The 60,948-nt window shown below is 35.7% G+C and overlaps 1 protein-coding gene across 2 annotated transcripts; it reads right to left on the bottom strand.

Annotated features, from left to right (window-relative positions):
* Nucleotides 1-5,296: 5,296 nt before the first annotated feature.
* Nucleotides 5,297-39,048, bottom strand: Spt6 (transcription elongation factor Spt6). 2 transcript variants are annotated; one of them, XM_085944592.1, is made up of 31 exons: nucleotides 38,876-39,048; nucleotides 37,029-37,110; nucleotides 35,787-35,986; nucleotides 35,400-35,519; nucleotides 28,437-28,600; nucleotides 27,315-27,445; nucleotides 26,034-26,155; nucleotides 25,675-25,815; nucleotides 24,949-25,134; nucleotides 22,690-22,832; nucleotides 22,327-22,461; nucleotides 21,068-21,237; nucleotides 20,472-20,781; nucleotides 19,893-20,058; nucleotides 18,280-18,456; nucleotides 17,670-17,885; nucleotides 16,546-16,758; nucleotides 16,165-16,302; nucleotides 15,139-15,434; nucleotides 14,075-14,276; nucleotides 13,220-13,367; nucleotides 12,777-12,925; nucleotides 12,253-12,500; nucleotides 11,434-11,638; nucleotides 11,205-11,301; nucleotides 10,069-10,280; nucleotides 9,219-9,456; nucleotides 8,837-8,952; nucleotides 8,007-8,248; nucleotides 6,728-6,853; nucleotides 5,297-6,269 (listed from the first exon to the last, which is right to left on the bottom strand). In XM_085944592.1, exons 1-31 carry the CDS (start codon nucleotides 38,912-38,914, stop codon nucleotides 6,044-6,046), a joined length of 5,358 nt encoding a protein of 1,785 aa, XP_085800718.1. In that variant the 5' UTR covers nucleotides 38,915-39,048; the 3' UTR covers nucleotides 5,297-6,043. The 2 variants fall into 2 exon arrangements, with proteins under 2 accessions (XP_085800718.1, XP_085800717.1); XM_085944591.1 differs by having other exon boundaries at nucleotides 37,029-37,113.
* Nucleotides 39,049-60,948: the final 21,900 nt, after the last annotated feature.

Consider the following 60,948-nt stretch of genomic DNA (forward strand, 5'->3'; position numbering starts at 1 on the left):
CGAGAACGATAGAGTGGGATGAGGGTTTAGGGGTAGATCGAGAGGGACAGCGATAAGGCTGAAACGGGGACATAACCAGTCTGGCAGGCAGTAAGCCCCCAGCCTTCAATCCGTGGTGGACTTCGTGTCCCGTTTATTAATTTTAATTTGTTGTTTTTTAAAACAATTTCTGTGTCGACAGGAATTGACCGGTCAGTCAAAAGTGATCGAGTACGTACCGACTTCTCGTATCAGTTTTAAGTGACGTGGCTCGCGATTTGTTCATTTTTCGTTGTCTACACAAGGCGCCCATAGCTGTCTGAAGAATTTAAAAATCGAAGAAATTAACTCAGATAACCCTTCTATAAATAATAGTGTAGCCGTGCGATCACTGCGAGAAAAAAAATATAAATGATCCTACTCGTGAAAATTTAATTAATATTCTGCAAACTTTAGACTGACCTTTGATCTCGAATGTACCGGTAACTTTATAAACTGTGTAAAACTTAATAATTGTGTCCTGTGTGTTGTGTATGTACCTTTTTTTTGTGAATAATAAAAGCAGTTGACCTTTGCGTCGATTAATTGGTGCGTTCATCATTTTTATCATCCCAGCATCCTATATTTACCAAGACCTAACCTTACACTGAACGTGCTCTACCCAAACACAAAACCCAGCTTCTATTGACCGTCCTAAACAATTTACATCACTGAGCTAGTCGAAGGATGGAAGCTGGTCATGTGACTCCCACGTATCGACCGACGGCACGCTACCAGGGCGTCATTGACGCCCGGTCGACCGGAGAGTTGAGCGCGGAGTTCGGATCGGGCTGTGCGGCCCCGACTCCCCTCCCTACCCGGACTTCCGGGGTGTCACATCTATCGTCAAAATTCAGAAGTACATAGCTTTATATTATAAATTAGTAAGGTTTATAACCATAACTACTGCCGCATGGATTCAACTATGTTATGAAATATTCGATGGGAATTTAAGATGTGGTTTGTATGCGTTTTTAGTCACGTGACGCCACTGACGCCAGTCTCTGTCTGTCTTTTTATTCCGAAATCATAGGCTGTTTAGTTAGCGCTTACATCCGCACATTTATTCAAAATAATTAATAAAGCGTCAATTACATTGAGCTTTTTTATGAGCTGATTATTGGCAAATTTAAAAGCGGGCGGTTCAGCTACTGCGATTTCATGATTACACACAAAATTTTCCATTCGCTGATAAGCCACAAGCCAGCGAGCGATTTTGACGGAACGTAGTTCGTTTTTTTGCCGGGAGGTCGCTACGCTCCATAATAATGTTTCCATTAAACGTCAAAAAGGTAAATTTCAAAATGAGTAGTTCGTTTTTCCACCACCACGCTCTACTGCGCAGACGCGATACGCCCACAAGCCGGCGTGTAGCTTATAAAGTTGACCGGCTTTTAACTTTTCTCGGTGGAGTGTTTACAACCTGCTTATTAGCTTGTTCGATGATTACACTGGGCGAATTTACAGGCAGATTATAAATTTGCCAATAATCAGCTCGTAAAAAAGCTCAATGTAATTGACGCTTAAGATAATTTAAAAAATAATTTCTATGGGATTCAACACATATAGATATTGAATGTTAAAAATATAAAATAATTTATCTCGCGATTTTTATTTATCAGTTATTTATACCTAAGTCTGTCTTTTAAATATATAAGTATTTTAAAATGTCTAGTTTTACAGGTTAAATTATAAATTGTTATGTACATATTATACACAACAACGGATATTTTCAAAAATGATAGATAATATATTTTGAGCGTATGTTACGTTTATAGGAAAATACATAATTCAATCTAATTGCTTATTTATAAACTAATTATATCAAACTAATTGAGATTTTGAAATTTCATCGATTTAGTGTACCTATTCATCAGTAGTAATATAGGGTTATCTTCTTATTTCCCGTAAATATATCTGACAAGCTTGGTTACTCCACAGCCTACCTCTTTCCAAAAGTCACCCTTCGCCACTGAGACCCATAGATGTTGAACAATGTTGATATTTTCGTAAAATTATCAAGCGCTCCGGTTCGTAAAATTTTCCATTTCAAACGCTGAGAAAATAAATTGAATGTTTATTTGTTTGGCTTTTCGGCCATAAAGTTTACAGTCATAAAGCAATCAGATCTGTTGGCTATTATACCCGATGTCTCAAAAAATGGACATCGAATAAATAAATAAAACATTTTCGGACATAATAACCACGTCCGAATTTACTGTTGAAGTGGCCCAATTTTTTTATGCGTTATTGATTTATAACTCTGATTCTATATGAGTCGTCTGCGCTCACAAAATTGCCGTAGTAATAATGGATTGACCGGTGTGAGTGTTTTACTTATACAGTTGTAAGAATAGCCTCCCAGGACAAGTATTTCATGTCTAATGTTAAAAATTACCAAAAATAAAAGACGGAGTGATTGTCATAAATAAGTAAATTTATTAATTTTACATGTCAATAAATTGTATTGACACTGTATAAATAAAACATTATAACCATACATACAAAACTTAAAATATTTCTGCTTGCAAGCAAAACTAAATAACTATAGACCTACAAACTTATCTAAAGAATGGCCTAAAATGTAACTACGAACTACCATAGGACGCCATTTTGAAAATGTCAGATTTTGTCCAGTTACGAGTCTTGATTGGGTAGTTTTCGACAGTGGTTCCCCTATCCCATTCTTCAGATAAGTTTCTTGGTCTGTACATAGTTTTTAAATTATTTGAATCAGTACATTAAAAAATACAAATAACATGTTGTTTAAATTATTTTAAAAATAGAATACCGACTACACAAGTAGGTTTGTAGTCGTATTATACAAATTATGTAGTTTTTGTAGGTGTAGTTTTTAATTACATACACACTTTGTGGTATATAGAGGTTTCTGATTAGGTAAAATAGGTAGGTATAAAAAAGATGTATGAATTCTGCAAAAAATCAAGGAAGAGCTCTGGTTTCTGGAATAAAAGTTTTTACTTAATTTACAATAACTATTATTATTATTTCGTATTATTATATGTAATTAGATATAGTCACAATAGTAATGGTTTGTTAAACTTTATAATTGTGACTACAATAATATGATTCATTTTGAGAATGATGCGATTAACTAATTTATCAATTATATATGAAAATACTCTAGATAAGCAGAATTATTCAAAATGGTTGTCTCCCGAAATTGACAGTAATCAACCAAGTCACTTCTACCGAGCAAATTGTCAATTCGTGGTGAAAAAACATATAAATTATTAAACATACATAATTTGAAAACACATCAGAGAAATATTATATAACCACTAGAAAAAATCTTTTTGAAAAAAATATGACACCCAGCGGGATTCGCGGCCATGTGCTCTCTACCAACTGAGCTACGTGTGTCATATCTAATTGCAATGAAATTAACAAGTATTTTTACAATTCTTTCAGAAGCGCTTTTTAAATTGTGTATTTTTTTGTGTCCGGTGTTGGGATTTCGACAAATTTTAGTTATAACGGTTCATAGGTGTTTCAAATTATGAATGTTCAATAAAGAATGTTACATTCTTAAATCTTGTGAATTATTCGTTGAATAAAAAAAATTATTTATTAGAAATATAAATTAAGATCAAACAGAATAATTATAGTAAATAATCCACATAATGATCTGGACCATTTTATCCATTTAGACTGAAGAGTTTGAACTACATCTAGAGGGAGTCGAATGAACTTCATAACGTTTATAGTGTGGTTGACTTGGTAGCAATAGAAAAAATTAACATGCATTACATACAATACATTCGCGTAGTGAACAATGGCGGCCTGTTTTGATAATTAGTTATAATTTATGTACATATAACATAATGTTGATGCAATTTTTTGTGATTGTTTTTCTAAATGATGAATAATGATAGTTTTTTGTACTAAAACCATGTTATGTATAGGTTTGTACCACAAACTGGCTAATAAATCTAGTGTTGACACTTTTTATGGTTTTACGTGATTGATATCTAATGGTTCACCATTCATGACATATTCAACTTCTAAGCAATGTCAGCAGATATGTTCAATTAAAATATGGACAACAGTTGAAAATGTTCATTTAAACAGATGAAACCGTTTCTTATTAATATTTATTTATGTGGAGTAAGGTTGATATATTATTGTTTGATTTTAATTAAAGTATGAATAAAAATGAACTTCAATTGTTTTTCCTTTGATTTATTCTTTACACGCACGTAAACCGCCAACTCTGTGGCCTATAATAAAAATGACCGAATTGGTTTGGGCCGTTTCAATAAATTTACAGAATGCAATCTTCAAAGATCATGATTCAACATAACAAAAAAAAGTCTACCTTTCAGGAAGTTGTAAACAAACAAATGACAAAAAAATATTCAAAATGCTTAAAAAAATACTAGAGAAATTCAAACTAAGGCATCCTATTAAAGATATACATACATTATTTAATTTTTTTTCTTATAGTTTTATTATATAATATTATGGATTTCTTTAGAAATTTTACCTAAACGGTGTGCAGTCAAATTATATCTCTCAGTTTAAAACGCATTGGACAGAATGCCTCAGTAGTAATTGAAAATCAATACTACAATATTATAATAATCATATTATTATTATTAATGCAGAATAACTAATACATAATTATTGGACAAACAATCATTATTACTTATAAGTATTTATATAAAAAAAACAAACTTACAATATCTTAAATGTATCACATTGTGATTAGATAAGCAAATTTTGTTAAGCTTTCTAATCAAGCATGTCATTGAGTTTTGATATAAGATTTATCATACTTGGAGAAGTAAAATAGCAAGGTAAATATTATTTACAACTGACTATAAATATGAAATAGACATTTCATGTTAGATCTATTTCACACCATCAACGTTTTGTCGCCAGAAATTGTCTGCAGAACGGAGGAGTCTGTTCGAGGTGGACGATGTCCATGTACCCTGGGCTGTAGCGCCATAATTAAAGTAGAAGAAAATTGTCATTACAATGGGTCTTTCTATACACAAAGTGGCTATCGACGGTAGTTAATTGTTACAATTAGTTGACCGTTTGTTTAAACTGTCAAAATGTGCCATGTTTTAAGAGACCCTCTCTTGGCTGTGTTAACTTTTAGAGCGAGATTGACAGTTTTGACGGCTAATTTATTGAAACAATTATTATAAAACCTCAATACATAAATATAATAAACAAATAGTTTTCAATACTGTCTAATGGGTATTGTTCGGACAAACCATTAAATAATTTGGTCATTTTTTTTCTTCAAACTAATTTCGTAATTACATCCATGACAACAGGTCATATATTGTTAACTTGAATGAATCTGTAACGACTTGCAACTAATTTAATCATAAGTCTAAGTAACCTTTTCCCAGCTTCACTTTCGTATATTTAAGCTCCATCTATATAGAGAAGGAAAAGGCAGATAACTCTTTAAAGTTGAAAAATGTGTTGATATGCATGTGTGCATAAATAAGAAAAAGGATGAGTCAAATTAACGACTTTGAACTGGTAAATTTCACCCAGAAACATAAGAGATCACATACAAAGTGGTCCGTAACTTTTGGCTCGCCTGAATAGTGATTTTAGACTTATCTCCCTTTTCCTTTCGCACACAGAAAGAGTAGTAACGAAAGATGAATTACCTTGATACACATTGCGAAATCTTTCTCATAAACCCAGAAAATTATTTAACACCTGATACTATTGTCAAGGAAAAGATGGAAAACAGGAACACAAAGCAATAATGTGCAGACTCACCTTTCTCATTAAATTTTTAAAATGTCATACGGATATGTACATTCATGTTTTTAACTTGACTCCCTTTTCTTTCAATGCCACAGACTTCATAAATAGTTCAGCTAATTAAACTAAATTGAAATACAAGAAAATGAGTCAGCTTGTAAAATTAGAGCATTAATAATTATTGTTAAAATATCATAAGACAAATCCAATCAACTGGCGACAACAAATAATTTTAAAAATTAGACTATACACGTCGAATCGGCGATTAATTTTCATCGTAGAGTGGCGTGGCGTCACCGAGAGACATGGAGCGGGGTGACGTGTTGGTGTGAGGTGTGCTGCGGGCCGACCGCGGAGACCGCGTGGTGCTGAGGTGGCTGGACTGACGAGAGGAGCGACCGCCCGGCGACGCCATGGGGTTCCGACTCTCCATGTACTGCGGAGTCTTCCTGCCCACGCTGGAGTCGTCGTACCGTGGCGTTCTGTTCGAACTGAAAGATGCAATTAATTAATATAATAATAATTAATAACTAATTAAGTCACTTACTACCAAGGCTTCGGACCGGAACTGAACCAAAAACCGTTATTTTTGTCTGAACGAAAACCGGCACCGAACCAAAAAAAAATATTGGTTTTTTCGGTTCGATACGTGTTCAATCACGCGCATTAACATGATCTTACTCCCCACTTCAGTTGTCATAGGCACAATACGTCTTACGTCTGGGTATTAGAAACATTTAAAAATTAATAACTCGGATCTGAACCGAAAACCGTTATTTTTTTTAACAACCGGAACCGAACCGATATATATTTTTTTACTTGAACCAGAACGAAAACCGAAATGAAAAAAATAAAGGTTCGAATCCGTACTGTAAACAGTTTTCAAATAAAAATACTGTAGGTGCTTTATTTATTTAGTTAATGAAATGATTGTATAAATTTTAATTACCTTCCACGAGGTGTGTTCCTTCCATCGCTTCTGGGAGTTCCTGAAGAGTCTTTAGTCTTGAGTTTAGCCCAGGCTTCTGCTGCTTTCTGCCAATCCATTGGATCGTTTGTGAATGATGCCGCAGGTCTAAAGAGCAGATAAGAAAATGACAATGTTAGTCGTAAAATAACTAAATACTATGAAGATTTCTAGTTGTTTCTAATTAGAGTGATAAAAGATTTCAAATATTAGCCAACAGTGGCGGCTGCGCTAACTATATGCAAGTGCACTGCACTGTCTATAATTTTCTAAATCATAAAACTCTAGTGTGTAAATACATAATAATATTATCTCACACAATACAACGAGTCCTCTGCATATGGATATCTAGTTTAGTATCAGTACATACAGCACTCAAAAAGAAACCTTTGAACAGTGAATATAATATTATTTTGATTCATAAATAATTTTGTGTTGACATGTATTATTGATCAAGCTAACAAGAGGCATCATTATTTTTTCACTAATAAAAGTCTAGTAATTTCATAATTAATAATTTCCGTAATAACTAAAATTGGTAAAAACTGGACGTACAATCAATATCTACGCACTAACTCATAGCCTACGATTGCCGAGCAGTTACCGTGTTGGCTTATAATGTCGAAGATTCCAGATTCGAGGAAGAGGGCCCAGAGGCCCAATAGGTTGAGCAAGTGGCCAACATCCATTAATCATGATACTTCTCTAAAAACCTCTTACAACATAATAAACATAAATAACAACAAAATAAAATCTCTTAAAACAACCTTCACTCAGTGGAGGTCCATGTGATATTCTTATGATCGTACATGGTATATAAAAAACTAACCCACCTATGTATTATGAAGCGTATTAATTAATATTAAATCTGATAATGAAAAAAAAAGATTATCATTTAACTCAGGGATGGCGAACCAATGGTGGCACGCGAGATGATTTTGCATGGCACGCGAATGTTTCATTTTGAAGAGAAAAGAAATAATACTATTTTATATATGAATAAGTATTTAAAAAAACATTTTTTTATAAAAAAGTTTTACGATAATATTAAAAAATAATGACGATATAGCCATGCGTATTTTCTTCGGTTTTTCATATTATGTTTAGGTACCTTGTTTAGGAAAACTAAAAAAAAATTTTTAGCCATAAAAAAACTGCGTGGCACGTCACAGTCGAAAAATATTATTTGGAAAATTTTGGCACACGTGCGTAAAAAGGTTCGCTATCCCTGATTTAACTGAAGCAAGAGAAAATTAATAACCTGGAGGCAGATGAGCTGTTGTGCCCATGCTGCGGATAGTGTTGCGGTGGGTAATGGTGGTGGGGGCTGGGGGGCTGCTGGGGCTGATGTCTCCGCGGAGTGATGGCTCCCGGGTGAAGGAACACATTGGAAGAGTCGGCCGCTCCGCCAGAGGTGTGCTGGTGGTAACGCGGAGTTGCGGTGGAGTGGTGCGGTGTACCGTACGGCGTCATGTATGGGGTCTGAGCCGAAGGCGTGTACGGCTGAAAAAAAAAATCAGTTTAGTAATACAGTGCAATTATAAAGGAGATGTAAGCCGGCTCGCACATCTAAATTCGTCGTCTGCAACATGTCGCTCGTGGTCTGTGTTGCAGTCGGCCATTTTAATTCAAAAGTCAATTCAAAGTCACAGGTTGCCATATCTTCTACAAAATGACAGACGAGCGCACCAATATTTACTTTGTCCAAGAGATTGAAAAATATCCATGCATATATGATTATATTACAAGGAGAGATCACTACAGATTTCTGCGCACAATACATAATAATCGCTGTTTTGGCGTCTAATGGGACTTTTGTGGAATGTTTAATTTTTTTTGATGACTTTGGCGTTTCGAGAGGTTGCGATCGTCACTGTCGCTAGGCTCCTATGTGCGCAGCCGGCTATGCGATATGAAGTCTGTTTCCTGCCGTTGATGAGAATTGAAGGTTAAACAACAAGGATTGACCCACTTAAGATTGATATTGAATTTGGAGTAGACAAAACAGTTTTATCGAAAGTTTGCTACATATTATATAAAAATATAAGAACGGGCAGAAGAAGAAGACAATTCTTCAATGTTTAGACTTACAGTATTGATGTACATGTTGGCAGGAGTGTGCGGGTAAGTGGCGGCTTGCGACAGGGAGTGTAACATGTGAGAAGGCATCGTCTGCGCCACCCTTTGGATAGCTTCCGTAGACATACCTGGACATTCAAACAAAAATTATATGTAGGAATCGAAAAGTTTGTAGTAATAAAGTGAGAGCATATTAAAATATTGTTAACACGCGATGGTTCACTTAAGTGATATGATGGAATAGCCCTGGAGAGGTAATTTCTTTTACTTCAATTTCATACACTTAGGCTCCATCTCTATAGAAGAAGATTTTTTAATATCATTTGTAGGCATAGTATAATATGTACCTAACTGATATGTAGGTGTGTAAATTTCGAGGCGAGTGTGATCTTACCTCCTGCAGGAGTGTGCGGTTGGTAGGGTGTTCTGCCGCTTGTAGCACTGCCACGAGGCGTGGAGGGAGTAGCTCCCGGTACAGGATCCTTGAAGTGCTCTTTGAACCACCTCAGGAGGCTGCCCACCGATTCGAAGATCTGTTGACGGAATCTAAATCCATCTGGGATGACCGTCACAAACTCATGACGACATCTCTGGACTGGCAGGTAAGATAGTAAAAACTTTCCAGGGTAATTCTGCAAGTAAAATATACTTAGGTATGATGTTTTCGTCAGACAGTTACTGAATTATTCTGATATTTGTACAAAAAAATCATATATCCCGAGCTGGTATGAATTGAGACTGATTGAGAATAAATCATAACAATATCTAATAGAAATTTTAAAGCAGATAGCCCACATAAAATGACATGACGGTGTGGTGTGGGTTTTGGTTGACTCTAATGGATAGGTTACATGGGACGCTCAATGCAGGAAACCGCAGTACGCAGTTTAGTCACAATGTCGTTATCAGAGTAGTTATTTTCTCAAATATGTGCCTTTAATTATCTCAGAAAATAGATTGATGGCATACATTATTTTTTACATATCCATCAGAAATCTGGTCACGAAATTTTTTTAACTTGTAGCACGTGCTATTTTACTGGGAATTGAATAGTTCGCCCGCAGTCTGCTGCCGCCCTGCTCAACCAATAGGCTCTGCGCTATAAGTTTACATTGTATTCTGTGTGGGTGGTCGTACCATTCAATAAACTGACACCCGCGCCTTCGCCCCACAACACTTGACTTTGCACTAGCTTTGATATGAGATTGATGAATATTACACATTAAATAATTAAATAAGTTTACCTTTGCGGCTGCCAAGAAATAGTGTATTTTGTTAGAATTTTTCTTCTTTTCCTCTTTAAGAGCTTCCTCCGCCTTGTCTCTGATTCCACCTAGATCTCTGTAGTATTTGTATGAGAGTAAATCCCTGGCGTGGCTGGCCATTGGGGTCACATGTCTAGCTATTATTTCATCTAAATCTTCAAATTCTTCATTTCCTATCCACAAGCTACGGCCTGAAAGAAAATTGCACAAAAAGATATACATAAGATGATATTTAAAATAGTCCACTTGTTTTAACATATTATTACGTTAACATATAAATGCAGAATACCGTGAACACTTAAAATAAGAGATGTCACAAAACACAGAGATTATGGCTGAATAAATATTAGCACAGCTGATTATCTGAAAAAATCTAGAATGTTTCACAAAGTATTTATAAGAAATGTAATCTTTTGATGACAATTTTAACTTCATTTGTTGCATACGGAATTATCCTTAGCGTTTTGCAGAACAGCTTTTGCAATAAACAATCTGCACATATCAAGACCTGAACAAAACCGGCATGCGGTGCGACAGAGAGGAAGTTTTCGAAAACACTCAGTGACAAAGGTATGAGTTATAGTAAACTGAAATGTAAGGAAGCAACTTTATTGATGTTTGGCGTATTTGTTATAATGTTTAATCATATGTTTTTTGCCTACAAATAAAATAATTATTAAATTATTTAATGGATATTTATATACATTGTTACCAGTGCTGTATCGAAGTTTAGTAACCAAACTGAGAAAAACAGACGATGTACGCTTTAATACAGTAGTCTCGAGTACGCACACCTTGTTTATACAGATTGTTGATTATCAGGTTCGCAATATGAACATCAGTTTCGGAATGTAACTATAAAATTGCAACATCATTGAAATAAATTGCAATAAAGAAACGTTATTCCGGAAGTAAAATAGGTTTATTAATATTTTTAGACTGTTCAAATCCATCATTGTATTTTCATTCCAATTTATTCGTAGTGTGTCATGTCAGTATGTAGTAATTTAATTGTATTAATACGCACAGAAAATGGTTGCATATAACCGGACAATATCCTCTCTCTATTATTATTCTTGCTCATAGGTACATACATACATGGTTAAGTTACATACCTAAAGAGAAGGCATTTTCTTTTCCTTCTTCCCGGACATCTATGTGTTGAATAATTCCATCGGCCACTTTCCATGTAACAGTCAAATGATCAGCTCCCTGTAAATAATAATTACAAATAAATTTACGATCCATATCCACAATTTTTCGAAAGATGATTCTGAAGCTGTTCTAAGTTACACAGAGATCGTTATTTAGTCAGTGTATAGAATTGAAGTATTAAAGACTTACCTTACTGCTCGGCCTGACAATAGCTTCCCCTTGGTCCATATTCGTCATAACCTTTTCAGCCTCGGAGAAAGAAATGTTGTGGAAGGCGGGGTGAACGATGACCCTCTTCACATACTGCTGTCTATGTTTAACTTGTTTGGCGTCAGTCTCTTTTTTAGACTCCTTGTCTTCCGCCTCCTGATCGTAGAATGGATCTTTCTGCGGTCTAAAACATTAAAGGTAAAACACTTTTAATCGAATCTATCATTGATTAACACTAATCTCATCAGCTGTGAATTTAATTAAGATACACAAATCACATGTATCTTAATATACTGCCGCAGTGTCGATACAACATTGTTCATTGGAAAGATGGCAGTTGGCGCTTGTAATAAAGTTATAAGATGCTCAGTATGCATGTCGCTGGTGTAAATTTAGAAAAGTCGCTGCCATCGTTATATCTAAACGCGCAGAATCCACACTATTCATGACACGCGAGTTGTTTTTACTGACCCACAGAGCAATAAAATGATAATGGACAGTGATCATAAAGATATCCTAGGTCGAGAAATATCCTTCCAACAATTGAAAAACTGTGCATTGATATAATTCTAATTGACGAATGCATCAATACAAAATCATTGTTTCTCGTCTGATCTACAATGACGTCTTGACTATAATGGGTTAAATTGCATCTGTGTGAGTGGTGTCAAACGCAATGCTTGTTTGCAGGGCGGCTTACTCCTGTCAGTGCAATCATTCATTGTCATCAGCATTTTACCACCGGAATGAGTATATAAAAAATTTCAATAAACTCTTCAAATGTCAAAAAGTACACACCTCCAGTCGTTATTCTTATCCAGCAGATCAGAGCTCTTGGATGAGCACTCCACGGAGAAGCGTTCCACATCGATTTTGGTCACCCGGCAGTGGATGGTCTGGCTGGGCCGCACCCTCTCCGCCGGATCGTCTACATGTTTATCGGAGAGGTTCTTCACGTGGATATAGCCCGAGAGGCCGTTGTCCAATCGGATTCTGACTCCCGTAGCTTGGCCGGGACACGCTCCGGCATCAAAATGATTCCATACCTGTCAAGACGGATAAGTTATGTAGCATTAAAATAGTGATAATTTCATAAATTAAAACGATACGCACATGTTGATTGGCCAATTAACTCATAATAATTGCAATAAATAAAATATGCAAAAGAAAATTGGTCACATCAGCATTTGTTTGATTCTGTAAGCCATTAAGTTTTTAAATATTATTTTTTCATTCGCTTTTTGACGGGTTTCTTGTGTATTAGAAATAGTTTACACTAGCCATTTATCTTTGCACGGATATTATAAAAAAAATATAATTACCTCAGACAATTCGGGGAAATCATTTTTCCTGCAGAATTGACATTGCCACATTCCAGTTTCGTCATTCCTAACAGGATTAGCTTGATCCAACTGCTCCCGAGGCGGTTTTTTATGAGTGATACTTGCCACAGTTGCCAGAACCATTTTTCCTAATCAAAACAATACATTTGATATATATACATAATGAGCATAAGTGACATATAAGTAAAAAATAAGTTTTGGATTGGATCGGATCAACATTCAAAATGTTATTAATTTTAAAGCAATGTCTTTTTTGAATATTTTGGCCTTTTTTAAATACTAAACATAGATATCATTTATAACATGTTGAAAATAGTTAAGTATGTTTAATTTTAAAATCGATTTAATCACCATTGAAATTATCTCTTCAATTTGTTTTAAAAAAAATTACCAATGAATCAATGTAGTGTATTTTCACATACCTATATAGAAAGTATCGGGAGTTTCTTTGGTCAGCATGTCGAAAAGTTCACCGGGATTTGGCGATCGATACGGTACTCTTAAGTCTTTATAGCGGCAGTTCAATTCGGCTCGGATATCATACAGTGTTATACTTTTATTACCAAAGTTCTGAAAAAGAAATTATTCAAACAGTCAAATAGCCGATATACTGAAGTGAAGTAAGGTTTAAATTGGAACATTATTGTCTGCAATGCTCCACGAACAATGCGTAATTATTTCATCTCTTTCTGATAAGAAAGCTCACGGCGAACTGTGCTACAGTGAAATGTAATACGTACAATTTACATGTGACCATATAATATATCGAGTGTTGTGGCATTTCGGTGTCGAAAAAAGTGACCATTGTTAAAAATTATGTGCGCCAATGGTATAGAAATAATTTTCAATTGGCATTAGTCTTCTACAGAAATGCAAAGTAACAGTGCCAATGAGAAGTCTTAAGGTTACAACCTTAAGACTGTTGGTTGCCTTCCATTTGGACAGGCAGAAAGCCACGAATCGGGATTTCAATACGAGGATATTAGGAAAAACAATGAACAAATGCTTCATAGACTGTCAAATGTATTAATTTTACAAAGATTTTAACAGTAGCACAAAATTTTTATAAGATAGATATTACACGGTTATAGCTTGAACTCCTCGCCCCAAGAGAAAAAAGTAGTATTGCAATACTGCCTTTCAGGGTCCCTCCGCACTATTTAGGCAGGCGATAGATTAAATAGCATGCAATATTAATCTCCTGATGTATAATTGTGTAACAATAGCTAGATTTTGCAATTGAAATATAATATATAATAATGGAAATGATCCATTACCTGTCTCTCCAACTCCTCGGCAAAGGCATCTAAATCTAAGTCTTTCAGTCTTTCGGGGGCGTCCAGAATCTCTTCGAGTGCCCCTGCAGGGTTAGCGTCCTCATCTTCGTATTCCAGAGCGTCGACGGCCATCTTACGAGCCCACTCGTATGTCTCCGGATGGACACGGGATCCATCCAATACTTCCACGTACGCCTCCGTACTGTAATCACAATAACCAAACATTCCATTATTATTCTGTTACATCATTATATTTACACCTTGCATATAAAATCTGATTATATGAGAACTATGCCATTCTTGGTAGTGATGATCTCTCACTGATAACTATCTTAGAAATCGGTAACATCAAATCAGTTGTTTGTTCTCTGAAGGTGCAGCACTAACTTACCATCGGCAATGCCAATTGGACGGGCAATAACTGTGTTCAACCAATTTTTTCGTATATAGATATATTCCACGTTAGGATATGGTTTAGTGGATGTTGTTAAATAAATTCTTAAAATAGGGTCTACTAAACTCATTCGGAGTACTTCCGTGTATGATTTTTGTATTCACTCAAAATAATATGTACTGCTTTTCTAATACTGTTACTTATTTCTTGGTTTTTTTGTATGTTGTTATTTATTTGTAAAGTTCATTACAACATGTAAAATAAAATTGAATATCGTCGTTGAAACTAGAAAATTGTGTAACTCCGTTTTAATCGAAAATTGACTTTGAATGCCATCTAGTGGCCGTTGATAATATCTATCCGTCTTGCAAATTTTGTAATTCCAGAAAAATTGTATCATTGTTAAATCATGGATGATTTCACTCCAAAACCATACATTTGTATAGGAAACCATAATGTTTTTTGTCTCTCCTGTAAAGTAGTGTTTTTGGAGTTACACAATTTTCTAGTTTCAACGACGATATGTTTTGCAGAATATGGTAAAGATATTTGATGATAATCTAGCTAGATAATCACACTTATTGCAATGTAGATAGAGTTCAAATTTCCACCACATTCATCTGTATGTATTATTGTTTACTATAACAGTGGATCACATTCAATGCATTACCTGTCTCCCAAGCTATTGGTATCGATCTTGATGAATCCCGAGCAGTTGATGAAAACTTTAGGTCCCATATGACAGATGGTCACGAGCTGTGTCCTGTTCTCCAGCCTTTGATTAGTCTGCTTGAGCATTTTGATGAGCGCCTGCCCTTTCCTGGGACCCAGCCCGCAGACAAACTGGATGAGGTTGACGGTGAGACCTGTCTGGACGGCCGTGTTGATGTCTACTCCCACTTCGTTGGTGCGGTTCACAAATTCCAAATACAGGTTTTCGATCAGTTCTTCCCTTGGGATTTGATCCTAAAATTAAATAAAAGTCACAATGAAAATTAATGATAAAATTGCAGTTGAAATTCATTGATTTTCTAATGCAGTTAATATATATACACTTCATTTTACAAAACATGACATTTATAATACATATAATGCAATACGGTACACATACGTACAAACATTCTTGAGCATTTTTATAATTTCCATATCTCATTCGTTATTTATTATCTAACTCAGTATGATAGAAATAATGAGTACCTTGAAATATGTCTATGCGTATCGGAATTTGTCTAAAGGTGATACAGTTTCAACTCAGTGCGATTCTGACATTCAAAGTAACAACATTAAAAATAATTATATAATAAAATTCTACATGTGAATCATCATTTAATTATATTATTCATTATACCTATCACATAAAATTCCATCACAGCCAAATAGTTTAAAATGCTCAAGTAAAATAGTGCAGCACGCGAATTTTTTTTACTATTGGAGCAAATTTGTGGTGTGTTCATCTCATTAAACTGGTCGACCAACCATGCCAGTCCCCCCTAAGTCCAGGCCCCCAGGCTAAAACCCTGTCAGCCCCCCCCCATTGTGGCAGTCATGGCAACTGTCTTATGGGATAAGGACTTTTGCTCCTAGAGTTCAGGGCACACAAGACAACCATAACAGGAGAGAGTTGCACTAAGACACGGTCTCTCGTATATTCTAAAATATATATGTAATATAATGGATTCAAGATATTGGTTTTTACCTGAAGAGGATGGTAGCGAAGACATAAGATTTCCTCATCCACGGTGCATAGTTGGGAGTATTCCACAAGAGGATCTTGCAATACTCTCGCTATGGAAACAGCCTGTCTCAAAATCTCTGGATACTCTCGGAAGTCACTCTGATGGGAAAAAAAGATATCTTGTAGACAGATTATAATTAAAACCGTATAACATACTGTGGCGAATTGATGTTATACAAACTAAATGAAAATATAAAGATATTATGGATAAATTTTATCCGTTATTATTATTATCAGCAAAATCATGTGACGACTTTCCCAATTGAAGTTTGTACTATAAATGCAGTGGCTGATTATTTTCTTCAATAAATTACTATGTACCATCTTTGTTTTAATACTTACAACACCCTTATTGGAATTAGCATAAATTTTCGAGAGCTGATTGTCCATGATTTCAACGGGGATCCTGGGGAACTGTTCATCTTCAACGAGTTGTGCGACCACGTCTGCAAGATCCTGCTTCACCATCATGGCGTCGCGGCACTCCCCCCCGATCACGATCGCATGGGGCTTCTTCGACATTATGAAATTGCGGAGAGCCGTCAGATCCATTTCCTGTAACAAAGTGTAAAAGATTATGACAATAGATGTAATTTGTAAAATAAGACATTGCCAGTTTTGATCTCTAAAACGATAGAAGTGCTGGACTGGCGTGTTGTTTAGACAAGAAGATTGATTAATGACATCTTACTTTCTTCACTTCTTTGGATAACAGCTCCTCCTGACTGACTGAGCTGACTCCTCCAATTGTAACACTTACTTTCCTTGGAGCCAGAGCGTGGACACATGGATAACAAATGTTTTTACAGTGCTCTCAATAGTGGGATGGCAGAATGTCTGCCATGGAATGTTGTGTAGATATCAATTGTGTGTGAAAATACATTTTGTTTTTGTAACGTGTACAACCTAATTGGCGAACAACCATTTTTAAGAATCCTTTTTGGGAGGCAGCCAAGTCCCCCAACAGAATTGTAGAACCGATGATGAAGATGATAAAATTAATATTGAAGATGCAGTTATCATTAACTGCAAAGGAGAAAATTGTATAAAAGTGTTTAGAAGCGTTTGAAAGCGGTGAAAATGGGCCTACAAAAAGTGGAGGTTATATTGATAGAGCTTTTTAATGAGGAATGGTTGTTAGTCATTCGCCCAACCCATAGTCCTTGTACTGGATCAAGCACATTAAAAAAACAACGCAGAGTTCTTTACTCATTCACAAATCGAACCCGCGAGCCATGTCTTCAGAGATGGCTGCTCAACAACCATGGCACTGTGAGACAATTCATATGAATTAAATCCCCTAAAATTGAAATAAAGAAACAAGAATACAGATACATAATACAGTAAAACCACGTTAGTAAGAATACGGATAATTCGAAATTCGCCGTAATTCGAAATTATCCCATGGAATTCAATTCATATTAACGAGGTTTTACTGTATGTAAAATACAGGCTATATTGCATACCTTATTGTATTTCTCTGAGTTGTTGTAAGAGTTCTTCCTCTTGAGTATGTGAGGCAGCCTAAGATGGTCAACAACATCGCTGTCGGGGTCGATGACACAGCAAAAGGCGGCTTGAGAGAAGTCGGGAACGAAGGCCAGTCCCATGATGCGGAGACCTTTGCTCGTGTCCCACTCGTCGTCATCTTCATCGCGGAAGTCCACCGAATATGGCGCAACCTGAATACGTATTGATAATGAAGTATTATATTGTTGATGTAAATGTAGCAATACAACTCTACTAGGTACCTGTTCATACTAGAACCTAAAGTAAGTAGGCCACCATCAGGGCGATCTTTGCCCAATCATCTGCTATCCGGAACAGTTCTTAAGCCATGAAAGTAAGTCGTCATTTGCTACGTTCTTGTTAAGCTAGCCGATCTTATTAGCGCTCTTTTGTTAACATATTTATTTTCCGCATTATTTCGGCTACAAAATCCATCCTGGAATGCCACATGCGTCCCACGGGTTAGTTATTGCTGACTTATTGGAACATAATATTGAAAGTAATTGTGATGGAAGAGAAATTCAAATAATCTTTTCTTGAAAATTAAATAAAAGCTAAATAGCTAACCTTAATCCAGTTATACAGTTTCCTACAGCAAGCTTTCAAAATGGATTCTCTGGCCTCGGACAACAGCTGGGCGTGAAGCTCTTTACGGAGATCTGGCAGGACCATCCGATTCAATGCGAGAGATACGCATTCTGCACGCAGATTATTCCAGTCTTGAACATTTTTGGCGAATTCGTCCTACAGAAGACAAAGTATGACCATGAATATGAGTTTAGAAGGTAATCATTGTGCCCTTCCAATTGAGTGTAGGACGATAGGGCACAACCCACAAAAATCAGTAATCAACATTCACTGTCGGAACAACAAGCGATATGAAAGTAACATTTTGCAAACGGTGGTTAAGGCTAATACTTCAGCTGAGGCATGGTCTAAAAAGATTGTGACTATGCGACGGCCGGATTGTGCAAATGACGCGTGCCGAACAAAACATAATTTGTAATAAAAATTCAACATGCGTCCATTTAATGTTATGTTTATTGTTATATTAGTAATAATAATAATGTATTCATTGACATGTTTTCTATTTCGGTACATGCATAACGTTTTTTAGTCATCGTTACACGATATAAGAGTATATTCCTCCGACACCATCACAAAACAACTTGACGTGCTCACACTTCGACTACCGCTCTCCAATTGGCGACGAGTGCAAAATTTCGTCCCACCTATAGTTGAAAATTATTTGCCATTTCACTCATGTATGCTCTTAATGATTTGAGTTTTATAATATTCGAAACAGTTATCGCGAATGTATAATTGGTAATGAACATCTTCTTCTCTTACCGTGAATCACAAAGCTTATGATTTGGAAGTGTTTCAATACAAAAAAAATTGTCATACATTGAGAACATCATTAGTTTAAAAAAATTAATGGGCATTTGCGGCAGATGTGAAACTATTTCTGTATACTAGAGGTAAACTATTGTAACTCCAAAAATCGTGAAATAGAGTTATTGTTATATTGTTACTTCATTACTTATCCTGCATACGTGGTAAACAGCTGTAACTCATATTACTCTTATTATAAAAGTTAAAAATGTCATTGTAACTCCATAACTATTAGAGGTAAACAACAGTAAGAAAACATACAATTCTTTTGATGAAGCCTATAATCGAACTACAGCGGTAAACAAATAAAAAGGTTTTGATAAATAGATAAATTTTATCTTTTTCCATTCACGAATGCCACAAGTTGAAAGTTCAAGTAAAGTCAAAAGTCAAAGTAGCCAAACCAGATAGTACTAGAATACATTATGGCTTGGTTATGATGCTAGAAATGCATGGCCTACTAAGTGTCAACTGGCGATTTCTGTTTTGTTATTATTGAATTTTGCATGAGAGTCGAGCGATTAATGTGGTTGGCCAGTTGACTAATCAAAACAATCCATGTTTGTCATTTTTTTTTTCATATTTGCCATAATCTCAGTGGTGCATTTGGTGGCACGCTCAGCTGCCAACCGAAATATCAGTGGTTCGAGGCCGACCGTGGGGGTTTTTGGTTTTCAATTTGGCTGACAGTTTTTCATTATACAATAGCCTGAATCAGGTAACGGTAAAATTTGCTGTACCACACGTAAAAAAGCTTAGAAAAACAATGTATAATACTTTCTCACCTTCTGAAACAGTTGTTTGACTTCTTCCAGGTATGAAGATGAGGTATTTCCTTCAATATTATCGCTAAGCGTTACTGTCAAAACTTTATCCTCTTGCCCCATTACTAATTTAAGGAATTGCTCTCCCGACAAATCACGGACGGGCTTGTTCTTGATGAATTTCATCCTGAAAAGATAAGTATAGTTGAACATAGCTCAAGCACTGAATATGAATGTATGGCAGAAGTCAATATCAGTAAATCCCCCCAGTACGGCTTCATATAACTTTTATTGAATTTAAAGAATACTTAACTTATTATTTTTAATGGATAACTATGTCCCTCAGACAAGACAGATGTTGTAAACAATCTGCACCCATTATCTAAATCTGACTTTATTTTATTAGATTCCAAAGATATCTTCTCTAATTTTTATTTATTAAATAGCAACATTTAAATTTGACAGGATACAGGCTTCAGATTATTAGTATCAATTATTTTATAACTGGAAGAATACTAAATACCATTTGAATAGTGTACACTGGCAACACTCTGGAAACCATAAGACTGGCAAACGAAATAATGAAGAAAGTATACTCACGAATAACACGGATGATTCTCATCGATCTCCTTCAAGCCTTTCTTGGTGGGCACGACAGTGATCTTGGAGCGCTCGTAGAACACCTCCCTGACGCTGGACCTGAGCAGTGGCTCTCGCGCCAGCTGGGCGGCCGCCATGTACTTGGCAGCGTGCAGCACCTCGTGGGCCGTCGTGAACTTGTCCGAGACGAATTGCTCAGCAGTCACTGATGGCTCGTTGGGGTCTTGCTCCACTTCGTGACGCTGGTAGTTGTCGCGCAGGTTCTCCGCAAACTGCTCCGGGGAGAGGCCAAACTTTTTGACGAAGCCATCTGCAAGAAATATGCGTGTGTTTTTGATGACTGTATTCTATGGGGGCAAAAAATTACATTCATGAATTAATTCTGCATAAAAATTTCATGAATGGTAGCATATACATATTGACATTATAGGCTGATTTTAGAATGAGCATAATATAATCACCAGAAAGAAAGGATTGCGAGTCCAAAAATTTGTCACAAGATATTAGTTATTGCCAAAGTGACAACAAATTGGTGTTAATTTTCTTCAATAATTTAATAATAGGTACGAGGAAATAAACTAATTCCTACAACTCACCAAGGCCGGCTTTTCTGCACATTGCGTAAGGTCCACCTCGAACGGCTTGCTTTAAACCTTCCGTTGGTGTTTCTTCAACCGGTTCCTCTTCATCTTCAGGCTCTTCCAGGAGCTCCAAATCGTCTTGACCTTCTTCAGCTCTTTGAGCATTCGCCAGTCTACGCGCGGCTCTATAACAAACATGATTTTAAGTAAAGAGTTTTGACTATAACTACAGCAACACTTATGCTATGTTCTGACATGGCGATTTTTGTCATTTAACTGTATATTGAATGACAGTTGTGAGTCAATTGAAAGTGGGAATCATATTTCAACTGATAGTTACAAAAATATATGCAATTTGAAGTTTGCCACAAATGAATCCGTAATATGAACTAACATGTAGCTAATCTAATAGTTAAGCGCGAACCAAATTGAGGTGCATGTCGTGGACTATCACGTGATGTCACAGTAAGCTGCCGCTACGGGTAAAAAGTGTGTAATGTTGTTTTTCTTGGTGTTTAAAATGTTTCAGACTGATGCTCTCATCCCGTCGCACATTTTGAACCTTTAAACGAACATTGTCAGTTGGCAAAATCTGCCGAAATCATTAAAACAACAATGAGGTCACCTCACGTTGAACTGCATTACATCGACACTTGCATGACGTTTTTATCATATTCCACATGTCTAAACTTTTCGAATGTCATGTCAAAATCACATTTTTTGTTTTTAGCGGTCGGCACTATGTATTTTCAATAAGAATGTTGTCTATTATCTATGGTCTGCAGGTTGGGTTCTGTTCAAAATATTATCTATGGATGTCATCTCAAAAGTAATTTTAACATACGCACACGTAGAAACTGTTAAAATTAATTGAAATTAGCATGAATAATTAATAATAATTCAAATTACTAAAAAATTACAGTTGGCACTCTTTATCAGTGTCATTCTTCAGTGAATTTACGGAGATGGTGCTTGTTCAAAATTTTTTGCAAAATGATGAAACCATAGACTAAATTTGTCGCCGCAACAGTGCGACAGTAGGTGACATGCACCTCAATTTGATTCGTGCTTTAGTTACAAAAATGCATGGACTTTGAAGTTTGCCACGAATGAATCCGCAATATGAAATAACTTGTAGCTAACTACTAACAATTAGACTTATTAACCTTTTATGAGATTGATTGAACAATCTTCCCAAATAGCCATATTTTATTTACCAATGCATTGATTGCAAACCTGCTGTACGGACATTGATTTATAATATCAATACTTACTTCTTGGCATCCCGAGCCTTTTCCTTCTCTTTGGCTTTCCACGCTTCTTGCATTTTGGGTATGTCTGGTGAATAGTACAATAAAAAATGTGCATGGACATCCTTCAACTCCTCCGTAGTTTGGACGCTTTTTAACCTAAAAAAAATACAATAATTGTAAAGAAAATTAAATGATAGTGATGGGTAATAAGTGTACTACAGTGAAGATTTTCTACTTCAAAGCTTTACTTTTAAGCGAAATATACAAGCAGTCAAATTAAAATTAAATGATTTCTAATTTTTCAGAGGCCACGGTCGGCTGTCAGGGACACACCTTTGTGATAAAAAAAATTATTAGAAAAGGTGTTTTTTTTTATGTACGCACCTGTCGATATCATCATCCTTAATAACGCGAACATTTTCTGGAATCGGAGCATCCGGATTCATCATTAACTGATCGAGTTGATAATTGCGCATCTTCTCAAACAACTTCAGAAGATTTTCCTTACGTGATTTAAGCTGACACCACTGTAATAGAAAAGATAGTAAGTCATTGCAAGCATCACCTTTTATACAAATTTATACAAAAAACAGCACAATTAGAAGAATCATGAAAAGTAAATTAGAGTACAGTCAAGTGAATGAGCTATGCTAGAACCTTGACCTATCTTGACTACCATTGTATAGCACTGTATGCAGTGTTATGGAACCATAGCGGGGGTCAAAGGGTGTTGATTTATAATGTGCAGAAAGGGTCCGTAGTTCCACAGATTACCATTATGACGTCCGTAGCCTAGATATAGTGGTTCTAGTATAATAGCTCATTCACTGTACTCTCATTACTTTTTTTGATTCTTCAAAGTATGCTAGGTAAGTAGACCCAATTTTAACACATCTTCGTCGGAAAACGGAAAATGCAGTTTTTCGCGGATTGTCAGTCGAATGCGGGATACGGCAAAAGTCGTTTTTGTTGACTGTCGGTTGTTTGCTGGAAACGGCTTTTCACGGGTTTGTATATCGGCGTGAAATAAAACCCCGCACCTAATTATCGTTAGTTCTACTTCTTCGCTAGATTATAAGAGTAAACAAAGAATTAACTGCCGTATAGATTTGTTTTGCTATCTCAATCTCTAGTTCAGTTTGAGTCGTTTCACATGTCAGAGTATTTTTCATATCACTCGCGCTGTTTTGTTTACTGTTTCGTATTTTATTATTCGAATATAATATTACACACCTTTTTTTAGTATGTGATTGATTATCAACATATAATGGAGTGTATTGATTCTTTGGAAGAATAAATACTATGATTCATAAGTTGAATGGTTTCTTCAAATTAGGCGCGGCAACCGCCAAAGACCCTTTTTTGACAAGAAGCAATAAAACTCATGAGTTATTATACACTGAATGTTCGCCAACAGCGTTTAGGCGACACGTATTTCTCAAATATTTACGCGATCAGATTTCACACATCCAGCGATTGTAAACTTTAATATTGAGTGCCATTTACTAAATTGATATCCGGTTTTTATATTCAGCTTAGAAATATAGTGAAATTATGATGTAATCAAAGTATTTATAATTTATTTTTAATAATCAAATGTCACATATGATTTCTTTGAAAATTTCAATCGAAAATATTGTTTGGTTTAGAAGTTGTGTCAATTTTAAGAAAGCAATATATTTTTGCGCTAATCGCGAAAAACGCCCGCCACAGGATAGTGTCTATTGTTCCAGGCGCCCGAATAAAAAGTGTAAAAAGAAATTATAAAACAACATTCACCTAAACTCATCTCATGAAAGTAGAATATAGTAATACCCTGACTTGTGCAAACTCGGAGTTACACGGTTCTTGATTTTTTCATTTGGCAACACTTCAGACCCAATTTCACCAGAAAAGCACATGACAATTTATTGCAAGCTTGAGAGAAAGTCTCAGCTCAATTGAAAAGAGCTTAAAATTTTTAGAAAACATAGACTCCAACGAAGAATGCGTTACAGCTACAAAGCATGTAATAAAAAAATTATTAGCTTGCTACGAAGAAATTCTGCATGAAAAAAAGTAGGCATTGTGTCGTCTAACAAATTTGTTACATTTTGTAAAGCCATCGACATCGAAATAACTTTTTTACATAATTCATTTATTTTTTAATATTAAATTATTCAAGGACTGCAATTTTATTAAATATTTTTCTTCTAAACTAGTGTTTTTGTTAGTCCTTGGTCCCAATTAAACAACATTTATATGCAGAGTTGTACCCCAACTTACGCAAATTCGACTAAAGCTATTTTCGTCGGACCCACTTATCGCATAACTTCGGGGTAATACTGTATATCATATTCAAAGCGATTTGGATAAACACAGTATTGTCCTCTTAATTGTCATTGGCTAAAGGCACAGATTGTATACAGTCTATACAGCTTTAAGAAATTCTCTTTTCTTTCCCTCTCCACCATAAGGCAGTGTGTTGTCAATGAAAAGCGTTTCGATGCCGATGTACCGTCTATCCTTTCTTCGTGACCCATACAGTTCATCGTAAACACTGTACAGTTCGCGATAGAACCGGCGTGTGCCATCGGGAATGAGCAAAATAAATATATCACATAGATGTTACGTTACTATTATATTAAAATTAATTTATCCTACCTTGGCGTCGAAACGATAGATTTTCCACAAATCATTAATATTCAATTCCGGTTGGACGTACTCCTTTCGATAGAAAGCAATGAACGGAACTTCTAATGTTTGATTTCGCATATAATCGAGTGCTGTGCGAATTTTTCCAACAGTTTGAGGGCCCTTGCGATTTCTTTCTCTGGATTCGCTCCCTTCCTACAAAAATTACATGATACTTTGTATTCCAAACAAATACTAGGACATAATATTATATTATGAGGTGTCCACATATATGATCAGGAATATTCTAATGTAATTTCACACAATATGATATAATGAGCTATAATATGTATGTATCAGCAACCAGCGGGCCGCAAGTTCTTTTCATGTAGTCCATAAATGGTTAAACCGTATCAATATGATATGCGGCCTAGTATAATAGAATAATATAATAAAGATATATTTTTTTGAATGTAATTTAAAAAATGTAAAGATTTACAAATTAAATTTTTAATAAGATTAATGATTTTTTAAGCCTTTCAATGCTCCCATCTCACTGATGAACAAATTGAATTGGGAATTTAACGGTATTAAGAAGTATACACCTCATATACAGCTAATTGTTGAGCTTTGCAACGGTATATGGTATTGTATGAACCAACATATTTTACTTTATACATATATGAAAGCTATGGATTGGATTTAATTGTATGGAAAAGAATTGACATTTTGTTGTAAATTAATAAATTTTCTTACCTGTTGTGAGATTGAAGGTTTGGTGAAGGCCTGTCGGTAAATCCACTCGGCCTCATCATCCAACTCGTGGGAATCTTCAGCGGTGGGCGTGACAGGAACCTCTCGAATCTGCATCCTTTCAGGAATATCTGTATTTCGGATCTAAAACAATTCACTTCATTTTAAAACTGCTTACTCCACCCGATTGAAATCATTTATAGACATTTCTGTGTCCCATTGGATCCATCCACATTATTAACGGCTGTACAACATGACTGTATAATCACTGTTATGGTCGGTTTAACGGATTGTAAAGCAAGCTGCACAGTTAATTATAACGTGGACGGGCACTCAAAGACTATATAAATATTGTCGCTTACCTCATTGTCCAAATCGGTGAAATGACCCCTCTTCAGTTCACTCGGTTCATATATTTCAAATATTGATTTAGTGGTGGGACGCTTTGCCTTGGTTTTTTTGGCTTTCCTGGCACGTGCTTCACCTGTATTAAAACATGGATAAGTACAGTAAAATTATTTTAATAATGGTTTTCCTCCCTCATCTTGTAATACCACTGCAAGAATTCGAACAAGATCTGAATATCTTTGGTACATAAAAGCGACATACTTTTTTAATTATATACGCAATGATGAAATAGAAAAATATAATATTTTAGTTACATACATAGTATTTCATCTGTTTTCTTTAATTTAATGTGGCCTTAGAGAAAGTCATTCGATACCTAAAAAATTTGAAACACTGGAGCCAACTTTAATAAACCTATGCGACTACTGACTCATGCAGATGAGATAATTGAGAGAACCATGCAAGGCCCAATACACAATATAAGACTCTGAAACTAACGGTATGCCAAAAGGATCTGGAAATGAAGATGGAAACTTGAAACTTTAGATGGTGTCACTGCAAAACCAAACATGCAACTAATTTCCCTTGAAGAGGCGAATGAATAAAATTATTCATGTAGAATGGTATCAGATTCTTATGGCAGTGCAGGTGACTCATTTAGGTGTTGGTATGGTTACTTTCAAATGACACTAACACAGTTCCAAAGTGATTTTATCATGACCGCAATGCCAGAAGAATATGTCCTTCCTCTACCTAAGTTAGTAAATGTCGAAAACGTAGTGAGCTGTACAATCAAAGGCAGAGTAATCTTCGCCAAGGTCTGCTAAAAAAATCAAAATGATTATTCAGAAAAATGACATGACTGTACAAAACTTTTGTAAGGCTGACGTTGTCGTACGCAGTTGTGACGTAGAAACTGTCAAAAACTAATGATGTTCGAGCACAGGAAAACAGAAATATTTTTGCATTCTGTGAAAATTAAGTATAGTAAAACAGGCTTCATCGCACACTGTACAGTGTGTGCGATGAGTTGGATATAGTGAAATCTATAAAGATTGAGACTTTGCTGGGTGAGACACAAAGAAAATTTGAAAATACATGAGCGTCGAAATGCTTAACATTCTAGAGAGATGATGACGCACCGGGAGAAAGAACCTCCAGACTCAATGTATCTAACTGGCATTCCAGAGCAAGGGAAAGAAGGCTGTGGAAAGTAATGTATGACACGTACAGGGCCCACATAGGGCTGTAAAGCGATTAATAATAATTTAGGCATGAAAAAAACCAGTTATCACCTTCATCTTCATCATCTTCAATGTATGCGTCCTCTTCTTCATCCTCGTCTTCATACTCGTCCTCCCCATATTTACCGAATTCGTCATAATCAAAGTCTACTCCAAATATGTCTTGGCCTTCTTGCAATGAACTACAAAATAATAAAAACATAATACATTAACCATAATAATAAGTGATTTGGGTAAATTGAACATGCTATCCATGTCTTTTTTCATTTTAAGTAACATTGTATTGACGTATCTTTAACATGTGAAACATCCTTATATCAGTCAATCACGCAGTTTAACTAAGAATTGCCACTGTCCTATAATAACTTTTTTTTATTAATTGATGTAAAATGCTATATAGTAGGTAGTAGTGGTGAAGGGTGGAGGTAGGCTGTTAAGATCTGCCATAAATAGGGCACATTAAACTTTGTTGGTCATATGTATTTTTTGCATTGAAACTAACCAACACCATCTGTAAATTGTAGTCTTAGATCAATAAAAACAAATACGTATGACTAACAAAATTTAATATACACTATTTATGGCGGATAACAGCCTACCTCCACCCTTCGCTACTGGTAGGTACTCACCAATGTTGATTTTAGATACCATGTGTTACTGTTCTGAATTCTTATTGGCCATTGTGCAAGGAAAATATCAAGCGGGACAGGATACTCCAGCTTATTGTTGTCCTAAATTCAATTGAGTATAATAGCCAAATTTATTAAGCCAACAGTTTCGTCGATGTACAGATGTAACAATAATAACAATCGATTCAGATACCAATCGGATCGTATTGACATTTGTTCTGACTGGCTCACGTTATGCAATTTTACTTCAAATGTCACCGCAAATTATTAGAGATTGGTTTTCAGTTATGGAAGTAACAATCTACTGATTGTATTTACAATACTTTAGTTTCTTTTGTTATAAATAATAAATGGTTAACGTTGGAGTGACTTTAATGAAAGAAAATGTCAACATTACAGTTCGCGTCGCGTTACTGTGGCGGTAACAGCATTGGAACAAACTATCCAAACTGAATCAAAGTGATATGTTCACTAGAATGTCATATAAAGCTTAAATCGATCTATCACTGGCTAATATGACATAACATTTAGTAGGTATACTTACGCATCTGTAAAGATGGGCTTTCGCTTCTTCTTCTTTTCAGCGATAGGTCTACCGTCATCATCAACAATGAAATCATCAGCATCCGAATACTCTCCATCCGAAGCTTCTTCATCGAAGGCCTCCGGTTCTTTTGGATGAGACCGTTCCGATCGGCGCTCTTCCTCCTGATACAAAAAGTAAACATATTACATAACATTCTTAAAAAATCACAATGTTTATAATTATGCAGATCCGAGGATTAAATGAATACAAGTGACATACATGCATATAAAAAAACTATGTATCTGCTCTGTATGAAAAGTTATAACCTCGGAGTAATAATACAAGACTGTGTATTGTTCAGCTATATGAAGCGGTGTTTCTTGCGTATAATGCACAGTAGAACGTCAATTTTACGTTATACTATCATGTTGCTTCTCAGTAAGGCTACCAAATTTAAACACAACATAGTTAACCAAATTTTCTACTAAATTATTAGTTTCTAAAAAATTTGAAGATTTATTGTAATGATACACCCCTGTTACAGGCGGGCTTCTCCCGGTGTAAAATAATCATTTAGTAGCTATCAAGTCGAAACGTAACCCTGACCTCTAGAAACGGCTTCGTAAAACATCTAATCTGTTTCCTTACTCAACCACGTAAGTATTTTTTTTATTCATAAGTAAAGGCCTTCGTCCGGTGTGTGAAAATCATATACTGGGCGGAAGTGTAATTAAGATAAATTTAATTTGATTTAAAAAGTATAAATGATGATGGATGAAAGAGATAATTTTAAGACTAAATATAAGTATTCAAATATAATAAATTTTGCCGCGCATTGTGCGTGAAATCCTCGCGCGCCGGCGCCAGGGTCAGGCTCGTGATTCGCCGAATCAAAGATCATGCGATCAGATTTGGCCAATCACTAGTCCCTTTTACTAGTTGGCGTGGGTCTGAGGAATTTAAAAAGAGAAAAAAAAGTAAGTAAGCGTCCCTTTTCCAATAGGATAGGACCTGCGACTATAATCGTAAAAACCCAGATATAAATTTGTGAAACTAAAAATCATAAGAAAATATAAGACCACGTCACGAACACGAAAGACCGAGTTTTATTTCCACTCTAATCGTTTATATCTTTTTTTTTTTGTGAATCCGGGGTTCGATGGACACCTGAGCTAGCCGCTGGAACCCCGGGTATCTCAGTAATCTATCTAGTAACATCATAATAATAATTATTTATTTGGCCGAATTTTCATAGTTCTGTTTTGTCACCGTTCTGTTTCTTCATGTTCTGTTTATTTATGTCCTGTTATAATATGATGTTCTGTTTTGCCCGGTTACCGAATATATAGTTTAGAATACATACTTCAGCGACATGCATAGTGAATGCCTTCCAACTTTGTTGCAAGCGTCAGCTGTTTCATTTCAAACTAAGAATGTTGCATTGACACTGTGTGAAGCAGTACATTATGTTACATTTATTTTGATCATCTCAACTGAAACACACACACAAAGTCGACGAGCCGCATTCGTATTGAGTTTGTATGTGTGACTTTTTTAAAGCAAACAATAAAGTGTTCATTACGATTGGTTAACCTGATAGCTGCCCGTAACGTAACGTTTACGTCATGCACGGCGGTGATTCAGGCGCCCGTACCGTACGATATACGCCGAGCCGTTCTACGCGCTTGTATGAGTCAAATATTTATTTATTTAATTTTAAAACGTGTAACTACATTTCTGATCAGACCTTGCAAGCAAAAAACATTTGTACGGCGCATACATCGCGAGAATAAGGGAATTTCCCGAGAGGCCAAATCAGGGTTAGCTCAAAATTCCCCTGCACACTGGGATATCTTGTACAATAGGCAGTTGGTATGATTCGATAGTGTTAGTCAGTTGTCGCCGGAATATCATTTAGTCGGGATGCTAATTCGGAATGCTTTCTTATTCAGATTTGCGTTATAATTGGAATGTTTTCAATGTTTTTACATTGAAATTTAATTTCTATTGAGTGACCAAGTGTTTTTATTTATATTTCATATACAATTTGCATATAAAAAAGTGTTATATTTACGAGTTTTGTTTTAGATTTTACCTACTAAACTTGAATGAAAAGAAATATTTTCGATGTTTTTAGATAGAAATTGACAAAGAACTAAGTGTTGTGACTATTTTTTATTTGTATTTCGGATTCGATTTGCGTATACAAAGTGTTTTATTTACGAGTTTAGTTTTACAAATTTTATTATTCAAAATGGATGAGATCGACGAAGTTGGTGAAATCGATAACCTTATCGAAACAGTTGAATCTGAAGACGATGGAAGTGATGATTCGGATGTCGAACTTGAGGAAACTTTGGAAGTCGATGAAAGTGAAATTATCACACCGGAATCCACTGAAAGACCGACATTTGAGTGGAAATCGGATATGTTTGAGCCACGCGCATTTTCCTTCGATGCTAACGTTTCGGGATGCAAAGCTGATAATTTGACTTCGGATGCACTCGAAATGGACTATTTCAAATGTTTCATCGATATTTCTTTTGTTGAAATGTTAGTCCGAGAGACCAACAGACAATTTGTATTTGCCACAAAAAATATCACAGTTTTGAGTGATCGTCTACGGCGATGGGTAGACTGCACAATTGATGATATGTACACATTTTTGGGGCTGTGTATGCTAATGTCAAGGAATTCACGGAATAAAATATCTGAACACTGGTCTATCCACAGATTGTTATTTTCACCATGTTATTCCGAAACCATGTCCAGGAATCGTTTCGAACTGATGCATCGAATGTTGCATTTTTGTGACAATGAAACGCAGGTTCCCGGAGATCGACTATATAAAATTAGACAGGTCCTGAAGGAACTGAAAATTTCTTTCAAGCAGTACATGTGTCCATATCAGAACATATGTATTGATGAGAGTCTTCTCCTTTTCAAAGGCAGACTTTTATTCCGCCAATTCATCAGGACGAAGGCTAGTCGTTTCGGAATAAAATTTTTTGTAATGGCTGATTGCAAAACTGGTTTTGTCTTAGATGTAATCATTTATACCGGAAAACAAACTGAAATTGAGAAAAATAATTACATCGGTATATCGGGCAACGTGGTGGTAACGATGCTTGGACCATACTTGGAACTAGGGCATACATTGTACATTGACAACTGGTACAGCAGCCCAACGTTATTCAAGTATCTTTATGATCACCGGACGAATGCCTGTGGAACCGTAAGGAGAAACAGAATTGGGATGCCCAAATTTACTAAGAAATTGAAAAAAGGGGAAACCGATACATTCCATACTGACGAAATTATGGCTTTGGCGTGGAAGGATAAAAAGGATGTTACAATGTTGTCCACAATTCACAACAATACTTTCAAACCTACTGGAAAAGTAGACTATAAGACTAAAATTCCGATTTCCAAGCCGGAATGCATTGTTGATTACAATAAAAACATGGGTGCTGTGGATCGTAGTGATATGATAATTTCTTCTGTAAATTCGACAAGAAAAACTGTCAAATGGTACAAAAAACTTTTTTTCCATTTGATAGATTTATCTCTGCTGAATGCCCATGTATTGTTCCAACAAAAAACTGGAAAAAAACAACCGCTGGGTGAATTTCAATTGAAAGTCATCGGACAACTGATCGAAAAACATAAGTTAGAACCAAAAACTCTTTTGAAGCGAAAAGCACCCTTACCCTCTAGGCTAACAGAAAGACATTTTTTGGGTAAAATACCACCTACTAACAATAAAATTAATGCGGCAAGAAGATGTTATGTATGTGCCAATACAAAAAATCAGAAAAGACGGAAAGAAACTAGGTATTTGTGCAAGCAGTGCGACATTGCTCTGTGTTTTGAACCGTGCTTCGAAATTTTCCATACACAAGAAAGTTTTTAGTGATTTTAATGTGTTTAGTATACTTCTTAGTGCTATAAGTATTTATGGTGACATTTTACAAAAATACTATAAAATTTATTTTTCAAAATACTTTAAAAAAAAAAATCAACTAATTCTTGAAAGTGCAGTTGTGACAACCCTACCATACCTGAAAATTTTCAGACATTTTCACGAAATTGTGTATGAAAAACTTTTTCGCCGAACTTCAATTGAGGTCTCATATATGTAAGTGCATTATATTGGACTTTTCACTATTCTTTTAATTTTTTTATAATATAATTAATTCCTGGGCCCTGGGGAGTATACCTAGTACTTTCAGCTGGGCTGTTAAAAGGTTAATACATTTTTTTGGGTGGGATATAATGTAATTGTTTTGATACAGCTATCAGGTATAGGAATGCATATAAGTAAATGAAATCTAGCAGAAGAGACAGTTACTCACCACTTGCTCTCGCTCCTTTCCGAAAGAAGGTTGATGAAATTAACACGAAAGCGTTTTAATGACAGATTATGTATAGCAGTGAAACTAGTGAACTATTTCTGAGTTACATAATATGTCACAAGTCTGATAAGAAACATATATAAATGTACGGCAATGTCTCGCATAGTCCAGTTTCAATTCAGTTTATTTTATTAAATTAAGCCCCTCCTCCCACGGCGCAACTGAAATCTGACGAAACTGGTCAGTGATGGAACTCTTAAACTGACCAATGTGATGCTTCGCACACGGCGCTATTGAAACCCACTTGAAATAATAATCACATAACCTCAAACTGTCAAACTGGACCATCAGCTGTTTTGTACAAAAAACGACAACACGCACGCTGCTGCGTTTACTCGAATAAAATTAGGTTATTTCAATTTTGCTTATCTTGTACTTTTGATGTCTTGGGTTGTTATGGTTTTTATAGCATGAGGCTTGTTACGCAGTGCTACCAATTTTGGTAAGAAAATATGATTTTACACCGAATCTATTGAAATTGGTACAGCTGTTTTACGGTGACTGGAAACATGAGAGACCGTGCGACTAGCATGTCACGTCTCTTCGCGACCGTTTTGAAACTGAGAGATTCCAGTGTCGCCGTCAGCAAGTCGCCAATGAAAAATATTAGCTAGATACTGGTCGGAATTTTAATTTCAGTTCCATCAGAGTTCAGTTGCTCCGTGGGAGGAGGGCCTTAGTGTTGTTGTGGGTAACATAATAAAAGCTCGATGTAATAATTAGCATTCATGCTAAAGTAGGCTGCCAAAGAGGAATGTTTAAATTATCATTTCAGAAACTTATTTAAAAGTCAAATAGAAATTAAAACTGAAGCATTTAGTCTTTATAATGGCTCGATATGGCCGTTTTATGTTATAAAAAATAAAATCTTTAAATGTGTTTTTTGTTTAATTATACAATATTAAAAAGTTTTTAGTATTTTTTCAATTACACTTAATTCCTCTAAGAATTCAGGATGTAAGTGAAACCAACTGTCAGGATTATGCAAGGTATAGCCGCGTACATAAATATGTGATTGATGTCAACAGTTTATATATTAATATGTATATTGATCAAAATAATGTTATAGTGTAACAGTGATATTTTGACCTACAACTACAAAGCAAAATTTAGCCTCAAAACATCAGTCCTTCAACAATAAATGTACTTCCGACAAATTGCTCATTTAGCGTGGTATATTAGCAACTAAAACATCACACTGATGAACATAATGAATGTTTTTCTGAATGCAACAGTAATCAATATTAATTGTAGTTTTCTCTTAATACAGAAAGAAAATGTTTGCTACTTCACAACATGTTTTACAATGAAAATAATACCTATAATAAAATTATATAAACGGATGAATTGAATTTTAAACATATATTGTAAATATTTTGCTTATCTATTTTTAATAATATATTAATCTAAGTGGTTTATTTAAATTGCTGTGTAAAATCTATGATCTATGGATTTAATGCAGTGTTAGTATGTTGCAAAATGAATAAATAAAAAGATATAGCGGTATACATATTATGTACTGTATTTTCTACATTATTTATGAACCAGCTTTTCAAATATTTATAAAACACAATTTAATCAGCGAGGCAAATCTGCTACATTTTCACTATTTGATTTGGTGCATTTAACAATCTCTTGCATCTTATATTGATACAGAAGTCGGTATTAATATCAGAGTTGTCAAACCCCTACATTTAAAATAAAGGTTCGGTTCTAAGCAAAGGGTTTGGTTGAATAAAATTGAGAATCCTAATTTCGGGGTTCAGTTCTGATTGTTTATAAAAATGTTATTCAGGCAGATGAAACTATATATTATGTCGAGATGCTTACTAGGAACTCAATTTATGAATAATTTTTAATATACTATTGAAAAGCTATTAACAAATGGTTAATATTTTGTTAAGATACAGAAATAGGCTGACAAGATAGTGATAGGCAACATTTCATATATTATATTCTACACCCCGTCACATTGTTTCATAACTAGGTCTGGAAGGAAAACGAAGGTACATACCTAGTAAATATTTCTGTACACGCGGTGTGTTTTGTATGTATGATTATGAGGAAAGTGAGTTACGTACAGATCTTGTACCAAAAGTATCATAATTTTCAGAACCTATTCACCTTTTAAGACTATTCTCAACAGAAATCTAAAATTCCTAAAACCAAAACCGTGTCCGTTTGACATTGACCGGCTGAAAAATCTTATATCGAGTTTTCTGGAAGATAAACCGGCTACGGATATTTTGTTTGATTTTTTATATTACTGGTAGGAAAGGTAGAACTGTTGCGAGTCTGCTTGAGGATTCACAAAATTTTGAAGTAAAGGTTCCAGTTTCACAATAATTATGCAGTTATTAATTATCCTGGGACGACACTGTGCACACTAACAAATAGAACCTGTATACAGCTAATATTTTTGCTATGAAGTCTTGTGGACTATGCCTACTAACAAAGATGATCTACTGAATCCGTTGGGGACTTAAAAGTGTTATTGTTATTATTAAAATGTAATAAAGGCAAGCATGAATTCATCTGTCTATATAGAAAATTGATAAATACATACATCATCAGAGCCGCCGACAAATAGCTGATCTGCGATGACTTCCCGGTCCAGTCCGTCATCAGCTTGCTGTTCACCATCACTTTCGTCATCTATCACTTTGCGGAGACGTTTGAATTTTTTCTGAAATCCAAATTACACAATAGTTTTATACCCATTTTTTTAAATTTGCTCGTATTATTGTCAAGAGAGAGAAATCGGTTATGACTTCACTTCCAAATGTGATACCGAAAACAAATTTTTTTATCGGCAGCTCAGGAGATAATCTTGTCACTAGAGAAATTAATTTTTCAGACTCATAATTTACAGGGAAATGATATTTAGGTCGCCGTGAAAAAATCTGTACACACGATTGAGAGACTCAATATCTGATATTATTTACTTCATTACCCTCTCTAATTTGACACCGAGATTTTCTTCGAGCAGGTCATAATCTTCATCTTCCAAGCGGTCATCGAGCTCGTCGTCGCTTTTTTTCCGCTTCTTGGCGTTTCCCGAGGCGTCCGAGTCTTCTCCCTCGCTCCCCGATTCATCTATCGGAGCGTCGTCGATTAAATCCTTCAGTTCTTCACGCAGACGCTCCTCGTCATCTAGAAAACAGGGAAAACAATGTGATTTGAATCTAATTGCATGAAGTGAAGCTGATAAAAATACTAAAGGTAAAGCCCAACGTGACACAGCGGTTGAGAATGGATGTACTAGATCAGTGAAGTGTATAAGATGGCCCTCGGACTATTTTTGGTGACAGTCTTCAAATGTTTTTAATCCATTGGCTGCTACGAATTTCACCAAAATCTAAAACTTACTACCGTTCACAAAAACAAAAATAGGTACAAGTCGATTATGGGAAAGCCAGGCGGGAACCGCGCTAATTGTCATAGTCGATTTTGGCAAAATTCATGAATTTTAATAATGAAAACCCAACCTAATAAATAATCCAGTATATCGGCTATTTTCAAAATGTGTTTGTCGCTGGCTTCCCCATAACCGACTTGTACCCAAAAATATTGTAGAAATATGTATTTTTTCAGTTTGTCACATGTTCATTATACGTGACATGTTTGCATTCCAAAAAACAAGATGTGCTATATTTAGTCTAGGTTTCAAGACCACTACTTCAAGATGAACCATCTAGACCGAGCGTCAAGTCAAATAGAATCAACCAATTAATTTTTCAAATCATAATTTTTTTAAATTCAATGTATAAAGCGTCAATTACATGTTGAGCTTCTTTACGAGCTGTTTGCTGGCGAATTTAAAAGCGGACGATTCAGCTACTGCGATTGTGATGATGACACACAAAACTTTCCATTTGCTGAGAAGCCACAAGCCAGCGACTATTTTGACAGAACGTAGTTCGTTTTTTTACCGGGAGGTTGCTACTACGCTCTACTGCACAGGCCCACACTTCAGCGTGTAGCGTGTAAAGTTGACCGTCTTTCAACTTTTTTCGGTAGATTGTTTACAATCTGCTTGTTAGCTTGTTTATGATGACACTGGGCGACTTTACAGGCAGATTGTAAATTCGCCAACAAGCAGCTCGTAAAGTAGCTCAATGTAATTGACGCATAATGAGAAAGCGGCCACTATTCTAGATTGTAATACCACTATCAATTATGTGAAAATGATTACCTTCCTCCTCTTCATCGTCACTCTGCACCGCTTTACGTTTCGCCTTCTTTTTCTCCGGCTTTTCGATCTCATCTTCTGATCCCTGCTAAAAATTTCAACATATACAATATCTCGAAAAAATTCTTAATTTAAATATTAACTTATGAAATGATACGAATTTGTAACTATTTTCAACAGACTATAACAGGCCACGTGTTAATAATTATCATGACTACCAAGGTCGACTATATTCAGGCCTCGGCACTGAAATACGATGTTATGCCTTGATTACACGTAACAACTCCAGTGGCGAGACAGCAAAATGTCATTAGGCCGAGAGTGTTTATACGTATTTTTCTCTTTTCGATTTTTGTGGCGAGTCAGTTTACTTTCGATCAAAAAGCAGGTTAGTTTTATGTACCGAAACATGGATCGTAAAACGTATATTAAAAAATATACTAAGCTGCTCATACCACTCCTGATAGAAGAATTGAATGAATTATTGCGTGAAGAAAATAAACGTCTTTGGACAAGACAATGGATTTTAAGGAGACCAGACCGTGGTGCAACAAACACTCTTTTTAGTGAATTGGAGTTAGAAGACTCTGGTGAATTTAGAGCGCTTCTGAGAATGGATGTGGAACGTTTTAATAAATTGTTAAAAAATATTACTCCAATGATACAAAGATATGAGTGGCGAGTACGCACCGAGTGTGTTTAAACATGCCGAGCGGGTTAACGAGTCAGTGCCGGTAGGGCGGGGGGGTTGGGCACTCGGTCTAGTAAATAGAAGAGGATCCGAGTGACTGCCTCGCCATCCTACTAGGCCGAACGCTTGGTAATATGTTTATACCAACTGAGCACTAGGCCGAGTACACTGTACTCGTTACGTGTAATCAAGGCATTAGTGATACTTATTGATTATATTCAAATGTAATGCGGTAACCTGTCCGCAATAAATGAAGATTTTCGTATGCATATTTCATTAAAATTGTTACCAGTTATTTCAATATGCAATAATTATCATTTTCTACAAACAGTTCACCATATTGCATTACAAGCATGACCAATAACTAGCACTACCATTATTAATTTAACATTGTCATTTCCCTCCACGAATTGTTCAACATAACATTTTATGGGTATAAAAAGGGATCAGTAAGTACTTATTTACTATATTATTTGAAAGAACCCATAGTATTTTAATATTTATGGATGCTCTCATTGTGAACGACAGATAGAACATTCGTTCCGGCAAGTGACATGTTATAAAAATTCGACATTAGAATAGTGCCAGAATTTTTTTAACCTAGCAAGCAAAATCCCAAATATGGCATGCAATATAAAAATTTGCTAAAATGTAGGTCATTTGGAATATTGTATCAGATACTAATCATGAATTGGTTAAACAAATTGAGGAACGTTGAACTTCCAATACAAATCGCGATTTCATTCTGAATTTCAATTGTCGATGTACAACAAATACGTACACAGACAATTAGTACGTATAATACCGCAGCAATTTTATTGGTGTACGAAACGAGGGGATTTTATTGGAAAATTGCAGAATAGATGCATCAAAAAATTGTTCATCCACAAATTATCGTAGCAGACTTCGGTGACATGTGTGACATCACAATGCATGAAGCCTTGGATCTATTGTCAAAAATGTATGAAATTCTACTCATAGACACGGTAAATTTCGCTTTGCATCACAAAACACATCGGCTGTGACTATCTACAGAAATAATTCTACGAGTATTTACAAAAAAGCTGTCATTTTTTAGGTTTTTCCTGATGCGTGGTAATTTTCGAGGAATGTTACAACAAATGCATTAGTGAAACATGTTGGGATAAATTCACCGTACATCGCTTTCTTCGGCTTCCGAATCAAGAAAGTCGGCCATCTACGCTAGTTGTGTGGTGCAAAAATTAAATAAAACTACTATTAATAATGTGTTTGGAAAATTAATTTAAAAAAATCTATCAGTGACCGACAGCCATAGACATACGTCTTGTCTTGGCATCCGCGACTCACTTCAAGAATATTAAAACTCGGATTGCAACTTAATAAAAATATTTTTTTGTCGGAATAATATTGTCTATGAAAATACGTATGTACGGCATGTTATTATTTTTTGGGGAATATATATTCGCACAATTGAATAGACTGTTTTCACAAAGCGCTAACAACATTTAAAAAGATGTTCGTCACATCGGAAATGGATGATATTCACAAATCAACTACAACTCTCAAATGATCGATTTGCACTAAGGAAAAAGTAGTCTTCACGTACCAATATACTATTGTAACCAATTAATCGTAAAAGAATACAAACACTAAGAAAATTAGGTTTAATGATTTTAAACAATATTTTGGCAAACCATAAGTATCTATTAGGTACCTACTTTCAGATTCAAATAATACTATAAGTACCTATTTAAAAAGTGACGTTAATTAAAACTTGGGTAATTGTGCCGCAGATGCCGTCATGAGCTTTTATGATTTTTTTTTACCAAAACAGTTTATTCCATGTAGACAATTATTATAATAAATACCTTTTTCTGTCGGCGCATAGGTTTTTCGATCCAATAATTGTTAATTTAAAATTTGAAATGCTCATAGATTTTGATGCATCATTATCACAAACTAAGATTATATTAGGTAATATTAGGTTGAGGTAGGTTAGGTTGGGCTAGGTTAGGTTAGGTTAGGCTAGGTTAGGTTAGGTTAGGTTCAGTTAGGTTAGGTTAGGTTTAGTTCAAAAAAGATATTTATACAATCTCATGACGGCATCTGCTTCACATTTACCAAAATTTATATCGATGAACCGAAAAAGATATACCTAGGTGGTGTTATTTGGTTGTAGATTTACATCAAATAATATATGAACGATAGCAGCACGAATATATACATATTTACATTACTGCGTTAAACATTAATTATATTGACACCTAAAGCCTCAATTACATTGAGCTTCTTTACGAGCTGTTTATTGGCGAATCGATGCGATCGGTGCGAGGCGATATTACAATCTGCCTGTAAAGTCGCCCAGTGTAATCATCGAATAAGCTAATAAGCAGGTTGTAAACACACTACCGAGAAACGCCCGCTTTTAAATTCGCCAATAAACAGCTCGTAAAGAAGCTCAATGTAATTGAGGCTTAAGCACCATTTTTGCGATTGCCTTCTAATAAATTGTATTGCTGCCACAATTATTAGTTTGACATTTGTGAATTTCTACCTTTTCTTAGTGCGATATATTATTTATCTGTGAAAACAATTTTACAAATGTGTGCAGTTGTCAAAATTGAGTGAATTTATATTTACAATGAGTGATTTATGATTTTTGTTTTGTGAAATAAACTATTTTATGTGATTTCATCTATTTATTTGTGAAATTATTTAATATATGTGAAAACTACTTTCCAAATGTTAAAGTAATTTTTTTTTGTGAATTTTGATTATTGCATTGTGCGATTAATTCCCACCCTTATTTTTTAAAATTTTCCTAGGTTCCTAATGAATCATGACTTGTTTGAAATTAAGGGGAAGTTCTACAGAATTGGCCTTGAGAATTGAAAATATGATACTTTAACATGTGGTCCATGATATCTGGTCTACTAGTTAATATAAAAAGGTCGTGTCAAAGTTGTTTGTGTCAATAAATTTGCTCTATGACACGATCCGACTCATATTTCATCAGGGCTGTCGAAGACATAATAATCATAAATATTTATAATTTTAATTTTTTATTTATAATATATATTATTTAAGTTTTGTGCATCTAATGCCGGGTCCACACTGGCAACAAGTTAGGTTGCTGGCAGACTCGTTAGATTTTACGATAATTACGATGATTATCGTAAAATTTCTTAATTATGGTAAGTATCGTAAAATTTAATGATGTTGCCAGCAACTTGTTGCCAGTGTGGAAATGGCTTAATATCCACTGTGGTTCACGTAGTGGCATGGACCTGGGGTTAACTAATTCAGGAAGTCAACACCTATGATAGAATTTTTTCCAGTTTTGGTTGCATTATATTCCAAAACTCTTCTGTAAAAATCGTTTCCGATTTTATAAATGGAAATTTCTCGGTGTACATAGTAAACAAACCTACGAATAAAAAAAGACAAGAAGGAACATACTGATTCAACGCAGTAAAATCTGGCAATCAAATTCGCCATTTTGAAAAGCGACGATTTTGCGTAAACAAATATCACGTGGTCTGTACGTGTGCGGCAAACTTCGAATGTGTTTGTAATTTTGTGTATGTTTGTGTATCACGCGTCGGCCATATTTGCCGGCCTTTCTGATTGCCGTGATTTGTACACATCTTCCTTCCTGTTTTTTTTATTCGTAGAAACAAACAGTATTTTTTATTAGTTTCATGAAGTTGGCCTTGAATCTGTAATAAAATAATACACAATCAACAGATTTTGAAATAGAAAAAAACACATTTCCAAGCTTTCAGCCGTGCTCACTCATGAATGTCATTCGTCATTTAGATAAGTATATACACATTTTGATGTTATCTTGCAAAGTGCGAATGTAATGTTTTCAAATAATTGATATGGATTAATTATACCATCGTCTTATTTTCTTGAAATCATAAACATACCATAATAGTATTTGAGTATCAACCTATGTTCAATTTGAATTGGGTTATAATAATAATATACCCGTATCACCACCATCACCACCAAAGTTATCAGTACGTACTTGCACAGGTTTGATTAAAAACTATGATGAAATTAACATTTTAAAAATATTATATTACATAATATTATTTTGACAGCCCTGTTTTCTGATCGGCGTATATCTTGCAGGTGTTTATAAAATAATAATAATGTTCAGCGGCAGACAATAACAAAAATAATAATAATGTTTCTTGAAATAAAATCTCCGATGATTAGTGATTTTTGCGAAAAGGTCGATTTAAATTAACGCACTTACGACGCCGAGGTCCTTTTTATACTAAATTATATTTGAATGTGGAGCTTTTCAGCGGCCCCTTAAGATTGGTGATGGAAAGATATTGAAAAATAAATATTTACAATTACTTTACAAACCTACTACATATTAATAATATAATGATAGGAATATCTTTCAGGTGCCGTTTTAGGAGGGAATATAAAATTAATGGGAACTGGTTTACTGGATGTGGTATAACACAGTGCTTCTTAAACTTTTTCATACCATGGCCCTCTAAATCATAAAAAATAAATCCAAGGCTCCTCTCCCCAAAATCATTATAATTTAGTGACCAATAGTACTTTATTATTCGCTATTGACTCTGAAGTCCCTTGAGATGTTGATCGTATTTTTTGCCTGGTGTTCTTCTGTGCTGGCCCCTTCTTACCCCCTTTTATTCTCGATTATTATCTCTCTGGTTGCTCATCTTGTTTTTCCGGCTGGCAGGACTGACGCTTCTATCGTAGCGTGCTTTGTCTTTGGTTATTCATTAGTTGATTGTTTTTTCCTTTGTTCAGAAGCGAAAAATATTTGTCAAACCGACGGTAAACATTGACTCTCCGGTAAGTTTTTTACGGCCACCCGCAAGGCCTGAAACAGCGGAAAAACTCAACAGGATTCCGTTGCCTGTATTTAGTGTCGTAGTTCAGGAGTCTGCTTTACCGACGCCAGACAAAGCTCGGGTAGCGGAACTAACCAGGCTCCAACTGTTCGACACAGATAATTGGGCGGGGGTTCGCTACGCTGAAACCCAAAAAAGAAAGAGGTGGGGGTCGTGAGAAGGTCTTCGATCAGACCACCAAAGTGGTTGACCAGGGCAGGGAGAGTCAACCTAGCACTTCGTCAGGTGGACACAAGGACACCTTTTGGAGGCAGGGATACACGAGAAGGATACCAGACCAGGTTAGGGGTGGCTTGCCGAGAGGCCCACGCCCATCCAATCGAGGTTTTCCTAGAGATAATCGAGGTGGTGCGAGGGGCACTTACCCTAGACGCAGGTGACCGGGTCTCCCTAACCACGTTCAAAGGGAGACGCCTTCAGCATTTCCAGGAAATCTGGCAGGCTAAGGGTGCACCACCACCATTATTAAAAATAATAACGGGAACCCGTATTCCGTTTATAAAGAAACCCCCTCTAATAATGCCTTTCGTACAATTCCAGAAGGATTTCCAAACGCGACAATCGCCGGAAATCACTTCACAAATCGCGGAACTGAAGAAATCGGGAGTATTGGAATTGGCAGAACCATCTCCGAGCTTCCTCTCAACCCTTTTCCTAGTAAGGAAGCAAGACGGCAGTCAACAACCCGTCTTCAACCTAAAACGCCTAAACGGTTTCCTACAACCAAGGCCGTTCAAACTGTTCCACCATTTCAAGGTCCCAACATTCCTGTAAAGGGAAGACTGGTTAGTAAAAATAGACCTAAGCCAAGCGTACCTACATGTACCTATAGCTATACAACATCGCCGATTTTTTCGGCTAGTTTACCAAGGAGAACTTCTTCAATTTACGTGCCTTCCGCTCGGACTGTCGGCAGCACCAAGACTGTTTGCCTCATTAACAAACTGGGTGACCGAACACCTCCGGAGAAAGGGTATGAGAATCGTCACTTACTTAGACGACTTTCTGATGGCAAATCAGTCCAGAGAGATTCTTCTGTCGCAACTGACTTATATGATAGATTTCATGCAGGCACTAGGCTGGATAATCAACAAGAAAAAATCTTGTCTGATTCCAAGCCAACAGCGGGAGTTCTTGGGTATCACGTGGGATACTCACAACAATCGGAAATATCTATCAACAGATAAGTGCACATCACTTCGTCACCACCTGCAATTGCAGATCCAAAAAGGCAGTTGGTCGCTCAGGCAGGCCCAACGCCTCCTCGGGCGACTCAACTTTGCAACCTTCGTCACTCCACAGGGGAGGTTGCATTGCCGACGTCTACAACCTACGAGCGCTCAATTATCGAGGAGTCACCCTCACAAATCAACATCGATTCCACCACAAGCTCGAGAGGACATCATGTGGTGGATTCGAGCGGTGGGCTCCTAAGGAAAGATTCACAGGGCAACCTACAATCACTTCTTCACCACAGCCGATTCAGGCTGGGGAGCGCAGTTAGACGAGTGCCACCTATCAGGTACATGGACAAAACGCCAATCCACGTGGCACTCCAACCAAAAAGAGCTGTATGCAGTACTCTCAGCCATACAACTCCGGGAGCAAACGCTCAGGGGATCAGAATTACTCCTACAAACCGATAACAAAACAGTGGTGGCTTACATCAACACGAAGGGGGAAAAAAGTCCGCAACCCTACTAAGTTTTTGCCGACATATCCTGGAAATCGCCAACCAGGCCAGTATATCATTGACTGCACAATACCTTCCAGGAAAATACAACTGCGTGGCAGACCATCTCTCACGCAGCAAAATTATCCCAGAATGGCACCTAGTTATGGCAGCTACAGCTCCCCTATTTCAAAGACGTCCAACACAGCCCATGTTGTCGCAACGTACTATGTCTCACGAAATCCGAACGATGCCCTTGCACTGTTCCACGATGCATTCAGTCGACAGTGGGACTTCAAACTAGCCTGGATATTCCCGCCACCGAATCTAATTCCACAAGTATTGGCACACCTGAACATGGCAAGGGGAAAATATTTACTAGTGGCCCCATGGTGGAAGAAGTGTTTTTGGAGCGCAGACCTACAGCAGAGATCACTGGAACCCCCCTACCCGATCCCGCACTTGGAGTCATTTCTAATGGATACGGTGACAAACCATCCACCTCCACAAGTCCGGGACCTATCACTCCAGTTATGGATAATTTTGGGTGGGCAGAGTTAGTTTCTAGCTGGTCTGTAGAGGACAGATCACTACTCAATTCCGGCTGGTGACCATCCACTTTGAAGACTTATAGACCTGCATGGGATAAATGGAAGACATGGTGCATGGCCAACACGATAAGCTATAATACCCCCGAGCCGATTGACGTGGCTAGATACCTGGGTCACTTATACAATAAGGAAGGTCTTTCATATAACACTATTCTTGTACATAAGTCGGCCATAGCTACCTTTTGCAAACCTATGATCAGTAAAGACATCAGCAGTAACATAGTAGTGCGCCATATGTTAAAAGCCATATCCACCCGCAAGACTAGACCTACAAAACCACCGATTTGGGATCCAAGAATAATCTTGGACTACCTCAAGAAAACAACACCACTAGTATACAACCTATATGAAGTTTCACGCAGAACAGCTATATTATTATTACTCGCATCGGAACGGCGGGTTCATGACCTTACCCTACTCAGTGTAGCGGATAATGGCCTAGTCGATAATGGCGACCATATAATTCTATGGCCAGTGTTTGGTTCCAAGACAGACACATCAAGACAAATTAAGCGCTTCCAGCTACCAAAACATCGATCCAATATTTTGGCTACGAAAGCTTATCTGCGTTTCCAATGAGAGAAGAGAAGAGGGTGGTAATATTCCGGCATTATTTATCTCGTCAAGAGGCCCCCCAAAACCTGCGACTCGAGCAGTCATCGGAAATTGGGTGAAGTCAGTACTCGCTGATGCAGGGTTACAGGAATCACCAGGCAGTACTTGATCAGCAGTCGCCTCTCTAAATTGGTTAGAGAACTACCCCCTAGATGACATCCTGCAGAGAGGTAATTGGCGCCAAGAAGCTACTTTTAAAACATTTTACCAGAGACCGATAGACACACAGACTTATACAGCGGGGGAACAAAATATGTTGACCTCTCTGTTCAGCCCAGTGCACTGAGCCTAAAAGCAAGGAGATGTTATACCTAATTCTCATGTTAGGTTCATCCACCTTATCTTGCAGGATCTATCTTGCTTTACAAGGTGATAACAAACAGATATCTCAAGGGACTTCAGAGTCAATAGCGAATAATGAAAGGAATTTTACCTACCATTAAAACTCTTATTATTCTTATTGACTCTGAAGTCCAGAGAACACCTACCGTCAAAACTGGTAACATTGCCCTTCCATGGTAACTTTACCCAGAAGATTTAGTCGGGCGAAAAAGTGATTTTACCCGACAAGGCATCTTCAAATAAAGTCGACCAAATATCTACGGCAAAATATATTTGTTTACTTGCTACACTGATACCATTTTTCCCGCTAACTTCATTTAAAAGCCAAATATCCTACTCTGAAGTAAACTACTGTTTTGGTGTCCATCTGCTCTTGTGTCAAACTTTTGATTATACGAGTACATCTAAACTATGGAAGTCAGGTGAGTAAAATGTTAAAGGTGTTGTAAAATATATAACTGAGATCACAATTACAATTGAATTATTGCATTTTTCGAAGGTATAGCCTATATCTTCTTCTTGGGCAATTTTACCAATTGTTCCAAAGCACTATGCTGGACGCCCTTTCCCGCCGAAAAAGCTTGTTAGGGTTATCAAAAAACCATCCTTGTTGATGCCAACTATATATTTTTAAGTAATAGTGCAATAATGTAGATTGGTTAGCCAATGTTTATGAATGTGTTTGCAATGAATTAGATTCTACTATTTACTTTATTTATGCTTTATTTTCCGAATGGAAGTCATAACATCAGCCGTGAATAAGATGAAAAGAGAACGCAGAAAACTAGGAGCGAGACCATAAAATAACTAAAACTCTGAAACGCTGTGTATTGCAACGGAACTGGTTGCAAGTAAAAAGATGACGCCCCGTGATACAGAAACACAATTATTCAGAATCCCCGTAAAACTATTCTAAATGTATAGTCAATACGCCGAGTGAAATCATACATGTTATGACAGTAATAGTAGAGAACAATCAGACGATTCAACAGAAGATGAGCTATAATTGTTAACATATGACGAATTTAATGACAGTGACGCAGGTGATAAAAATGAGGAATGCTTGGTAAAAATATGCAATTATAATAGTATTAAACCTGAGATGTATGCATTGGTAAAGTTTTTAACTTCCAAAAGCGAAAAATTCAATATGGGTCAAATTTTAAAAGTTGCCGAAAACAGTGCAACTGCAATTTTTTTAAGAAAGAAGCCAAATACTGACACATTTTTTTGGCCCAGAGTTGAGGATACTTCGGTTGTTAATATAGGTACTTGACATTGTGAAAATTATGCCAGAACCTCAGATTCGGAGGGGTCTATTGAAATTTCAAACAAACATGTCAAAATATAAAATATTGTTATTGCATGTTGTTATTGGAAACTTTTATTGTTTGATTTTCAGCTAAACTAATAAAATTTTAAGTTTTTGTATGTCCCCTATAATTTGTACCTAATTCTTTTTTCAAAAAAGGTGTAAGTACTTAATTAAATCTGAAAAAATAACACACTTATCTTTTTTATTTTTTGCCAACCCTATGATGTTTTGGACATTTGTATGAAAAGTTTCAAAGTACCTTTGGTAACTTTACCCAAGATGGATTTTAAGAATACCACTCTGAATTCAATGGTAATATAAGCTACCACGTAAACTAGACCCTGCGCGAAATCGAATATTTTAAATAAATAGCCATACGTCTTGAAATAGTACATTAAATAGTCGTGGGCAAAGTTACCCGAAGTTTGGCTTATTTTGCCCATTTAAAAAAAAAATGTATTATGGCACGATAATAGTATAAAAAAACAGTTTTTTATGCAATAACATGTAAACAATCATTCAAACTTCATACCTAGATGTTTACCAATATACATCACTATATGAAAATGTGTCGATAAATAACTTTTTATCAAAAAAGCGGGCAATGTTACCAGTTTTGACGGTACCTGGTTTCCTTGAGACATATCAAATTGAATAACCAAAGACAAAGCACGCTACGATAGAAGCGTCAGTCCTGCCAGCCGGCAAAACAAGATGAGCAACCAGAGAGATAAATAATCGAGAAGAAAAGGGGGTAAAAAGGGGCCAGCACAGAATAACATAAGGCAAAAAATACAATCAACATCTCAAGGGACTTCAGAGTCAACAAGAATAATAAGAGTTTTAATGGTAGGTAAAACACCTTTCATTTAACATTAAGTACAGTTTTATTTAAAATAATAGAACATTTCATTTACTTCAAATTTATTACAACTACACCCTACAAAAACAATTTAATGAGAGAGTGGTGATTGCATATTTTTACGTAATAAATCAATCATAATATAAAAACAATCTCATAGAAAATACATAGTGCCAACGGCTTAAAACAAAAAATCGTGATTTTGACATGACATTCGAAAAGTGTAATGAGTGTAGGTACCTATGTGGAATATGATAAAAACGTTCAAAAAGTCATGCAGGTGCCAATGCAGTGCAGCATAGACTAATAAAATACAGTGCAGTTCAACGTGAAGTGCCCTCATTGTTGTTTTAGTGATTATGGCAGATTTTGCCAACTGACAATGTTTGTTTAGGTTCAAAATGTGCTACGGGATGGGAGCATAAGTCTGATAACATTTTAAACACCAAGAAGAACAACGACATTTATTACACACATTTTTTCCCGTAGCGGCAGCCCGTGACAGTAGGCGACAAGCATGGTGACATGCACCTCAGTTTGGGTAGCGCTTAATAATTTCCATACTTTTATTAAGTTTATTAGTTTATAATTTATTTACATAGTTATTTTGCGAAGTTAAGTGGATAATGTCGTAATTGTTAAGTATTATTTATCGTGCATTGTGTTAAAGTGGAATGCCCGGCAGTTTTTATAGTTTCTGTTTCTGTCATATTAAAAATCTAATGCATTCACTCGATTATCATGTGAAACATTTTATTTTGGATTTTTAATTTCTACCTACCTCATCCAACCTACCAACTCAAATCATGGATGGGTAATGTTAATATAATATAGGTGTACGCTCCAACTGCCGACAAAGATGACGATGTTATAGAAGAATAAGTCTATCAACAGATAAATGAAATTCTAAAATCGACGAAAGATAATGAAGCTACCTTGATTATAGGAGATTTCAACGCAAAGATTGGTAAAGGTAAAAGTGGAGCGTTAGTAGGAGAATTTGGTCTAGGACAAAGAAATGATCGAGGAGAAAGATTACTACAATTTTGCCAGGAATAGAGTATGGTTGTTTGTAACAAATTATTCAAACTTCCAGCAAGGCGATTGTATACATGGAAATCCCCACAAGGTGATGGCAATAACATTGTAAGAAATCAAATAGACTATATATTAATTCGCAATCGTTACAGAAATAGCGTAACATCTACTAAAACTTATCCAGGTACTGACATCTCATCTGACCACAATCCTGTTGTAGCTACAGTAAAAATTGGATTAAAAAGATTACTGAGGGAACCACGCGCAACCCAACGTGTTGACATTAATCAACTGAAGGATCCCGAAGTCAAACAACAAGTAAAAAGTGCACTGAACACAGAAATAGAACAAATAAAAACTTCAGTCATTACATCCTCTGACATAACAGACAAATGGGATAGGATAAAAGATGTGTTCTCCCCCATATCTAATAATCAATTAGAATATAAAAGAACAGCTAAGAAGCAAAAATGGATGACAGATGAGATTCTGTCTTTAATGGACGAAAGAAGAAAATGGAAAAATAAAAATGAAACTCAATATAGGAGAATTCATAATACCATAAAAAGTAAAATTCGTACAGCTAAAGAAGAATGGATGTCCGACCAATGCAAAGAAATTGAAAATTTCCAACGAAAATACGATTCCTTTAATATGCACAAGAAGATAAAGGAAACATTAGGAATTACGAAAGGAACCTCATCAACTATCTTGAAAGACGAAGATGGGCGTATTATATTAGATATAGAAAAGAAGCTGACTCGTTGGGAGACATATATTGAAAATCTGTTTGATGATGATAGGGGACCAATTGGCTATACTTTTAATGAGTGTGAACAAGCCCCATGCATAAATAGGGCAGAAATAATAAACGCAATACGAAATTCTAAAAATGGTAAAGCTGTCGGCCCTGATAATATTTACAACGAAATGATAAAATTATTAGAAGAAGATCAATTAGAAATTCTCGTTGAATTGTGTAATAAAATTTACGAAACGGGCATAATTCCCGATAATTGGTTGAAATCGACATTCATTACTCTACCAAAAAAGGCGAATGCAAAGGAGTGCAGCGAGTTTAGAATAATAAGTTTGATGAGCCACATGTTAAAAGTTTTATTAAAAATCATCCATAATAGGATTTTTCGAAAATGCGAAGAAGACATGGATGACACACAATTTGGCTTCAGAAGTGGTTTGAGCACTCGCGAAGCACTTTTCAGCTTGAATGTTCTAGTGAAAAGATGCCTATATGTTAATGTTGATGTTTATATGTGTTTCATCGATTGCGAGAAAGCATTCGATACTATTAGGCATCCTAAACTTCTCGAATTCTTACAGGAGAAAGGCATCGATGCAAGAGACATTCAACTGATAGCCAACTTATATTGGAATCAAACAGCGAATATTAAGATTGAAAACGAAATCAGTGGAGAAGTAAAAATTCGTCGCGGTGTAAGACAGGGGTGCATATTGTCACCTTTGCTATTTAACATGTACTCGGAAGCTATCTAAGCTAGTTTAAAGAGTTTACATCAACTGGTAGAAAAGGTTAATGAGGTCAGTAATTCTTATGGTTTAAAAATAAACCTCAAGAAAACAAAACTATTACTAGTATCAAAAACAGCGACACCAGACACCAACACAAATTTTGTCATTAACAGCGAACTAATCGATCGTGTGACCCATTATAAATATTTAGGTACATAGGTCAATGAGAAATGGGACCAGTGTCAGGAAACAAAAACTAGAATTGAGATCGCAAGGAGCGCCTTTCTCAAAATGAGACGCCTCCTTAGCAATCGAGATCTTAACCTAGGTCTGAGACTGCGTATGGTACGATGTTATGTGCTCTCAATTCTTTTCTATGGTATGGAAGTATAGACGCTAAACCAAGAGTTGTCACGGAGACTTGAAGCTTTCGAGATGTGGCTGTATAGACGCATCCTCAAAATTCCTTGGACTAACCGGGTGACAATTGTTGATGTTCTCAATCGAATGGGGAAAGACTGATGAAAAGATATTCTCAAAGTGAGTACGAATTTTTATTATTATTTCGTTGCTGCTCTCTGTGCAAATACCAATTTTGTGTGTTTAGTGTGCTTTTTTTATAACCTTGTGTCCAAAGAGATTGAACTCTTTCTCATCTTCAATCTCTTTGCTTGTGTACTTTTTCTAATACTGTGAAAAATGAGTTTGTTTACAATTGCAATACAAAATAGGTAGGTACCTCAAAATAATCATGCATGTTTATTTGTATAAATTATGATAGAGGTTTCTGACTAATTTGTTTAGAAAAAATAACATAATATTATATTGTCTATGTTCAAACTTCAAAATGTTGAATGGTTTCTCGCGGCGTCGACAAACATTAGTTTTTTTTTTAACAATTAGTTATTTTTACATATTGCCAAATCTACCTCTGATATACTTATAAAACTGTACATGTGAAAATATATAATGTAAGAATTTCGTTTGATTTCACTTTATATAAAGTATTTATGTTGTAATGTTGGTTTCGCTCGCCTTCGATTGCGATTGATATAGGTTATATTATTATCTCAAGCATTATTTATTGGGTACAAGTCGGTTATGGGGAAGCCAGCAGCAAACAAATTTTGAAAGTAGCCGACATACTGGATTATGTGTTAGGTTGGGTATGTTAGGTTAGGTTTTCATTCTTGTAATTCATGAATTTTGCCAAAATCGCCTATGACAATTAGCGCGGTTCCCACCTGGCTTCCCCATAACCAACTTGTACCTTGTACCTTTAATAATTGTATTGTTTTGGTATTATATTTAAACGAAATACCTACTACAGTTTGGAAAGAAGTACGGTGGTTGTAACTGGTCCTCCGCCGTCTTTAGCTGTCAGTCGCCATTTTGGAATTCAGCTATCTTTTAGTCATCGAATTATAGTACGCGGTCCAAGAAATGATAGTATTTCGGCAAAAATTGTAGGACGTGTTGAAAATGTAAGTTTTTTGTTTGTCACATAAACATAACGGAGAATTCGAGAAATTCTGATTCCCTGCTTTATTTAAACATCTCTTACGACCGAAAAATGCCAATTGGCGAATTCAATTAATTCCATTTTTCCAATTAACCTAACCTAACCCAACCCAACCTAATCTATCCGGCGAATTCAATTAATTCCATTTTTCTAAATTGTGGTATTTTTGACGTACTATACTTTTTAATAGTACGCGGACGAAAATGTTACCTTTTTAATAGTACACAGACCAAAATGTACTATAATTATAGTTCGGTTGGCAACACTGCACTCACTGACAGCTGATTGGCAGCTCGCGACGGCGGAGAACAAGTATGAAGACCCAGAAGTACTCTACAGATTTAATATAATAAAAAATAGGAAGAATTCTTACCAACCAGTATAAAATAATGAATTAAAAAAATATTAAGTAGGTATACAAAAAAAATAGTAAGTACTTAAGGGGGGGCATGCTCAGCGTAGGTCAAAATTGAGTTTTTATTGTATTTTCAAACCATGATCCTGGACACTCCTTAAACGTTGTAGATAATCTATTTATATAATTTTGAAGCCTTATTATCTTTTATATTTATTTTAAACATTTGATGACTGCATAAAGTATTTTTGTTACATAAAATAGTATTCTTTTAAACCTCTCGCTCTAATGTTTTAGAATATAGTCATATTTCGGTACATGAATGTGGAGTGGTGTTAAGATTTTTTACGTTTATTAATTTTTAAACGCATTTACAAAACCATTAGTATAATTTATTTATGACGAGATAATTTTAGTAAAATCTCTGTGATCCCAAATTTGACAAGAATTAGGCATTTTATTATTCAAAAAAATCGGCAAGATTAACACATTTGAAGATAGTTCTAAAGATACTAATTATAAGCTATGTCTTTGACCATTCAAGTTTGATAAACATCCTACGAATATTGATTGTTTTATAATAATTATTTACCTAACAATAAGGTAGTGTTTTTTTGAAATACGCCATTTCTTTTGTCATTCCCCAGTGGTTAAGCTACAACATACGGCCGTAGCCATAAATTGACAAACTATAATCAAAGTAGGGAGTAAAATTATGTTAACGCGCGTATTTGAACATGTACCTTACCGAATTAAAAAAAAAAAATTTAAACGGTAACCGAAATATGACTATATTCTAAAACATTAGAGCGAGAGGTTTAAAAGAATACTATTTTATGTAACAAAAATACTTTATGTAGTCATCAAATGTTTAAAATAAATATAAAGGATAATAAGGCTTCAAAATTATATAAATAGATTATCTACAACGTTTAAGGAGTGTCCAGGATCATGGTTTGAAAATACAATAAAAACTCAATTTTGACCTACGCCGAGCATGTGGGCCGTTAATTTTTAGTTTATGACATCACTGTTAATTGAAGCCTTAGTCCAATATTTTGATTAAAACAGTCCACTGTATTGAAAAGTATTTCATGTTTCCAACCAAGTTTTAAATGGAATGCACTTAAGAGCATACATAAGTGAAACAGCAAATAATTTTCAACAGACGTGGGGTGGGACGAAATTTTTCACTCGTGAATCGGAGACCGACAGTAGAGGTGTAAGCACGTCAATTTGTTTTGTGATGGCGTCGGAGAAATATATTCTTAAAACATGTTAATGAATATACTATTATTATTACTAATATAACAATAACATTAAATGGACGCGTGTTGAATTTTTATGACAAATTATATTTCGTTCGGCTCGCGTCATTTGCACAATCCGCGCATCGCCTAGTCACGATCTTTTTAGACCAGCCTTAAAAATCTATGCTACCAAGGTTGACATTTTTTATCAGCATTGAGAATACAAATATTTACAAACCTTAAAGCGATTCTAGATTCGGGAAAATACAGTTAACAGTTTTATTAAAAATTATCATTTGTATTTTGACATATCGGAACTTAGGAATGAGTTTGCAAAATTACACTTATTGCCAGAAATGCGAAAAGTATGGTACCTATTTGTCAATAATTTTCAGATACTTTATGGGTTATCATTCAAAAAATAGAATATATTACTTACATACTTTGTATGTAATACCTACAAGCAGTTTTTTTTAAATATTTAGGACTTAATTGGTTTTTTATTTAGCACTAAACTTAAAATTCTGAAGAGAAATAAACAAAAGTTTTTATTTATTGCACTTTGAACCTCCATAATATATCCGTTTAAATGTTTTTGTTTTCTTTTGTCTTTTATACTCGTATCATAATAAATTAAAGCATCCTTCTTTATTTATGTTCAAAAAATTAAATCATTTAAACATATTATACTTTTTGAGTTATTAATATTTGATTGTCGGAAGTCAATTTATAGTACGTCATGTATAAGTACCTAAAATGTAAAAAATGAAAATTATTACCTATTGTTTATTACAGGTATGGAAAGACATAAGTAGGAATACAAGGGCCAAAAAAAGCGAAAATCATCATCTCCCAAAAGAAGACATGAGTCCGGCTGTCTGCTCTCCGGGAGCGAGTTTTGCCTCTAATACAGCCAATTACGGTCACTGGTGAGCATCGTGGCTAGGGGTAGTTCGTGGACGTTCTCTGGGGTAGGTCATTCAAACAATTTATTTTATATTGATTAACAGAACAAAAGGATTCGTCCGTCGTATGTTTACTTATGATGATTACATTTAATTCACAGATACCTGAGGACGTCTTGGCAGTCTTGCCATCGACTACCCCGGCAACAACATGGAAGCAACCCTCAGAACAACTCCGCGTATAGCTGATGAGCAACTGTCTTAATCCATTGGTCCCATATATTCCGAGGCATCATCAGATATGATGATGGAAACCCCCAAGTATTCAACCTCTGCGACACCACGGGTGACAGCTCGAACTATTGTACAGGAAGCTGCCTTCACAAGAGCCGATACCGCTACACGGGAAGACAGCGCTGTCTTCCCAGCAACGGTGAAAGTCCGCACTGTTCGTGCCCGGCTGCCACTGTCCTACAACTTTGCGACAATGCAGATGATGGCTCTGTTGCCCCACAATTTTTGCTAGTTGCCCCACCATAGAGTTACTGACACAAAACATGTCAGAAGTATCTGTGCTGAACACAAATATCTATGCTCAACGCAAAAATAGATGACCTTTGCAATAATAGACTATGATCACTCTTTTGGGGTGGTCGTACCTGTTTCGGGGGTTTTTATGAATCATAATTACCATGTTGAGGCGAATATAAAAGCACAGCATCGTGTATCTCAATATAAGTGATTTTATCAGAATTTATGTTCAATTCATATGGCGATATTAAGTTTGTTTGGCGATATTTAGAACCATGCATTATTTCACCTGTTTCTCATTTTTATAATCAACTGTAAAACATTATCTTATATTCATCTCCAAATAGTTTTTTCATGTAAATATAAATACTCAAAAGAATTCCATTTCAAAGTATATATTATTCATGTCAGTATACTTGCATTTCCATAACTTTTGAATGCCTTGAACCAATAATTTGTTTAGTTTTGTTTCAATGTAATGTTTTATTTAGTGGGTATTTATATGTGTCTCCATCTGTGATTTTTCCATGTGTATCTTGTTTGTTATTATAAGGAGTGTCTTGAAAATTTGCAAATTTTATGCAAACTTATATTAAATTTAATGATTTTGTGCATGTCTATTTGTAAATAGCATTATTGATTGTATATTGGTCTATATAAAAACATTTTTTGAGAGAGTGAAAGGAATAATTAAATTTCCCAAGTTTATTGAAAAATTAAATTTTTATTGCTTTCTATTATATTTCACAGAATATTCAAATATTTTTAAAATATGAAATGACCACAAAAGTACAACACCCATTATTTTGAAACCACTAGAGTATCTACCAGGGCCATAGCAAGGTCTTTTGGTGCCCAGGGCAAGGGGTAGATTTTGCGCCTCCACAACCCCACCAAAATACTAAGCCGGCTCACACATATAAACTCGTCTCGTCTGCAACGTGTCGAATGTAGTTGCGTTTTAGCCGGCAAATTGATCAGTGACCGTGACAGCCGTCACGTTTTTGGTGACAATCATCACAGAGGTCACGAAGGCTTCCGCAGAACTGGAAGCACTCAAAAATGTTAGTCGGTCAGCAAAGGAGTCGATAGTGAATAGTCTGGGAGTAATCAGGCTCGTTTGTCAGGCCGCAGAGCTTGAGAGCGCCCTCATCAAATCGAAGGGGCGTGCTGAGGCAACTAGAGGTCTACTTAATCAGGAAAAGCGTCACACAACGCAGCTCTCAGTTGATCGCCGGTCTGTCCCACAGATCTTTAGCGGAGCATCTTCGCAAATGGAGAGTGAACCGCCGCTGCAAAGCCTTACCCCAATAAATTCGCGCAGTCGCATTCAGTCAGTCTCACAAGATCCGAAACCGTCATTTCCGATAGACCGGTACCGGCAAAGCGTTCCTTTGTGGAAGTTTCCGGGGCTATACGATCCTCTGGGAAGCCAGAGAATGCATCTGTCTTGGAGTTTCCGGCTTTGACTACAGCTGCGTCGCGGAAAGCTCGTTCACGGCATGCTGTGATCTTAACAAGCTAAGTTAACGATAAGACGAGCGAGGAGGTTGAGAAATGTATAAGAGAAACGGTGGACACGCCAATCTAGGGATCACTGTCTTTGGCGAGGGAGACTGGTGGATGCTGTTAGTGGCTTCGAAGTTCTCACCACATCGGTCAGCTCACTCAAAAGGCTAAGGGTTGTTTTAAAGGGTATTGAGGAGAATTTTGATGAGGAACAGCTGATAACTGCACTACATCATCAAAATGCATTCATAAAAACGTTAGCAGTCAATACGTACTAGGTATACGACTAATACGTCTATTTACTAATACGTCTATAAAACAAAAGATCGCAGTCAGCATAAATTCAACTACATCCTGGAGGTGGAATCCTCCTTGTATCATCAGAAGGTGGAAGTTGGCGGCCTGAACGTTAGTTTCTAGAGGGTTCGACTACAGCCATGTTCCAGTGTTGTGCATTGCACGAAATGCCTAGGGTATGGGCATACTGGTCATACTTGCAAGGAAGCTGTTGCGTGCCGGGGATGTGGGGGTAGCACAAAATTGCGGAATGTTCCAAAAAGGATAAGTTACCATGTGTCAACTGCATCCGCACTGACGGATCACAGTCCTCTATCGCGCGCATGCATATTGCACGGCCAACAAGAAGCCAAGTCTATTTCTGCAACTGACTTCGGCAACCAATAATGGCTATCAGTACCGGCCGGTGGTCTTCAGAATAGCATTTTTTGGTAGTGCGCAAATGGTTTACCTTCTTGTAAAGAGAAGATAGCTTAGTGTAAAATGGCTGAAACGTCTAACTTCTTCAGAAGGTAAATTAAATATGTCTTGGTTTATTTATTCTATTTCTCAAAAAAGTTTTAGCTCAGAAAAACACTTCATGGATGGATGTTACCTGCATCCTACATAATACTCGTATTATGTGGAATTTTTTAAAATTCATGTTAAAATACTCAAAGAATCAATATTGTATTTAGTGCTTACATATTATATGAGATTGCTGTTTCTGATAGTATAAGGTTAATAAACATGGAGAATTGATTTAAAATCAATAAATAATGGTTAATGTTCTTTCCGCTTCATATGCAATTAGTCAGCCAACTATGAAAAAGTATAAGGTTATGGTGGTCACTTTGTTAAAAGTGCAAAGCAGTATTTTTTTTTTTTTTTAAATCTTTCTCATTTTTATTAATGTATGTGAAATTATAAAATGAACTAGCATCATGTAGGTAATATTTATATTGTAAATCACGCTTCATTCAAACTCTGTTTATTTCTAATGTATTAATATGTTATTAAAAGTATTTTTCTCTTATATTATCGTTCTTATTTAATTTTCAGCTACGACCTACTCATGTATTGCCATTGTGTTTTTTTTTTATTAAATTGAATGTATTTGAGGGCTTTGCCTAATGTCTAAAAATCCCTAATTCTTGTCAAATTTGGGATCACAGAGATTATAAATATAAATTTTTATTGTAAATATTTCACTATATAATTAATGTTTACAACAATTATACTAATGGTTTTATAAACGCGTTTAAAAATTAATAAATCTAAAAAATCTTAACACCACTGCACATGGATGTACTGAAATATGACTATATTCTAAAACATTAGATCGAGAGGTTTGAAAGAATACTATTTTATATAATAAAAATACTTTATGCAGTCATCAAATGTTTAAAATAAATATAAAGGATAATAAGGCTTCAAAATTATTGGTTATTGCCAGCGCTCGAAATGGTAAAGTTTACGAACCGGAGCGCTCGACAATTTTCTGAAGAACAATACATAGATATCATAGCTAGAAGACATAGTTATCAATTTTATGTGTATTTCATAAAATAAGTGTGTTAGATTTTCTATTATATGGCCTATCTAGCTCAGACGGTCAAATTATTTTTTCCACGAGACGGAGCGGTAATTTTACCGATTTCACAAACAGGAACTGCGCTCCGGTGCGCTTCGGTCCATTTCGAGCCCTGGTTATTGCTAAGTTTCGGTAGGTACGTACCTATATCTATATATCAGTGGCGAAGGGTGACTTTTTGAAAGAGGTAGGCTGTGGGAGTAACCATGCTTGTCAGATATATTTGCGGGAAATAAGAAGATAACCCAATATTACTACTGATGAATAGGTACGCTAAAACGAAGAAATTTCAAAAGCTTAGTTGGTTTGTTTTAATTAGTTCATAAAAATAAGCAATTAGTTTGAATTACTTATGTATTTTCCTAAATATTTATAAACGTAACATACGCTCAAAATATATTACCTATCATCTATGAAAATATCCGTTGTATATATATTATGTTCAATAACAATTTATAATTTAACCCGTAAAACTAGACATTTTAAATTAAAACACAGACTTAGATAGGTAAAATATCAGATATCTAAATTGTCTAATGAGTAAACTAATAAATAAATAAAAATCTCCAGATAAATTATTTTATATTTTTAACAACAATCAATAGGTACATATATTTTTTTAAATTATCTTCTTATTAATTATTTTGAATAAATGTGCTCTCGCGACGTAAGCGCTAACAAAACAGCTTGTACATTTGTATGCGGGACGCCAGACATTTTGAAATAATGAGAAAAAAACTTCAAATTGAAAAACCCGTCGATTCACGCGAAAATAATCCTATACAATATGTGAAGCGAAACGCGGTGTGTTCTATTTTTTTCTTAGTTTCGAGAGATGCCATAGATGGTGCTTATTGAAATATGGGAAAAGATTGTAAAATTATGACAATTATACGATAGATGTCTTTGGGCATTTTGAATATATTATTATTTGTGATTATATAAAAAGGCAACATGAAGATAAAAATTATTTTTCTTAAGAAGGTAGGCTTTTAATAATCGCCTAGTTTGGAGTCTTCGCCACTGCTATATATACATAATGATTCTTCTCGATTTGCCGCCCTTCGAGTAACTGCCGCCCCCCAAGCGACGCTCAATCTGCTTACCCCCACGGGACGTAACTGCCCAGGGTTCCGCAGAACCTGGTTGGGAATCACTGCACTAAGGAGAGAGGCCTAGATCTAGTAGGTAGGTATAGGTGCTCTGTTTTAATACCAAGTCCTATATTCTATTGAATTAAATCCAGTTTGATCCATTGTTATTCACGATCGCGTGTGAAATAATTCAATGAACCCTCCATAGATAATAATATATAGGCATTATTGTGATGGAAATCTATTGTAGAAGCATTTTTTTTATAATAATAATCGAGTTGTTTATCTGAACAAAGTTGCATGTGATTAAAAAAAGGAGTTATGTGCCATTGTCGTAGTTCTTGTTATTTCAAATTTAACTAACTTATGTTTTTAAAATATTGTGGACATTACAAATTATAAGGTTAAGATGTTCATAAGATGACTTGAGATATTATTATAAAGAAGAAAGAAAAAGAAAAAATCGGTGTGTGTACTTATGTACGCGCGCTAGATGTTATATGTACTTCTTTGGCGTAGGTAACAAAACTTGTGATAACCTAGATTCTTCGACTAGCTCTTAATTATCTTGTTAAATTACACATTCGAGAAAAAGGGCGGCTTATTGCAGCGCCATTGGTTTATTTCTACTTTTCAGTTTAAGTTACTAAATTATATAATATTTTTATCATATTTTTTTAAAGTAACAACTGTCACTCTAACATTTAATCGTTTGTTTACGCAAGGAATTGCAAATGGCCGACAATAATAACGGAACGGAACAATAATAAAATTCTACTATCAAACTTGCGTTTGTAAACAGCTGACTGATTCGCTGCTAGCTTCATACTGTCGCGCACTTTCATAACGGTGTGCGCGCGCAGCTCTCAATTTCCCTCCCTACCGAACACCCTAAAAGAAGTATAACTTCAAAAATGAAAATATAAAAAGAAAACATAATATAAACACAAAATCAGTGAAAATACAATTACACATCTATAGAAGTACACCGAGTTTGGTAAGGAGACCCTATTTAAAAAAATTATAAAATAGCATCCACCTAAACTCACACTCACGCAAGTGGAATATATCAGCACACGAAGCAATTTGGTTGAACATAGTTATCGCCTCCCAATTGTCATCACCAGTGGCAGGTTGGTTCTGCACCTTGGGAGAATAAACAACTGATGGTCCCTATTTCTAAGATAGTTATCAGGGACACACAGGTTAACACTGCCCAGAATGGCAGAGTTCTCATTTATACCTCGTAGAAGTCGGAAAAAATACGTAGCTAAATAAAGATCTCTTCTAAATTGCAGACTGTAGTGTGTAAGTATGCCTAAGACCCCAAGAGAAAGTCAGTTTTTCCCCAAATAATTTAT

The sequence above is a fragment of the Rhyacophila brunnea genome, unplaced genomic scaffold (assembly GCF_057557595.1).
Source record: "Rhyacophila brunnea isolate RB1 unplaced genomic scaffold, BYU_Rbru_1.0 scaffold_17, whole genome shotgun sequence".
Classification (NCBI taxonomy): domain Eukaryota; kingdom Metazoa; phylum Arthropoda; class Insecta; order Trichoptera; family Rhyacophilidae; genus Rhyacophila; species Rhyacophila brunnea.

Bases quoted from the DNA above. Each gene is read 5' to 3' on its own strand.
- Spt6 (XM_085944591.1), bottom strand. From the start codon at position 38,914: ATGGCCGACTTTCTTGATTCGGAAGCCGAAGAAAGCGAT. The intron at 14,277-15,138 runs GTAATGCATTGA...TTGTGATTACAG, and splicing joins ACCAATAGCTTGGGAGACAG to TACGGAGGCGTACGTGGAAG. The intron at 12,501-12,776 runs GTAATTATATTT...CCGTCTTGACAG, and splicing joins ATTTCCCCGAATTGTCTGAG to GTATGGAATCATTTTGATGC.